Below are 72,089 nucleotides of genomic sequence, written 5' to 3' on the forward strand. Positions count from 1 at the left end.
CCTGTGTTATACATGAATTATGTATACATTATAGATCCGCTGCCTATTTTTAATTAAAACAGTTGGGTAGGTTAATTGTCCTTGATTCATTTTGCTATGCAGGCTCCATTTAGAGTTGATGGAGGAATAAAGATTAAGCGTAAAAGGGATCGGACATTCCAAATGTAGTGAAGTAGCCGCAGACATACGACCAGTTCATAAATTTATTGCGATGCCAACCATAAATAAGAATTATCAGAGAACTGAACAGCTAGTAGATACATAATTAAATGCCAGTACCAACCATAAATGACAACCTAGTGATAACTAAACAAAGAGCCACTATGATCAAACTAAACTAGTCGTCATCATAATATTAAGGTAGGTCAAGGTCCATTCGGCTTGCAAAGACTAAGCAATCAATCCAGTGGTAGGGTTTCTGCGACACTCGCACAGCATATCCATGTAAAACTGGCACTTGCTTAGGTCACTTCCATTGACGTTAAGACACTGCAAAGGGAAAAGACGCGAAGCTTATTAACAGTTTTGTAGCAATCCCAAAAATTGTAAAATCATTCGTAGACAAAATCAGTGTGCAACCAGCACCTATGTTAATTACTCAGTATTTCAAAGGATCATATGATACAATGATATAATCTCTCAAACAAACATATATAATAGTACCACTGATTTAATAATTCATATCTTCCACAAGCAAAATCCATCAGAAGCAATAGGAAAACATACCTCTTGGAAAGCTTTCACTGGGGCACCACATGCACCCGCATCAATGCTATTTGAAGTCGCAACAGCTGAGGGCGCAGGATCAGTAACCTCATATCTAATCACACGCGGGCCTAACACGGCACTGCCCTATGGCCGACTGCATTTCCACTACCAAAGGCCATTCCTGTTGTTCACCATCAGGATAAGTGTATTGAGAAAAAACTGAGTTTATATTAAAGATGATGTGGCATGACACGTGGATTAGTTAAATGGTCAAAGCGCAACAATTGACTAAGAGGCACGGATGGAGACAGCCACGGGAAGAAGAATTTAAATAGGCGCGAGACGACGTATAGATACGAGTCTCGTACCAATTTAAATTATTTACAGCCAACGGATTAGAAGGCATTGAAGACAAAGATCTGATGACAGAAAGGAGTCCAAATTCATTATTAAATACTTGATACGTTACAAAATTGGTATTTAATAGGAATGATTGTATAACGGCTTATTTAATGTCATTTATTACTCATGATTATATCATTAAAGCTGAGGCTTCATTCCTTTACCTAGAATTATCTATAAAAGGAAGAAGTATCATCATTTGTAAGGACACGGAATACTACTGAGAATTCACTGAAATACACAACTATTTGCTTTTTTACCATCATTCTCAAAAGTATTTTATTTTTGTCTCCTGATTATCAGTAACCCGAATTTCTTTTTAGCTTTGACCAAAGACTCAGATTTTTGGTTAAACAAATTGGTTCCGTTACCGGGAATCTGATAATCTTTCCTTTTAAGCTATATCTTATCTATTGTCGTCACCATGTCAAACAACAACGCCGACAACAATAGTAATAACACATTGGGAAACCATGAGAATCAAATACATCAAAATCAAGATGACGTGGTTCCCTCTCCTCTAAATTCACCACGTCAATCTCGTGAAGGCACTCCTGTTACTGAATCCCGTGCTGATCAACAAGAGCAATCTGAACATTTTGAAGGAGTTACAACTGAAGCTTTGCAAAAGCTAATTGATGCACAGGTCGGCAAAGCTCTTCAGGCACTTGTTAGTCGATTGCCTGCTGCGCCACCCACACCAACTCCTAATAATAATACATTGGAGAATCCCCGTTCTGGTCTTGATAATTCTGGAAACGGAGCAACCCCCAGTGAACCACAAGAAGGGGGACCAGGTAATTTAAATAATTCATATTTGCAAAGTTTAGTACTAACCTTGCAGAAACAGCTTAAGGAACAAAATGAGCGTATTGAACAAATCCCTGGAGTTCCGCCTGTAATAAAAGGAGTAGACATGGACAAATACTCACAACAACCATGGAAGCCTAGTGCTGCTCCCCTTCCAATTCCGAAAAAGTTCAAAATGCCTGACATCCCGAAATATGATGGTACTACAGACCCACGTGACCACGTGACTGCATTTACAACCGGCGTAAAAGGCAACGACTTGACCAAACAAGAAATTGAATCAGTATTGGTCAAGAAATTTGGAGAAACACTCACCAAGGGTGCATTAACCTGGTATTCTCTTTTATCTGAAAATTCTATTAATTCTTTTGCTGAGCTTGTAGATTCTTTTATTAAAGCACATTCGGGAGCACAAAAGGTTGAGAAAAGAATGGAAGATATTTTCAAAATCAAACAAGGGGATTCAGAGCTGCTTAGAAACTTTGTTGATAGATTCCAGCGTGAAAGAATGACTCTACCTCGTGTGCCTGACAATTGGGCTGCTATAGCCTTTGCAAGTAATTTAAATGACAAAAGTTCTGAAGCCACGTGACGACTCAAAGAAAGCCTTCGAGAATTTCCTGCAACCACATGGAATGATGTTTACAACAGGTATAGCACGAAGCTGCGAATCGAAGAAGATACCATACCTAAGCTTCATCATGAAGAAAGGGGCGGTACCCGAAGGTCAGAAACCGAAAAAAGATCAGGTAAAAACAGGTACGATCCATATATGGGACCTGCAGGAAAAGACCCACGGTCGAAACAAGATAGCCAGCAATATGATCAAAAATCGAGGAACCGGGATTCTGGCTCTTCTTCAAAGTTCAGGAATGATCGGAACAGACAAGAATCACGGGATGATGACAGGAGTTTAAAGGCACGATTCGGTGGATATAATTTTAATGTCTCTACCTCCGAGCTCGTAGCTGTTTTAAGAAGCATGGGAGATAAGGTACGGTGGCCAAAAGAGATGCGGTCAAATCCAAGTAGACGCAATCCGGATCATTGGTGCGAATTTCACAACGATCACGGGCACAAAACTTCAGAATGTAGATTCCTGCAGAGTGAAGTGGATCATTTATTGAAGCAAGGGTACCTCACTGAGTTATTTAGTGAGAAAGGAAAACAAGCTTATATGAAAAACAGACAAGAGCCACCACAACCTCCTTCACCCAAGAGGACAGTGAATGTCATAAGCGGGGGAGAGGACATTCACGGCGTAACCTACACAGCCTCCAACAAGGTTTCTAAGGTAACGATTACACACGGGAAACGGGTGCGGCAGGTCCTTGAAAATGAAAGTATTTCGTTCGATGACGCAGATACCGAAGGAGTGACAACTCCACATAATGACGCACTGGTAATATCTTTACTTGTACATGATACTAATGTAAAACGAGTTTTGATTGATCCAGGGAGTTCTGTAAATATTATATTACTAAGGGTACTACGAGAAATGCAAGCTGAAGACAAAATGATACCCAAGGCGCACACCTTGTCAGGCTTCGACAATTCAAGTGTAGTAACAAAAGGTGAGGTATTTCTAACAACTTTTGCTATGGGTGTTGTGAAGGAAACTAAATTTCAGGTAGTTGATATGGAAATGGCCTACAATATGATCATGGGGAGACCATGGATACACGATATGGACGCTGTCCCATCAACTCTACATCAGGTTATTAAATTCCCATCACCATGGGGAATTTGCCAAATTCGTGGGGATCAGCAGATGGCTAAAAGTGTCAACGCTGTAACAAGTACGAGCGCCGCAAATAAAGAAAAGTAGCAATTACAGGAAACAGTTGAAGGTAAAAAAGATCAAACTTCAACTGAACAGGAAAAGACGGATTTGGACTCAAGACCTGACACAATTCAAGAACCTGAAGAAAATGAAAGCATCAAAACGACAATTGAAGAGCTTGAGGCAGTGATGTTATTTGATCAATGGCCTGAACGGAAGGTTTATGTCGGGGCCAATTTAAGCACGAACATGCGAGGTATGATAATCGAATTTTTAAAAGCTAACTTAGACTGCTTTGCTTGGTCCCACGCTGATATGACAGAGATACCACCAAATGTGATGACTCACAAATTCAACGAGGACCCTTCTTTCACACCAATAAAACAAAATAAACGGAAACAAGGTGCTTTCAAGAACCAGGTGATTCAGGATGAAGTCCAAAAATTATTAAAAATCGGATCAATCCGTGAGGTAAAATATCCTACTTGGTTAGCTAACACGGTGGTTGTACCCAAGAAAAATGGTAAGTGGCGTGTTTGTGTAGATTATACCGATTTAAATAAAGCCTGTCCAAAAGATTCCTTTCCCTTACCGCATATAGACCAACTAATTGATGCAACCGCAGGTCATGAACTTTTAAGTTTTTTAGATGCATACTCGGGATATAATCAAATTAAAATGGATCCTGGTGATGAAGAAAAAACTTCTTTCATCACAGACAGGGGGACTTACTGTTATAAAGTAATGCCCTTTGGCCTCAAAAATGCTGGGGCAACCTATCAAAGGTTGGTCACCAAAATGTTCCAAGAACATTTAGGGAAAACAATGGAGGTATATATAGACGATATGCTCGTCAAAACCCAGCAATCTCATGATCATATTTCTCATCTATCTATTACTTTTGAAATTTTGCGAAAATTTAATATGAAACTCAACCCAGAAAAATGTGCATTTGGAGTTGCATCAGGTAAGTTTTTGGGTTTTCTTGTTTCTAATCGTGGTATTGAAGTGAATCCTTCTAAGATCAAAGCAATAGAAGAAATCCCGGATATCCTTACTAATAAAAAGGAAGTACAAAGATTAACGGGAAGAATTGCAGCTTTGGGGAGATTTATTTCCAAATCCTCAGAAAGGTGTTTTAAGTTTTTCTCTGCACTTAAAAAGCAAGATCATTTTGAATGGAATGAAGATTGTCAACAAGCCCTTAGAAATTTGAAAGCTTATTTGTCAAAACCACCGTTGTTGGCAAAACCAAAGGTGGGGGAAAAACTTCTCATTTATCTGGCCGTATCTGAAGTCGCAGTAAGTGCTGTTTTAGTCCGCGAGGACCAAGGTAAACAATCTCCTATTTATTATGTAAGTAAGTCCTTATTGGAAGCTGAGACACGATACCCACAGCTAGAAAAATTAGCATTAGCTTTGATCATGGCATCTAGAAAGTTAAGACCTTATTTTCAATGTCATCCCATTGTTGTAGTTACTGCTTTTCCGCTTCGAAATATTTTGCATAAACACGAACTTTCAGGAAGATTAGCAAAATGAGCTATAGAACTAAGTGAGTATGAAGTTATTTATCAACCCACGACCGCTATAAAGTCTCAAGTACTAGCTGATTTCGTGGCTGATTTTAGCCAGGGAATGCATTTAGAAGCAAAAAAAGAATTACTAGTTTTTAATGGTGCGAACCCGGGGACTTGGGTTTTATTCACTGACGGTTCATCTAATGTAAAAGGGGCAGGCCTAGGAATAGTCCTCGTACCACCTGCGGGTGAGACCATTAGACAGGCTATAAAATGTCATTCTATAACTAACAATGAAGCAGAGTATGACACTGTAATTGTAGGTTTAGAATTGGCACGAGAACTCGGCATAACACAGATTATAATCAAGAGTGATTCACAACTCGTGGTTAATCAGATGCTGGGGACTTATACAGCCAGAGAGTCACGAATGAAAGAATACCTCGCAAAGGTACGGGAGTTAATAAAGCAATTCCAAACTTGGAAAGTAGTGCAGATCCCAAGAGATGAGAATGTAGAGGCAGATGCTTTAGCAAATCTTGCATCCGCAGCAGACGTGGCAAACAATACAGATGCTTCAGTCATACATCTATTTCATTCCGTTCTTGAATCTGATAAAAACGAGGTAAATTTTAATCATCTAACATGGGATAGGAGAAACGAAATTGTTGCCTTTTTACAGCACGGAACCGTGCCTAATGACAAAGGAAAGGCTCACGCGCTTCGCAAAAAAGCTGCACGATATTGTTTATATCAAGGAAATCTTTATCGAAAGATGTTCGGCGGACCACTAGCAAGGTGTCTCGGACCCTCTCAAACCGAATATGTCATGAGAGAAGTACATGAAGGACATTGTGGGAATCACGCAGGAGGACGGTCACTGGTAAGAACGTTAATTCGCACAGGATATTATTGGCCTAAGATGGAAGAAGAGGCAACCAGTTTCGTGTCCAAATGTGATAAATGTCAAAGGTACGACAATAATATGCACAGACCAGCTGAGTTACTACATCCTGTTTTAGCCCCATGGCCCTTTATGAAATGGGGAATGGATATCGTAGGTCCACTTCCACAAGCAAAAGGTCAGGTAAAATTTCTACTTGTACTTACAGATTATTTCACTAAATGGGTAGAAGCAGGGGCATTTAAACAGGTACGAGAAAAAGAAGTTAAAGACTTCATATGGCGAAATATAATATGCCGCTTTGGAGTACCAAAGGAGATCGTGTGTGACAATGGACCACAATTTATTGGAGCACAAGTTACAGAATTTCTTCGAAGTTGGCAGATCAAAAGAATAACGTCTACGCCATATCATCCAGTGGGGAATGGACAAGCAGAATCAACTAACAAAGTTATTATCAATAACTTGAAAAAGAGGTTACAAGATTCAAAAGGTAATTGGCCTGAGGTGTTACCTGGAGTATTATGGGCTTATCGTACAACGACCAAAACAGGCACTGGAGAAACACCATTTTCAATGGTTTATGGTACGGAAGCCTTAATTCCAGTTGAAATAGGTGAGCCAAGCACACGATACGATCAGGCAACGGAGGAATCTAATAATGAAGAGATGCGGGTTAGCCTAGATTTACTTGAAGGAAGAAGAGAAGCTGCTTTGATAAGGATGGCAGCACAAAAGCAAGTAATAGAACGATATTACAATAGGAAAGCACGCCTCAGATTTTTCAAAATTGGGGACTTCGTGCTTAAAAAGGTGTTCCAATCTGCAAAAGCTGCTAACTCAGGAAAGCTAAGTCCAACATGGGAAGGACCGTACAAAGTCCGTGGCATTGCGGGAAAAGGAGCATACCAGTTGGAAACAATGGATGGTAAAGTTTTACCCTCACATTGGAATGCTGTCCACTTAAAAAGATATTACTTTTGAGAAAGTACCTACGGTCAGGTATCATCATGTTAAAATTTCTCTCTTGGTTTATTAATATTTTACTAACGATTTTAGATGCTAGGCAAAATATCCTAACTCGTGCCAAATGATGAGTCACAACCTGCAAGGCAAAATGGAGTATTCTTAAATTCCTAGCCCAGGGTTACAATTAATCTGATGGAAATACACACGAGTTAGGCGGTCTTCATCTATAATCGCACCTTCGGGTCCAGCATATCTTTCTGTTTCAGGAAAAAGGGCCAAAGTAAAAGAAATAAACAAGTGCTCGAGGCTTCATACTTCACCGCTCAAACACTTGGGGGACTACAATATTGTACACAGATACGTGTAGACATGCAGATACGCAGATACGAATATCGAACAATAGAAGTCAAGTGTCGAGAAAAAATTATGAAGTCTTCAGCATTCATGAGAACAACAGAGTCATCTCTCAAACTCATAAACAAAGTCACCTCTCAAACCCTTCTTAATATGTAAAGATAGGGTCATGACTATGTACTGAAACAGGTTATGAAGAAAAACCTTGTTTATTTTATGTTATTTACAAATCTGTTACAAGAAAAACAGTTACGAGAAAGTTGTAGATGTATTGTAATACATGTAACAGTCAAACACTTGTTAAAAGTTTATGAATAAAAACTTGCCAAAGTTGTTTCATACAAAACGTGTGTTTTCCTATTTCTTTCATCGTATTATAACACCATTATGAAGTTGAGACGTCTTCTTCATTAAGTGTCGATAAAATAAAAGGGCCCTCTTTTATAAGCCTCATGTTAATAAGTCATGAGAAGAATCATAAAGCATTTTCAAAGGATAAAAATGCTAAACTACTCTATAAGTCCTAAATAAGTAAGGAAAAGGCAAGAATAGAACACATTGAAGTACTAACAAAACTTCTTAATATAATTAAAAAGACTAAGTAGAAACTTAGTCAATAAAGGTTTATACAAGTGCCCCATTATGATAACTGGGGACTTTCACCAAAAAATCCCTTAAAAACTAAGGGATAAAACCATCATCCAATTGAAGGGGATAGCACATCAGAAGTTGCAATATGAATTTCACTTTCAGCCACAGGCACGGTGGCAACTTCTGAAGAAGCAGCAACATGAACGGTTTCAGCTGAAGCAGGAATTGTAATCCCAATTGCTGCAGTAGTCACTTCTTCATTTAAAAGTTCTTCTGTTCCAGGAACTTCAAGTGCAAGGAGAAGGAGTATCAGTAGACTGTTGGCTTTTCTCGATGGTATCTACGACTTTGGCCAGTTCAGACTGCAAGTCAAAACCTTCTTGAGCAGCTTCCGTCAAAGCATCACGACGAGATTTCAGGAAAGCCCAACTCACCTCTATGTTAAAATTTTCCTCCAGAAGTCCATATTCCTTTTCCCACATAGCAAGATCATTTTTTAAGATTTGGTGTTCAGCTAAATGGGAATCAAGGGAAGCTTCAAGAGAGGCATGAGAACTCTTCAAGGCATGAATCTCGTCAGAAGAAGTCTGTAAGTCAGCCTGAGCTTGAGTTAAGCTTTGCACTAACTCTCCTGCATACTCTTCCTTCCTAGCCAAAAGTGCCTTCAGCTCCCTAACTTCTTCACTAGCCTTGGATAATTGTTCTGACAAAGAGCATTTTAAAAGCTCTTTGTCTCTTTTCAATTGGCTTGAAGAAGCTTTGGCAGTTGCCAGTTCAGAAGCTAAACCACGGTTTTGCTGCTCCAGGAGATTTTTATTTTCTTGCAACTCCTCTATGGTCCCTTGAGCATTCTCAAACTGTTCCTTCCAATTGGTAGCTTCAAGCTGGGCTCCCCTAGCTATTTCTTCAGCCTCGTGGACAGTCTTTTCAGACTCACGGGCTTTTCTTTCCAGTAGGGAAATTCTTCCCATTAATTCCGTGCCAATAAGGTTAGCCTACAGAGATAACTCATAGAAATGAGAGATTGAAGATAATTAAAAAAAAACTTGTTGGTAAGAAGAAAAAATACCTTCAAAGTAGAATGAACTACGTCATTCATCAGAGTTAAGCAGCTATGGCTCTCCATCTTCTTCTTCTCGATATCTCCAATTAGAGGTTCGAGCCAAACATCGGCTCTACCGGTCTTCCTCAAGTGACTATGATTGGCAGGAACCTCCAAAGTAACACTTCTCATAGTCATACTTCCACCGCTAGAACCCGACTCTGTACGATGAACAAAGGGAAGAGGAGCAATGGAAGGAATGGAAGGAGAAGATGTAGAAACAGGAATGGAAGGAAAAGATGAAGAAACCAACGCAGGAGCGGAAGTAGGTGCGGTAGAAACTGCTAAGGGAACGGACATAGGAGTGGTAGAAACTGGCAAAAGAACGAAAGTCGTCAAAACTGGTAAAGTAATACTTACGGTTGGCAGAGGAATGGAGGAAATAGGAACAAATGAGGAAAGATGAGCTTCATCAAAAACAGGGCCGAGCTCGCCCCTCCCGAAACCACTGTCAAAAAGATGCTGAATTGACTCATTATTATCTCTTGGTTCGGTGTCCTCGTCAGAATGAATCAAAACAGGCTCGGTGGTGGAGGTTCAGTTAAGGTAAAAACCCCATGGCGTATTAAGCTAGGATGGTATAGATGAATGAGGTGAGAAAAGGTGAAATTGACATTGGCCTTGGAGGATAAATATCTCAAATAAGCCACTGTTCTCCACACTAATGGATCGATTTGGGCTAAACAAATTGTAAAGAAACGACAAAAATCGAGAATAACTGGGTCAATCGGAGGATTAAAACCTAAAGTGAAGGGGTAAGTATAAACAGAAGAATACCCACTTCTAAAAGAAGAAATTCTTTGATTTGGGGAAGGAATTCACATTCGGAGACTATCCTTCCAGTTACAATCTCTTCTTATGGTGGGGATTGTAAGCTCGATTACTATTGTGGGGTAAGTATCGGCTTTTTCTAAATTTGTAATTTGTTTTTGAAGAGACGTTTTGTCACTTTCAAAAGACAAATCGCTGGGAACTATTTCATCAACTGAGGGTTCTTGAGAAGAATCAAGAATTTCCCTACTTTTAGAAGAAGGGGCCTTTGGGATAGAACTCCTTGAAGAAGAAACAGAGGAGCCGCCTCGAGTAGATTCTAACCCTGTTCGAAGCCTACCTCCTCCGCCTCTTCTGTGTCTAACAGGGGCGTTGGGGAATTGATCTAGAATTGGAACTTTTTTACGGTTAGGGTTTGAAGAAGACATTGTTAAGAAGGAAGTGTGTGCTGAAGATTTGTGAAGAAGACAAAGGAAGAAAAAGTTATGTGTAAAATGGGAACCGTCAACCTTAGAAGTGTAATGATGGAAAGCCTATAATAAAGGCAGCTATCACTTCGTAAATAATGAAAATGAAGAAGTCTCGAATAAGGGTGTGAATAGCGGAATCAATTAGAAAATGACACATGGGCAGAACATTAAATGAAAAAGACTACTAAGGTGTTAATACTGTCATGAGCATTAATTGTGGCAAAAATTCCTTTTACATGAAGATCCACTTCCCAATTATTTAATTGATAAAAAAATGGAAAGTGGAGGGACTATCTGTATTGGGAAAAAACTCAGTTTATATTAAAGATGATGTAGCATGACACGTGGATTAGTTAAATGGTCAAAGCGCAGCAATTGACTAAGAGGCACAGATGGAGACAGCCACGGGAAGAAGAATTTAAATAGGCGCGAGACGACGTATAGATACGAGTCTCGTACCAATTTAAATTATTTACAGCCAACGGATTAGAAGGCATTGAAGACAAAGATCTGATGACAGAAAGGAGTCCAAATTCATTATTAAATACTTGATACGTTACAAAATTGGTATTTAATAGGAATGATTGTATAACGGCTTATTTAATGTCATTTATTACTCATGATTATATCATTAAAGCTGAGGCTTCATTCCTTTACCTAGAATTATCTATAAAAGGAAGAAGTATCATCATTTGTAAGGACACAAAATACTACTGAAAATTCACTGAAATACACAACTATTTGCTTTTTTACCATCATTCTCAAAAGTATTTTATTTTTGTCTCCTGATTATTAGTAACCCGAATTTCTTTTTAGCTTTGACCAAAAACTCAGATTTTTGGTTAAACAATAAGAGCATTTAGCACATATATTTTAAAGCTAAATTAAAGATAGATAATTCATATTGTCAGAATCTGCTATAGTCTATTTGGAAGATGACCACTAACCATCAGCAAACGAAGAGGCAAGACCTCCTGCTGCAGGTTGACTCTGTACAGGGGCTGGAGGAGGAGCAGGAGAAGCTGCAACATATGGAAATCAATATTCTAAGTCATCAAAATACTTATAATCGGAGTGCAGTCAAAATTGTGGAAGTTATTAATTAATGAGATGACTTGCCAGGCTTCAGTGGGCTCTTCTTTGGCTTGTCGGCAGCAGGACGAGGAGATGACCGAGATGATGACCATGGTAACCAGCTTCCTGCAAAATCAAAGCTTTGGGTGATGAGTATGGGAATATGATCAAGGATTCATCAAGGCCATGGTGTCATTTCTTAAGTACAACAAAGTCTGCAATAATACTACCAATATTTTCCAATTCAAAAAAAATACTACCAATATTTAATATATAGGACTATACAAGAAGATGTAGAACCTTGTCAACTTCTATCCATCTCTCTCAAATTTGTTACTCCCTCCGTTTAAATGAGGTACTTTCCTTTTTAGTCTGTCTCAAAATAAATGACACATTTTTAAATTTGAAAATAATTCAACTTTAAACTCTTTCATTTTACCCATTTACCCTTAATGAGAAACTTTTATAGCAACACAAGTGTCATGGCCCTACAAACTTTTTACCCCTTAAGCTTTTAAGACCACAAGTTTCAAAAGTCTTTTTTTTTTCTTAAACTCCGTACCTAGTCAAACTACCTCATATAATATGAAATGGAGGGAGTACTAAACTTGAATGAATCATCAGTAATTCACAATGTGGCTACATAGTACTACGCATACTCCCTGGTGCCATATATCTTAATTAAATAACCAGAAATTTAGTTTGTAACACCTTCAAATTGTACATGTCGCTAAACAGTTCTACATCAGGAATTTGTATAGTATAACCTAAAATGTTCTCCACTAAGAAGTTCAATAAAGGATTTTCTAACTTAGATATATGATACTCTATAAGATATTAAGGTGTATGATGAGCATATCTTTGTTTTTGAGTATTAAAAAATGTTGTAAGAAGCAAATCTATAGAGTGCAAGTTAAGTATTGATAGGGTAAATGAATATATGAACAATTTCAACAATTCATTACAAATAAATTCATCATACCAATAGCATGTTCTGTGTACCAAAATCTTTTCTGAAGTCCTACCAAAAATAGTTTTTGTTATGCCAAATAAATTTTTAGATATACCAAAAAACACCCGACATGACAATATCAACAGGTTGATATTTGATCTAGAAGTAGCGGCTTAGCATATATGCAATTTACATGGCAGCCATATTTACACTCAACTACACCCTACAAACACCGCATTAATTCACCCGAAAAAAATTAAAATGCAAATAAACAAGACAAAAGTGAACCCAAAAAAAAAAGTTAAAAGGAAAATCAGGAAGTACAGACCTCCGCCACCGGAGCTCCGACCACTGGAACTCCAACCACCGCCACCACTTCGGCGAGGCATGATTTTCAGAACGCACGGAGAAGAGCTGTTAAGGAAGAAACTAAGAAAAAAACTGGTAGTTAATTTATATATGGGAGGTGGGGCCGGGTGTGACTTGGGGAACAAGATGGCTTTCCCACGTGTAGGGTTTTCTTCTAGAATATTTATTTTTACACTTTGTCCGTGGAATACTCTATTGTATACTCGTATTTTTCTGACCCATTCATAGACAAACTAAACAAAAAGGAGTCCTAAACTATTTAGGCCTACAAAACGGATCTAATTAAAAAATTGGTTTATCTGGTCAAACATTTTTTCAATTTTTTTTAGTTCATTTATATAATATGTTAGATTGCTTTTATTTATTGTCTTTTCATACCAAGTGAATGATTATAGAGACAGTGAATATAGAGATTCATATAATAATTCTCAAATACAACATTAGAGTTTTTTCTAATTTAATTTATTGTATCATATCACCAAAACTACGGAGAGTTTCCAGCACAGGGATGTAAAAGATTTACTAAAACCATTAGGAATTTTTTTCCTCGTTCCTTTTGAGCAAAATTCAAAAAAGTGGGTCGTAGTTTTTGTTTAAGAAAGTCGTTTACTTTATTAGTTTGACTTTTGCTTAAACACATCTGTGATAGGATAGTTGTATACGATCAAAATCGTACGCCTCCGATTTGTAGGCTCGAGGGTCCGTCCTAGACCCGAGTCCGGGCGAGGTCGAGTTCGAAATTGCCTGACTAGATTTGAGCTCGAAAACAGAGTGCAGTGCCCGAAAGATAGGAGTTTGAGGAAAATTGGGGCCAAGTATGCTCGACCCCGAAATAGTACCGTTATAGATTTGTACTAGAATGAGCTAGATTCCTGCCACGTCCCCAAAGTCATGGCGCAAATCTCGGAATAGAGTTGTACGATTCCGTATTAGGCGGTTAGACAACTGTACAAAGAATATTCCTTATTGTAAATAGAAATATTCCTTATTTAGGGTTCCCCTATTATATAAAGGGGACCCCAATCATTTGTAACATTATCTAATCATTGAGAAAAGAATATACTCTCTACTTTTTTGCCTACTGTTCATCAGAATTGTCCTTAACTCTAATGTTCTTACTTTATTTTTCTTACTTAATTGTTCTTATTGTTCTAAGCCCACCTCAAAGTCACTAAGCTCGAGGTCACTGCTGTTGAGTAAAACTGGTTTGATTTACTTGCCTCATTCATTTCTACTTCATATTTTTTTATTATTAATTGGTATTGAATTAAATCACATATCTTTAAAACCATAAATCAAGTTTAATTGTTACTCGTATTTTCGAGGTAAATAGTTTGGCGCCCACTGTGGGGCTAAAGATAATAGTGATTATTTTTTTTTACTGATTCTCATTACACACGTTGTTTTTACACTTTTTCTTGTCAAGATTTTTTTATTCTCAGGCTGAAACATGTCTAGCACACAAAACGCACCTGTTTATGACAACGAAGGTCTCATAGAAAGCAACAGTATAAGGGTCGATGTACCACCAATAAACCCTGAGGAAGTGCTAAATATGGAGCTAGTTGATATCAATTCACATAACGCTCTAAACGCGGATTCAAGCACAGACCCCGTAGGGAATGAACACATGGAAGCCCGATCTGGTGGCCAAGGAGCACGAGAAATAGAAATGGGGGAATCAGCCTCCAAGTGATATTCGAGATGCTGCAAGCTCAGCAAATCGCCATCGCTCAACTTCAAAGTCAGAATAAGACTCCGAGCGTAGCTGAACATGAAAATACGACATGCTAAACAATAACTGGAGAGATCGAAAGGAAATAACTCGGGGACTGATCCCACTATTATGAGGATGCTCGAAGAGCTCGCCAAGAGGATCGAGTCTGGAGAAAAGAAGATTGAGAAAACTGACAAAAAGATGGAGACTTACAACTCCCGTGTTGATCAAATATTGGGGGCTCCTCCGGTCTTGAAAGGTTTAGATGCTAAAAAGTTCATACAAAAACCATTCCCCCTCGAGTACGATTCCGATGCCCATTCCCAAGAAGTTTTGCATGCCCTATATACCTAAATATAACGGTACAACCGACCCTAACGAAAACATTACTTCATACACTTGTGGGATCAAAGGAACTGACTTGAATGACGATGAAATCGAGTCAGTGTTATTGAAAAGATTTGGGGAAACACTATCAAAGGAGCTATGATCTGGTATAACAACTTAGCTCCTAACTCTATTAATTCATTTGCTATGTTAGCAGACGCCTTCGTGAAAGCACACGCTGGGTCCATAAAGGTGGCCACGAGAAAATCGGACGTCTTCAAGATAAAACAGAGGAACGACGAGATGCTAAGAGAGTTCGTGTTCCGGTTTCAGATGGAAAGAATGGAATTACCATCGGTCTCTGATGACTGGGCAGTACAGGCCTTTATGCAGCATTTGAATGAAAGGAGCTTGATCACATCTCGACAGTTGAAACCAAATTTGATCGAATATCTAGCCATGACATGGTCGGATGTGCACAACCGTTACCAGTCAAAAATTAGGGTCGAGAACGACCAGTTGGGAGCCCCCTCGGGTTCAATTAATCCTAACAGATTCTCAGCCAATCCGCCGAGGGACACAGATCGGGAATCAAGATTTATCAAAGAACGGTATCAGTCATACGCTGATCGAAGGAATAACAGCCCAAGCCGCAACACTCCTCGGAGCGATCGGAAAAACGATCAAGGTTAAAGTTCTTGGGGACTCATGAGTAAGAGCGGGTTCAAACATACCGACCCCGCAGAGGCTCTCCGATTATCAAAGTACAACTTCAACATAGATGCGTCGGGGATTGTCTCAGCTATTGGGAGAATCAAAGACACCAAGTGGCCCAGGCCTATACAAACCGATCCTTCTCAAAGAAACCCGAACTTGATGTGCAAGAATCATGGCACATATGGTCATCGAACATAAGATTGCAAACAATTGAGGGAAGAAATGGCTCATTTGTTCAACGAGGGCCACCTTCGAGAATTCTTAAGTGATCGGGCTAAGAATCACTTCAGGGAGAGAGATGCAAGGAAAAATAAACAAGAAGAACCACAACTTGTAATCCACATGATCATTGGCAGATTCGATGTCCCTCAACGACCTATGTTCAAGCTCACCAAAGTATCAATCACCAGAGAAAAAATGGACTCGGACTATGTGCTCGAGGACATCTTATCATTCTGTGATGAGGAAGCAGAAGGCATATCTCAGCCTCACAACTACGCCATGTTAATCTCTATCCTTTTGAATAAAATTCAAGTTAAACGTGTTTTAATGGTTCCAGGCAGCTCAACAAACATAATCAGATGAGGGTCGTGGAACAACTCGGCTTACAAGATCAGATTGTACCTGCATCCCGAGTCCTGAATGGCTTCAACATGGCAAGCGAAACGACAAAGGAAGAAATTATCTTGCCAGTGAATGTAGCCGGGACCATACAAGATATGAAGTTCCATGTCATCGAGGGTGACATAAGGTATAACTTACTCCTCGAGAGACCGTGGATACACAACATGAGGGCAATGCCTTCAACTCTTCACCAGATGATGAAGTTCCCAACAGAGGAAGGAGTAAAAATAGTCTACGCGGAGCAACATGCTTCCAAAGAGAAGTTTGCAATCGAGGAAGTGGTGCCGATACCAGAGCTTCAGGCCTTGGAGAAATCGAGCACCAAAGATAAGCAGACAACTAAATAGCAATCACAAACCCTAACCTCGATGGAGTCGGAGCAACAGGTAATCGAAGACGAAGAAGAGGATTTCCTTACTCCTCGAACCTTTGTAGTTATCAAAGAGTCTTATGCAACCAAATTAACTATCGAGGAGCTGGAGCAGATCATCTTGACCGTATACCTGGGAACGGGAAAAAGGTATACCTAGGAACGGTATTGACCCCCGAACTCAGGAAAAACTCATTCAATTTCTTATTGATAATATGGATTGCTTTGCTTGGTCCTATTTAGATATGACAGAGATTCCACCAGAAATCACCACGCATTGGCTAAGCATTGATCCCAGGTTCAAATAGGTAAAATAAAAAAGGAGGCCTCAGTCCGAGGTAAAGCATGCTTTCATAAAGGACGAGGTAACCAAACTTCTTAAAATAGGTGTGACGACCCGGCCGATCGTCTTAAGAATTAACGCCCCGATCTCCTATTAACTGCTTTCCCCATATTTATTTCTGTTATTTTGATTTGTCAGGATGTTCGGTTTTGAGTTTCAGAGAGTTTTGGGACACTTAGTCCCTAAATGAGAGCTTAAGTGTTGGAAAATTGATCGTAGTCGGAACAATATGAAGACGGTCTCGGAATGGAAATCCGATGGTTCCGTTAGCCCCGTTGGGTGATTTTGGGCTTAGGGGCATGTTCGGATTGTGTTTTGGAGGTCCATAGCTAATTTAGGCTTGAAATGCCGAAAGTTAAATTTTTGAAGTTTCCGGTTCGATAGTGAGATTTTGATACGAGGGTCGAAATGGAATTACGGAAGTTGGAGTAGCTCCATAGTGTTTAATGTGATGTGTATGCAAAATTTTAGGTCATTCAGACGAGGTTTGATAGACTTTTTGATCGAAAGCATATTTTTAGATTTTTTGGAATTCTTAGGTTTGAATCCGATGAAAAATAGGTGTTTTGATGTTGTTTTGAGCGTTTCGAAGGTTGGAGCAAGTTTGAATGAAGTTATGGGATATGTTTGTAGGTTTGGTTGAGGTCCCGGGGGCGTTAGCTAAGTTTATTCTATTTATGACTGATTATTTTTCTAAGTGGGTAGAAGCACAGGCCTTCGAGAAGGTCCGAGAAAAGGAAGTTATCGACTTTATCTGGGACCACATTATATGCCGATTCGGGATACCCGCCGAGATTGTATGCGACAATGGAAAGCAATTCATCGGCAGCAAGGTAACAAAGTTCTTCGATCATGGGTACGGTTCCCGTAGCATGGTCACGATACGTAAATCACATTCGGGTGTGCATTTTATGTGACCCGACCATAACTTCGAACATTAATTAAAATAAACATGTTGTAAATTGTGGGTGCATTTCATGTGACGCGATTCGTAATATGTACAAAAACAACAAGTGCACGATATCGTGACTCGTTCAAATAAATTCCATAAGTCCTAAAAAAATGGTTATAAAGTTAAAAATGCACAATAGGTTTAAAACATGTAATAAATCAGATAATTGGGCCAATTATTAATAGTTGAGCGACCGTGCTGAAACCACGAAACCCGAAAATGCCTAACACCTTCTCTCGGGTTAAAAAAATTTCTTACCCAATCTTTTGTGTTCGCAGACCAAAAATAGAGTCAATTTTCCTCGATTTGGGATTTTAAAATAAACCGGTGACTTGAGACACCATAAATTATTCAAAGTGATGACTCTGATTAAATAAATAGTCCCATTTCGAATAATATTACTTAAATTGGAAAAACTCTATTATATCCTCTTCGGGTGTAAAAAGGAGGTGTGACAGCTCTGGCGACTCTGCTGGGGATAAGAACCCAGAACTTCTGGTTCAGGGTTCAGAATTTAAGCTTAGAATAGCTGTTATGATTGGCTTTTATGATTGTCTGATTTTTACATGTTTGAGCCTAATGTGCTAAATATTTTGTTTTACCGCTTTGATATTGTGTGAACTGTATATAAACTACTACGAAACCCTTTTTCTCTTTGTGTCTTCTAAAATCTTCTGGGAAGCGTGCGCTACGTGTGGCGTCTTTTCTGTTAGAGTCATATCCTAAATTTATAATGAGGTTCGGATAAGTTGCAAAGCCGGTGAAGCTTCTGTATTCCCGGTACGCTGCCTCTCCCCCTCCCGGCTCGAGTTGTCCGCTCGGGTAAGCCAGGTCTAGAACAATACATCCTAGAATTTAAACCTAGAATAACATAGCCTCATGCCGGATCCCTAGTAGGAACGTTTTGTTTGTATCACATGCATTTGACTTTGGGTACTCAACACAGGGGTTGGGTCCATCTAGGACAGGTGTACCCAATTTAAAGGACCATCCTGATGCATCTTGCGTGCTACTTGCATATCTATTTGTTTCGGCTTGCAAGTTGACTGCTTCTAGGGAAAGAAAAAATAAAAAAAATCAAAGAAAGAATAAAAAAGAAAAGAGATTTAGAGGTAGGTATTTGAATTATCCTGAAACTCTGCCGAAATTTTGAAAAAAAAAAGAAGAGAAAAAGTCATTTCAAATTAAGTCATATTTTCCCATTGCATCAAAACTGGACGAACTACGCGGGTCTGATTCTCACCGGATGTGAGATACGTAGGCAAACCTCATCGGTTCCGGCCCCCAATTTTCAAAAAAAAAAATCTAAAAATATTTTGTTTTACTTCATTCTTTAGAAAATTGTTTCTTTTAGACCCCAATTTTTCAAAAATCCAAAAATATTTTCCTTTAGTTCCTTCTATTGAAAAGTCTTTCTTTGAGACCCCAATTCTTTTTAAAAAACATTCAACAATATTTTCTTTTAATTTCTTCTAAAAATCCAAAAGTATTTTCATTCTTTTTTAGAAGTTTTTCTTTCGGAAATTGAAAAGAAAATTCAAGATTGTGATGACCCAAAATGTCATCTTTAATTTAAATAATTATCTCGGTATTTTAAGACCTTGAAAAGTGCTATCAATAAATCCTCGACTTGCGTGCATGTCACACCTCCTTTTCACCTACACCCCGCAAAGGGCATGAATGAGTTTTTACAATTAAAGGACAATCGGAATGGGATTTAATTATTAATTATTTAGAGTCGCCACTTGGAATATTGATGGTGTCCCAAGTCACCGGTTGAATCCCGAACCGAGGAAATTTATGACTCTGTTAACAGTCCGCGAACCAGAAATCCGAGTAAGGAATTCTCTTAACCCGGGAGAAGGTGTTAGGCATTCCTGGGCTCCGTGGTTCTAGCACGGTCGCTCAACTGTTGTATTTGATTTTATCTGATTTTAACACATGCTAGCTTATGTGCCTTTTATTTAATTTTGAACCGCTTTTATTATAATTATGTTTTTAAAAAAAAGAATTGCAACGTCGTGAAATGTGTCTCGAACCATGTCGCAATCAATGCACCCGTGGTTGTTAATACATTTTTGACTCCGTTGAGATTTGGATTTGGGTCGCATCAATGCACACCCGAGTTTTAAGAATGTAATTTTATTAAAATCGTGCTTAAAGCAACTACGCCTTTAAATTTGCGCATGCCATGGAGAATTCAACTAATGGCACACCTCGACTTCTAAAGGATTAAAATTAATTAAGTGAGGGCCATGAGAATTTTCTAAATGGCACGCCTCGAAATCTACTCAACTAAACGAATTGAAGATATTCATATTTAAAGCTAATTCGAAATTTAATACCACAACTACGTCACGGGAGCCGTACCCGTAGCTATGATGATTTATTTAATTAACGTGCCTAAAACAAGCTACGACTAGTCTAAAACACAACTTATGTTGCCAAGTAAAAAAAACATTTTTAAGGAATTAATCTTACATAAACAAAAATAACATTGCACCAAAAAGATGATAAAAAAACATACGAAGCCCAACTTAAATAACAGTAAAAAAAAACATCCAACTATTAGCATGATAAACATACAGAAACAAACCATAAAACAATTAATCAATAGGATTAGGAAGAAACCCATAGTACCTGATAACGTAGATTCCATAGCAAAAGCATTAAAACTTTCTATTCCAGTGTCATCACAATCTCTCATTCTCAGAAGCACACAACAAAACATTTAAGCCAAATAATTTTCCATGTCTTGATCTAGTATACAACTCCAAGTGAGATTTATAGCAGAATAAAGCCGACAAAACTTGAGCAACGAACAACAAAAATGGCTTGGACGCCTTTGACCGGAAATTCGAACGGCAATCTCGACCGACCTTAGCTAAACCTTGACTGCTGGAGTTATTTTGGAGTTGCTTTTCATGGTGTTTTTCAGCAGGTATAAGAGTGATTTACAGCTGGTTTACATGGTGTTCTTTAGCTGGATCCCTGCCGTCAAAATGGAGTGGAAGGTGGTCGTTTTGAACTATTTTCACCGCAGCTGAGGGGTTGTTTTAGGATATGGTATGAGAGTTGGGCTAGGGGAGAAGAGAGAAGTGGTAAATGGCTAAGCATGGCTACCAGCCTGCCAGCTCGCCGGAGAAGATGACGGTATTGGGTGGTTCAGTAGTGGAGGAACAATGGCGCTAGGGTCTGTCTAAAGTTCCATGAAGAAGATGAAGATCGTGGGGTCTCTAGCATGTGTATTGCGGCTGATTTTCCATTGTCTTAGGTCTTTTTCGCTTTTTGTTCGCTACTTCTTCTAATTTTGTCCAGAAGATGATGAAAAGGGTCCGGCTCTTCTGAAAAGTTGCGCAGCTTTTATCTCTATCCCTCTAGTTTCTTTTCATCCGTGTTTTATATAGTATCTATTCTAGGGTTTTTGGGTAGGGTTTTTAGGTTAAGGGGTATGAGCCTAGGAATTATGGGATTGGCAATTGTGGGCTAGGTCCAAAATTAGACCTGAAAATGGGTTGCTCGAGCCCAAGCTCTATTCCTTCGCTGCGAACGAGATTAAAAATATGGGCCCATTTATTAACTAGCCCTACTATTAAAATAATTATTAAAACAAAACTAACCATTAAACAAATCTATTTTTGTATTTTCAAACATTATTTTAAAAATAAAAATACGATACTATTATATATATATATATATATATATATATATATATATATATATATATATATATATATATATTTTAGATTAAAAATGACTACAAAATATTAATGAACTTATTTTTTGTAATTTTTGTTTTCTTGTACTAAAATAAAGTAAAATAGTCAAAATTACTTAAAATATCTATATTATGCCTAAATTAAATATTTTACGCTAATATATAAAAGATCTTGGGGAGGGTAAAAAATCACATGTCTACAGCTGCCCCTCTTTGACTGGAAACGTACAGAGTTTTCAGACAAAGACTGACTAGACAAGTTTTTGACCCGACCCTTATTTGGAGAGACTAAGACTAAGAGAGAAGGGAGTGTGACCGAGCTCTGGCATTTGAGCTTCCTACATATCCTTGGCTATAAAGGAATCAGGCCACGTGTAGTTCAGAGATGAGTGAGATGACGGAGTATGCCGAGGTGGAGATCTGGTCGAGGTGCCGTTCCGTCGAGGTTTCGGTCTGGTGATCCCTGTTATTACATCAAAATCAAAAGATGAAAAAGACTAGCTAAGCCTATCGACCACGAGCTACAAGATTCTTATCTATAAATCTTCTGAAGCTTGATCTTGAGTCTTGAATGGTTCTTCATGCAGACTTTAGATTTGAACCTTGACACTTGTTAGCTGCAGGTGCTAGCTCATTCTTCTACAGCTTTTGGGTCAGGACCGGTCATGTAGTGCTTGTGACCTCGGCCATGTCTTGAGCAGCTCACATCCTTCATCAACTTATGAATTGCATTCTGAATTGAATTCCCTTTTTTTTCCAGGTGGGCGCCTGATTGCGGAACCTGAACTGTCTTCCCTTGTTACTTGACACTATTTTCCCTTACACTTTGAACCATTTTCCCTGAAACTCGAACTGTCTTCCTTCGAAACCGTCTTCCCTAGAAACTTGAGTTGTTTTCCCTTGTTCTCCAGGTGGGCGCCCTATTTTCCAGGCGGGTTCCTGATTTCCGAAACTTGAATTGTATACCTCTGTTCTTCAGGCGGGTTCCTGACTTCAAAAAGACAAAGAAATCGATTGATAACTAAAAATTTGAATTGTATCACCTCTGTTCTACAGGCGGGCTCCTGATTACTGAAACTTGAATTGTATGTCTCTATTCTCTAGGCGGACTCCTGACTTCCGAAACTTGAAATTGAATGTATCACCTCTGTTATTCAGGCGGGCTCCTGACTACTGAACTTGAACTGAGTGTATTCCTCTGTTATCCAGGCGGGCTCCTGACTCTATTATACAGGGGGGCTCCTAACTTCCGAAACTTGAATTGTATGCCTCTGTTCTTCAGGCGAGCTCCTGATTGCTGAATTTGAAATTGAATGTATTCCTCTATTATCCAGGCGGGTTCCTGACTTCACAAAAATAGACAAAACAAAGAAAACTTTCTGCCCCAGTTTAGAAACTGGGTGTTTGTTACCACATACTAATAAGAACTAAAACTTGAATTGTGATAAGACTGAAATGCAACTTTTAAAAATTTAAAGACTAAAATGTATCTTAAAATTTAAAATTTATCTTAGGCGAAAAATTCATCAGACTAAGATTTTTATCTTAGGTGAAATATTCGACACACTAAGATTTTTATCTTTATCTTAGGTGAAAGATTCGACTGACTAAGATTTATCTTTATCTTAGGTGAAAAATTCATCAGACTAAGATTTCCATCTTAGGAGAAAGATTCAACAGACTAAGATTTTTATCTTTATCTTAGGTGAAAAATTAATCAGACTAAGATTTTCATCTTAGGAGAAAGATTCAACAGACTAAGATTGTGACTCTAGGAGATAATTCATCAGACTAGGTCCATTTTTGTGTGATCTCAGGAGGAAAATTCATCAGACTGAGATTTTGACTCTAGGAGATAATTCATCAGACTAGGTCCACTTTTGTGTGATCCCGACTTTCTTAATTTTCCAAATTTCAACTTCCTTTCTTTTCAAATTCTGCCTTCTTTTCTTGTTCCCAAATTAGGTCTTCCTTTTTTTTTTCAACTTCTGTCTTCCCCTTCTTTAAATTATGCCTTCCTTTCTTTTTCCTCAAATTCTGCCTTCCATTCTTTTTTCCAACTTCTGCCTTTATCTAAATTATGCCCTCCTTTCTTTTCCAACTTCTGCCTTTATCTTTTTCCAAATTATGCCTTCCTTTTGTTTTTCCAACTTTTGCATTTATCTTAGGTGAAAGATTCATCAGACTAAGATTTTTATCTTAGGTGAAAAATTCAACAGACTAAGATTTCTTTATCTTAGGTGAAAGATTCAACAGACTAAGATTTCTTTATCTTAGGTGAAAAATTCATCAGACTAAGATTTCTTTTAACCATTTTCCTTCAAAATTTGTTTTATCTACCCACCAACTTGAATTATCTTCCTTCAGAACTGCTTCCCTAAAAACTGGTGTTGTCCTCCTTCAAAAACCACTTCCCTAAAAACTAGTGTTTCATTCCTCCAAAAATTACTTTTCTTAGAACTGGTGTTTCTTTCCTGAAAACTAATTCCCTCTCTTTTTCTCTTTTTTTTTTAAAACACTTGTATTGACCTTCATGTTCTTCAGATGGGTACCCGACTTCAAGAAAATTTTCAACACGACAGAAAATTTCTGCCCTAGTTTGATAATCCTCCTGTACCATATCTTTCTGCCATCAATAACATTTCCATGCCCCTGTTTCAAATCAAAGAAAATTCTGTCAGTTTAAAAGTGCAGTGGTTGGTTGTGGTACTCCCGCTAGGATGGTTTCCTTTTCTCCTTTCCATGCTTTGTGTTGTTCGACCATCTTTGAAACTTGGTTGATAACTTTCGCCCTTCTTGACGACTATCTCTCAATTATTACTTCTAGTCTTCTTATCTGACCCCATTGTTTTCTGTGACAACTGATTCTTCTTGAAGGTCTTGCATGTTTACTGATTAACCACTTTCCCCGTCATCTGTGTCACTGAAATACCCTTTTTCCCCATTCAATCCCAATACCCTCTATCTGTTGCATTATTCCTGAATCGACATCTACCAAACTTTGTGTTTCATAAGGATCCCAAAGTATGTGGATTATTACCAGCTCAGTGCTCTTGTTATTTTTCCTGACTTGTGACCCCATTTTGTGCAATTGGAAAGCTGGTGGCCAATTTTGAAGTCATTCCACACTTGTTACGACCAAAAGACTCAGAAAGGAGACATAAACAAAACAAAAGGAACAGAGTAAAGGACAAATAGAAAGAGATGATTCCTAACAAGAAAACTACACAGTAGAAACCTATCGGATGTGGATACCGACTCTAATGACCTTGACATGCACCTGCGACCTATTCTGTTAAGAAAATCTGATGTTCATCTCTTGTTGTTCCTTTTCACCGTGAAACTGGGCTTCATTGCTCCGCTTATCCAATTTGATTCGCATTCCTTATTCGGCTTGTAGTGCACCAAAGGGTTTTCACTATCAAACCTCTCTCATTTCGTTCTTTCTCTCAACTTACTGTCGCCTCAAGGTGCCCGTGAAGGTTTTCACCAATAAGACTCTCTCATTTTTATTTCTCTCAGCTTTCATCACCTTGCGCTACCCATGAGGATTTTCATCAATAAGATTCTCTCGTCTTCATTTTCCTTGTTTGGACCAGAGCGTTGCCCCTGACAGGAATCACCTTACCTGCTTGACTTAGCATTTCTCAAAGACTGATCAGAAGGTCTTTCTTTGGACCGTAATGTAGGCTTTTGGATGGGTTAGAAAGAAAGGGTATAAAAGGCTCAAAACAATTTCAAAATGGGTTAAAATTACAACTTTCGGAATCCAACTTCTCACAACAACCACAATTTCTGCCCCACTGTCTTGCTTGGGGACTTTTGGATTTTTGTTTTGGTATGACTGAACCTCAGAGAGGCTGCCTACGTACTCTTTCGGGATCAAGTCAAACGTAGTTCACGTCATAGGACTACGTTGTTGCGATTTTCTTTCTCTCTATTTCTTTTCTTTTTCTTTTTCCTTTCTTTTATTCATTTTTCTTTTTCTTTCTTCTCTTTCTTTCTTTTTTTTTCTTTTCTTTTCTTTCCTTTTTTTTTTCTTCTTTTCCTTTCTTTCTTTCTCCTTTTCCTTTCTTCCTTTTCCTTTTTTTTCCTTTCCTTTTCTTTTTCCTTCTTTTTCCATTTGCGTATCTCCGGCACTTACATTTCTTTAATTGTGCCGTTGATTCCGAAAGAGGGGTATGAAAGAAAACAAATAAGGCTCAAAGAGGTTGACAAAAGGGTAAAGTGTTTAGATAGCAGAACAAAACGCCTTCGTCATTTCAACTTCAAAATATGCCAAATACAAACAAGTACAATCAGAATAAAGAAACCATACACATCATCTCTTGACCGCATCGGAATTGATGGCCATTTCCACATATTTTCCTTCTATATCTGTCAGATATAATGTGCCATTCGACAACACTCTTACTCTTATTACCACGACCGACCCCCTGTCAATTTGGCCAACTTGCTTTTACGGGGATTTTTATGTTTTACTTGCCCCAGTTTCACATGGTTCGGGCGTCAAACAATCTCAAAATGTCCCAATCTGTTCTCATTTCCTCAAGTGTCCTTATCGTTTTCAAAATGGTCTCATTGCTTCGCAACTTTTGAAGATCAGACTGAGAATTATGCGTGCATGTCATGTCACTAGAACCGGCAAAAGGCAAAACAAAAAGTTAGAAAAGAACTAAACAAAGAAAATGATTGGAAGTTACAATAGATCGGAATTTGCATTAGACAAATGATGAAACAGTTCGAATAACAAAATATAAACAAAACAAACATGGATTGCAACCCTAGGATGAACTGAAACAAACCTAGACAACCCTAGACAAACCACTACGACTAAACAAGCTAGACAAAAATGAAAGGATAGGAGGGTTTGAACACAAGACAATATCCGGATTACAACCCTGCAAATAATCCGGACAACAGAAATGACAGCCAAATGGACCACCAAAGCTCCTCCCCAGCTGACTTAGGAATGGAAGCGTCTTTCCAATTACAAGCACGACATCTTAGCCACTAAGCTTCGCATCCATATTGCCATGACCACTATCTGCTTCAGTATCTTCAACTTCAGTCAACAAGTTCCCAAGAGTATTCTCATACCCCATGTCACCGGGCATCATCCCCACCAAGTGTGCCTCCTCATGTAAGGGATGCAGCGTGATATTCTGGGTGCCACTGTCTTGAATCAAATTTTCCTGGATCATCCTTTCTATTTCTCTTTTCAAATCCCGACAATTTTCCACATTGTGCCCCAGAGCATTGGAGTGGTATTCACACCTTTTAGATGAGTCAAAGCTTCTCGCACGTCGGTCCACCTGATTTGGAGGAATGGGTGCAATCATGTCATGTTGTTTTAACTTCTCAAATAAGCTTGCATAGGACTCTCCTATTGGTGTAAAACTATCTTTCAACTTTTGTTCCCTTCTATACCCCTGGCTTGGATGTGGGTTACAAGGTAATTGAAAATTTTGCAGAGGCTGGTGGAGATTTTGTAATACTCGTGCTCGCTTTCTTGGGTGATTTGGTGGCGAGTATGGGGGGTTCAGAGGCGGATAGTAATGCTTAGGGGGGTCGTGGAAAACCTGATGAGGCTGCACATACCTTCGAGATGTTCTCCTAGGACCTCTTCTCGACCCTGATATCACCATGATTTCTTCATCCCTCTCATTCGTGTTACCAGATTCAGTTTGGACAACTTGAGCTGCAGCTTTGAGAGCTGTTTGACTTATAATTCTGCCTGTCTTAAGACCGTTCTCCACCATTTCTCCCATTTTGATTGCTTCCGGGAAGGATTTACCCACTGCGGACGTCATGTATTGAAAATAATCTGGCTCTTGAGTCTGTAGAAAGACAGTGATTAACTCGTGGTCATCCATGGGTGGCTTAGCTGTAGTTGCCTGCTCTCTCCATTTGATGGCATATTCCCTGAAACTTTCAGTTGGTTTCTTTTTAGGTTAGAAAGGGAAATGCGGTCTGGGGCGATGTCGATGTTGTATTGAAACTGTTTGACAAAGGCCCGTGCCATGTCATCCCAGACGTACCAGCAAGATGTGTCCTGATCCAAAAACCATTCAGATGCTACTCCCGTGAGGCTTTCCCCAAAATAAGCTATAAGCAATTCCTCATTTCTTCCCACACCTCTCAATTGGTTGCAATACCTTTTCAGGTGGGCTATGGGGTCTCCATGTCCATTGTACTTTTCAAATTTTGGAACCTTGAAACCAGGCGGCAAGTGGACATCGAGGAACATGCATAGATCTCTGAAGGCAACGCTCTTTTGACCTGCCATTGCTTGCGTGTTTTTCAACCGTTGTTCTAATCTTTTCACTCTTTGGGTTATTTCTTCCTGTATTCTCTTTCGGGCAGGCTTCTCGATGTTTACAGGAAGCTTAAACGAGTACGAGTGGTACTCGGGAAAGTGGTACTGTTCTTGCTGTGTAGCAAATCGTGACTCGTGACAAGACTGTCCTTGGCCATTAGCCCAGGCTTGACGCATTTTGGTCATTTGTTGTTTCAGTGTTCTATTTTCCTCAACCACAATAGACCCTTATTGAATCCTCTGATCCTGAGTCTCTTGAGCATTCGTAACAGCTTCGATGTCAGTTATCATTTTCCTTGGATCTTGTGTTTCCAGCTTACCACAACCGACCACCTCAACTTTCTTCACAATTCAAAACAAAACATGTTAGAATGGATTGGGTCGGTCCTTATTATTAACAACATCTTTTCCATTTTTTATTCAATTCTTTTTTTTTGGTTTTGGTTGTGGTCGAATCCTATGTGGATTGCCTACGTATCGTGACCCCGCACGAATCAGACCAGGCGTAGTTCGTGCAAATAAAAGGTAAACGACAATAAAATATTTTTTGAAATTTTCCATTTTCATAATAACGACAAAACTGACCAACTTAACGATGCAATACAGACTCGAAAATCAAATGACCCATATACTCTAATCAAAAGAAATACAAACCCAAAAACAAAATGACAGATTCCTTCCCCTATATGCCAACTTTGACCCAAAAATCCGAACGGTATTCACTTGACCACTGACTCTTTTCTTGTTTTTTTTCAAAATTAAAATAAATGACCCGGTATTGCAAACACGACCTTCCTGCGCCTCAGGGGCAAAGATTTTAAGGATGTGAGGGTCAAAAATCAAAATACGACCAAAGGTGGCTGTTTATGCAAGGTCAGCCTTCCGGCGCCCCGTTTGGGAACATTTGGCTATTTTTGACAAAAACGGCATCACCTGGTTTATTTATGACAAAAATTAAAATTTTGATATTTTTTAGTTATTTTTGCAAAGGGGAGGTTGGACCCGACGAGGGTTGCCTACGTATCTCACGCCCTGTGAGAATCAAACCATGCGTAGTTCGGGCGAATTAACCAAACTATTTTAAAACATGACTCTTTTCCATTTTTATTTTTGGCATTTCATAAGCGAATAAAAACTATTTTTAGAAACAAGACTCTCTTTTTTTCCTTTTTCTTTTCAACAAATAAAACAACCTATTTTTCCAAGCTAAAAATAACAGACTCTTTTTCCTTTCATTTTCCATAGACAATAAAACAACCTATTTTTCCAAACTAAAAATAAAAGACTCTTTTTCCCTTCCTTTTTCAACAAATAAAGAAACAACTTATGTTTTCCAAACTAAAACAATGACTCTTTTTATCCTTTTCTTTTTCAACAACCAACTTTCCAAAATTAAAAGACTCTTTTTTTCTATTTTTCTTTGCTTTTTTTTTTAGTAAAACAAAATAAAACATTTTCCTTTTTTTTTATTTGCTCAAAATTTCGGCAGAGTTTCGCCAGTAATTGGTCATTGATTTTTATTTCTAAAATAATCAATTAACTCCCTAACTGATATTTCTTTTTTTTTCTCTTTTCTCTTTTTTTTCCCCTCAATTTTCCAACATTCCCGAGATTCAGAAACCGGTCAACATGCACGTTCGAAACAAATATATGTGCAAAGCAAGTAGGATGTATCAGGATGGTCTTTTCATTTCAGGTTGCTAGTCTTAGACGGACCCAACCCCTGTGTTGAGTCCCCTAAGTCAAATGCAACATGATGCAAATAATCGTTCCTACTAGGGATCCGACATGAAGTCACGTTATACTATGTTCAAAACCTGGGTCGGTGTTCTAGACTGTGTACCCGAGTGGACGACTCGAGTCGAGTAGGGGGCAACTTTCCGGGAACCAAAAGGCCATCCGGCTTAGTAACTTGTCCGACCTCTTTCTTATTTCAAGGTCTGACACTAACAGAATAGGGAGTCTCAACCAGTAAGCACATCCCCGGAGGTGAAGAGAGAAGGGTGTCGCCACAGTTTATATACAGTTCAGATAATATCAAAGCGGTAACATTTAGCACATTCAACACAAAACATGTAGGAAAATCAGATACAATCAAATACAACAATTTATCTAAGCTCGAATTCTGAACCCTGAACCAGAGATTCTGGGTTCTATTCCCCAGCAGAGTCGCCAGAGCTGTCACACCTCCTTTTCACCTACACCCCGCAAAGGTCATGAAGGAGTTTTTCCAATTAAAGGACAATCGGAATGGGATTTAATTATTAATTATTTAGAGTCGCCACTTGGGATATTAATGGTGTCCCAAGTCACCGGTTGAATCCCGAACCGAGGAAGTTTATGACTCTGTTAACAGTCCGCGAACCAGAAATCTGAGTAAGGAATTCTCTTAACCCAGGAGAAGGTGTTAGGCATTCCCGGGCTCCGTGGTTCTAGCACGGTCGCTCAACTGTTGTATTTGATTTTATCTGATTTTAACACATGCTAGCTTATGTGCCTTTTATTTAATTTTGAACCGCTTTTATTATAATTATTTTTTTTAAAAAAAGAATTGCAATGTCGTGAAATGTGTCTCGAACCATGTCGCAATCAATGCACCCGTGGTTGTTAATACATTTTTGACTCCGTTGAGATTTGGATTTGGGTCGCATCAATGCGCACCCGAGTTTTAAGAATGTAATTTTATTAAAATCGTACTTAAAGCAACTACGCCTTTAAATTTGCGCATGCCATGGAGAATTCAACTAATGGCACACCTCGACTTCTAAAGGATTAAAATTAATTAAGTGAGGGCCATGAGAATTTGCTAAATGGCCCGCCTCGAAATCTACTCAACTAAACGAATTGAAGATATTCATATTTAAAGCTAATTCAAAATTTAATACCACAACTACGTCACGGGAGCCGTACCCGTAGCTATGATGATTTATTTAATTAACGTGCCTAAAACAAGCTACGACTAGTCTAAAACACAACTTATGTTGCCAAGTAAAAGAAATATTTTTAAGGAATTAATCTTACATAAACAAAAATAACATTGCACCAAAAAGATGATAAAAAAACATACGAAGCCCAACTTAAATAACAGTAAAAAAAAACCATCCAATTATTAGCATGATAAACATACAGAAACAGACCATAAAACAATTAATCAATAGGATTAGGAAGAAACCCATAGTACCTGATAACGTAGATTCCATAGCAAAAGCATTAAAACTTTCTATTCCAGTGTCATCACAATCTCTCATTCTCAGAAGCACACAACAAAACATTTAAGCCAAATAATTTTCCATGTCTTGATCTAGTAGACAACTCCAAGTGAGATTTACAGCAGAATAAAGCCGACAAAACTTGAGCAGCGAACAACAAAAATGGCTTGGACGCCTTTGACCGGAAATTCGAACGGCAATCTCGATCGACCTTAGCTAAACCTTGACTGCTGGAGTTATTTTGGAGTTGCTTTTCATGGTGTTTTTCAGCAGGTATAAGAGTGATTTACAGCTGGTTTACATGGTGTTCTTTAGCTGGATCCCTGCCGTCAAAATGGAGTGGAAGGTGGTCGTTTTGAACTATTTTCACCGCTGCTGAGGGGTTGTTTTAGGATATGGTATGAGAGTTGGGCTAGGGAGAAGAGAGAAGTTGTCAATGGCTAAGCATGGCTACCAGCCTGACAGCTCGCCGGAGAAGATGACAGTATTGGGTGGTTCAGTGGTGGAGGAACAATGGCGCTAGGGTCTGTCTAAAGTTCCTTGAAGAAGATGAAGATCGTGGGGTCTCTAGCATGTGTATTGCGAGTGATTTTCCATTGTCTTAGGTCTTTTTCGCTTTTTGTTCGCTACTTCTTCTAATTTTGTCCAGAAGACGATGAAAAGGGCCCGGCTCTTCTGAAAAGTTGCGCAGCTTTTATCTCTATCCCCCTCGTTTCTTTTCATCCGTGTTTTATATAGTATCTATTCTAGGGTTTTTGGGTAGGGTTTTTAGGTTAAGGGGTATGGGCCTAGGAATTATGGGCTTGACAATTGTGGGCTAGGTCCAAAATTAGACCTGAAAATGGGTTGCTCGAGCCCAAGCTCTATTCCTTCGCTACGAACGAGAATAAAAATGCGGGCCCATTTATTAACTAGTCTTACTATTAAAATAATTATTAAAACAAAACTAACCATTAAACAAATCTATTTTTGTATTTTCAAACATTATATTAAAAATAAAAAATACGATACTATTTATATATATATATATATATATATATATATATTTTAGATTAAAAATGACTACAAAATATTAATGAACTTATTTTTTGTAATTTTTGTTTTCTTGTACTAAAATAAAGTAAAAGAGTCAAAATTACTTAAAATATCTATATTATGCCTAAATTAAATATTTTACGCTAATATATAAAAGATCTTGGGGAGGGTCAAAAATCACATGTCTACAGTGCGCAGTCCGTATAATTTTCCAGAAGGTTCTTATGTGAAAAATGGATTAAATTGTGAACTAGAGCTATAAAACTCAACTGAGTTGACTTCGGTCACCATTTTGGGGCAAACGAACTCGGATAAAAGTTTTGACAATTTCAGTAGTTCCGTATCGTGATTTGGGACTTGGTCATATGCCCGAAATCGAATTTAGAGGTCCCTAGATCAAATTATCGCCATTTAATGGAATCTAGAAATCTAAGGTTAAAGATTTCTTAAGTTTGACCGGAGATTTAACTTTTTGATATCGGGGTCAGAATCCAGTTCTGAAAATTTTCATAGCATTGTTATGTCATTTATGACTTGTGTGCAAAATTTGAAGTCAATCGGACTTGATTTGATAGGTTTTTGCATCGAATATAGAAGTTGGACGTTCTTAGTTTCATTAGGCTTGAATTGGGGTGTGATTCACGATTTTAGCATTATTTGATGCGATTTGAGGTTTCGACTAAGTCCGTATCATGTTTTAGAACTTGTTGGTGTATTTTGTTGAAGTCCCGAGGGCCTCAGGTGGATTTCGAAAGGTTAACGGATATAAAAAGGCTGCTGAATTTTCTCTTTGGACAACTGTTGATTTTTTTCCACAGCATGTGAACAGTATTCGTAAATAGTACTAGTAAACAGTACCGTGAACAGTACCCATAAACAGTACCCGTAAATAGTACGTGAACAGTACCTAAACTTTTTCTAGACAGAATGTTTTTTGAAAATGGGACTTCGTTCCATTTTCCATTTTTATCAAATTGGAGCTCGGGGAGAGGCAATTTTCGGGAGATTTTCAGAGAAAACAACGGGATAAGTGTTCTTAATTTTGGTTAGATTACCCGAATCTATTACTAGTTTTGGCATTAAATCTGTGAATTTAGTTGGAAGAGTTTGAAAACCCTCTCAGATAGATTTGAGGGTCGAAATATTATCGAAATTTAGTAATTTTGGTATGGTTAGACTCAGGGTTGGATAAGGTTTCATATTTCGCAACTTTTGTCGAATTCCAAGACGTGGGCCCCACGAGCGAATTTTTAGTGCAATTTCGAATTTTTAATGGAAAATGTAGAATTTCATATGGAATTAATTCCTATAATTTTTATTGACTGAATCGAATTATTTATGGCTAGATTTGAGAATTTCTAGCACGAATTCGCGAGGCAAAGGCTTGTTGGAATTTTGAATTGGTTGCAAAGCGAGGTAAGTGTTTGGTCTAACCTTAGCTTGAAGGATTAAGAGTTGTGTCTTATTTGCTACATGTTAATTGTGGAGTACGACGTATAGGCATGGTGACGAGTATCTATACGTTGGTGTCAAGCATGCCCGTGAGTCTTGTATTATAATTCTTATGGCCCCGTTGTAGTTTATTGCGCTTCATATGTTATTATCATCATTGTTCCTTTGCCGGGATGTTTGTTTGATATTATTGTTCCCTTGCTGGGATGTTGTTGAAATATCATTGTTCCCTTGCCGGGAAGTTGTTATATTGCTCTTGTTCTCTTGCCGGGATTCCTTGTGATTATTGTTGGCTTGTAACTGGGAGTGGGTGGTACGCCTACCACAAGATATAATGAAATGGGAGCGGGTGGTACGCCTACCACAAGTTATAATGAAATGGGAGCGGGTGGTAGGCCTACCACAAGATATAATAAAATGGGAGCGGGTGGTACGCCTACCACAAGATATAATGAAATGGGAGTGGGTGGTACGCCTACCACAGGATATAATGAAATGGGAGCGGCTACCACAAGATATAATGAAATGGAAGCGGGTGGTACGCCTACCACAAGATATAATGAAATGGGAGCGGGTGGTACGCCTACCACGAAATACATGAAATGGGAGCGGGTGGCACGCCTGCCACGAGATACAGGAAATGGGATCGGGTTGCACGCCTGCAACAAGATGTGAAAAGAAAGTGAAATCTGCCTTTTTTTTTCTTTTTTTTTGTTAGTGGTTGGATTTTGATCCTTTATAATTCTCTTGATATTCTGTTTTTACCTTTTTTTTATATGTTCAATACTCCAAATTTCAACAATTGTTACATTTTTAACTCAATTGATTTCTCAATTAAATTTTTCTTAAACCGTTTGAGGTTGTACTTTACTTAAAAAGGATTTTTTACTATGTTTTGATTTATTGATTTCTCGTATTAAAGGTAATGATTCATTCGATATTGTACTTTAATTTAAAAGGTATTTTCTTTATCAAATGATTTCTAAAAATAACTTCATCTTTTCTTATTGATTTCCTAATTGGGTTGGAAGCTGTACTCTACTTTATGTTAAGTGAATGAGGCGTCACAAGGTAACCTTTACTCGAAAGAATTATATTCGAAAGATGCTTATTAGAAAGATATTTATTTAAAAGAAATATATTCGAAATATATTCATTGAAAAACATATTATCTTAGAGATTATTACTTGAAGGATTTATAGGCGAAAGATTTATTTTTGAAGGACTTGATAAATTGATTGCACTTGTATCTATTATTTGTTGAGAAACATTTATGGTGTTCTTGTTGCCTGCTATTTATATCACTGGTTGATCATTGTTGCCATCATTGTTATATGCTTCCTATTATTTTGTACGCTATATTGCACAAGTTTATTTGGTAGTCTGGTCCTAGCCTCGTCACTACTTGTGATGACCCAAAATGTCACCTTTAAATTAAATAACTATCTCGATATTGTAAGACCTTGAAAAGTGGTATCAATAATTCCTCGACTTGTGTGCGCAGTTCATATAATATTTCGGAAGATTTTTATGTGAAAAATGGATTAAATTGTGAATTAGAGCTTTAAAACTCAATTGAGTTGACTTCGGTCAATATTTTGAGCAAACGAACCGGGATCCAAGTTTTGACAATTCCGGTAGTTCCGTATCGTGATTTGGGACTTGGTCATATGTCCGAAATCGAATTCGGAGGTCCCTAGCTCAAATTATCGCCATTTAACAGAATCTAGAAATCTAAGGCTAAAGATTTCTTAAGTTTGACCGGAGATTTGACAAACGACCCCGGAATGGAATTTTGATGATTCCAATAATTTCGTATGGTGTTTTGTACTTAAGAGCATATTCAGATTTGGATTTGGAAGTCCGTAGGACAAGTTGACGCGTTTTGGCGAAAGTTACAAATTTGAAGGTTTTTGAGAAGTTCGATCGAGAGTTGACTTTTTGATATCGGGGTCGAATTCCAATTCCGGAAGTTGGAGTAGGTCCGTAATATCGAATGTGACTTGTGTGCAAAATTTGAAGTCATTCCGGAATGATTTTCGTAAGGTTTGAGACACTTAGTCTCTTTTAAGGAAGCTTAAGTTGGAAAAGACAATCGGATGTTGACTTATGTGTTAGAGGGATCGGATGTGAGTTATGATGGTTCGGTTAGCTCCGGGAGGTGATTTATGACTTAGGAGCATGATCGGAAGGAGTTTTGGAGGTTCGTAGTAAATTTAGGCTTGAATTGGCAAAGTTGATATTTTTGGCATTTTCCGGTTGATAGGTGAGATTTTGATATAGGGGTCGGAATAGAATTCCGAGAGTTGCAATAGTTCTGTTGTGTCATTTGGGATGTGTGTGCAAAATTTCATATCATTCGGACGTGGTGTGGTTGGGTTTTTGATCAAAAGAGTAATTTAGAAGATTTTGAAATTCTTAGGCTTGTATCCAATGCGAATTTGGTGTTGTGATGTTGTTTTGAGCGTTCCGAAGGTTGGAATAAGTTTGAATAATGTTATGGGATATGTTGGCATGTTTGGTTGAGGTCCCAGTGGCCTCAGGTGAGTTTCGGGTGGATAAACGGACTATTTCATCTTTGGAAAAGTTGCAGATATTTTTTGAGGAGTCTAGTTTGGAAGCTCATATCTTGCAATCTATAAGTAATCAAAACAATTGCAAAACATAAAAATTGTAGTCCTTACGGTCTAGTTTCCAGGAAGTTAAACCATTCATGATTTGGATATTCTATCAGAAAGTTATGATGGATCGAAGATGGCTGGTGGAGCAATTTCGATAGAATCTGATGCACTTTAGAAGCTCATATCTCGGAATATATAAAGAGTTATATGGTGTACAACCTATCAAATGAAAGATCTTTGAGTCTAATTTCTAAATCTTTAAACCGTTGTCATTTGGATATTTTCACAAGGAGTTATGAGCATTTTAACAGAAGGTGTATATCAGGGGAAAATGGTAAGAGGATGTACAACCTGCACAACACAAGGTACAACTCGATGAAGCATGGGCAGATTGTTTTAAACACGAGTTTTAGCTCATTTCTTTCATTCCTTTCATTTGTCTTGGACGATTTTGGAGAGCTCAAGGAGGGAGTTTTACCAAGCAACACTAGGTAAGTGATTCTTCCTATTTTTGAGTTAAATATGTGATCTTACATGGATTTAGACATGAAAATCAGTAGAAAAAGGTGGAGTTGGAGCTTGAGATTATGAGACCTTCTATGGATGATTTGAAGGGTCAAAGGAACTCCGATTTTCGAGTTCTTTATATGTACGGACTCGTGAGATGATGAAGGACATTTTGGTATAAAGTTTTTCCAGTTCCGGAATGCGAGCCCGGGGGTCGGGTTTTGACTGATTTCGGGTTTTGTGTTTAAAATCGATATTTTTCAATTGGAATTCATTCATTTAGCATAATTTGATGATAAAAATCTGAACTTGGTAGATTTGAAGCACTTGGAAGTTGGGTCGAGAGGCAAGCATGTTGTAGAGTAGCTTTTCGGGCTAGTTCGAGGTGAGTAATGATTGTAAATGTTGTCCCGAGGGTATGAAACCCTGGATTTCACTTCGTTGTGCTACTTTGAGGTGACACACGAGCTAGATGATGAGCGTGGGGTCATGCACCGTTGGGGATTGTGACTTAGTCCGTCCCGTATGACTGTTAAACCGTGTATTTGATTGAAAACTGTTTGATATCATTGTGTTTTGGAAAGTATTATCATGTTTTGGGTTGAATGCCATATTTGGGCCTCGTGCCAGCTATTTTGGACCTTTAAGGGTTTTTTTACTACTATTCTTCACTGTTTTGACTTCATATTTATACTCAGTTATGCTGTATTCTACTGTTTTCATAACTCAGCCATATTTACTCCGTTTTGATACTTTAAATGATATTTTGGACTGAGCATCATGTTTTACTGTTGCCTGAGTGGCATGAGAGGTTTCTGACTGAGTGAGGCCGAGGGCCTGTGTTGTGAGGATACTATGGGATCGGGCTGTGCGCCGCAACAATGTTATACTGATTCATGATTTTGAGGCCAAGAGCCTGATTTGTTATGCCACGAGGTGGCTTGTTGATATGAGGCCGAGAGCCTATTTGATTATGCCACGAGATGGCTTGTTATTGTGCTTGGGCCGTAAGGGGCCCCTCCAGGAGTCTGTACACCCCCAGTGAGCGCGGGTACCCAGTGTGAGTGATATGATGTAGCCCGAAGGGCTGTTATTGTTTCATATTGTTGCCCGAGGGGCTGTTCTTGATCCATGTTTTGCCCGAGGGCGGTTCTTGATTCATGTTATGCCCGAGGGGCTGATTATGAGTGATTGTGAGGTAGCCCGAGGGGTAGGTTCTGTTGATTTTATGTCCGAGGGGCGGTTTATGGTACATGTTTTGCCCGATGGGCTTTTTACATTTCTATCATTTTTACTCACTGTTTTATTACTCGTTTGAAACTATTGAAAGATATTTTTATAAGGTTTTACTGAAACTGAGCTTGATTTAGGAAGTAAAGGATTTCTGTACTGTTTTGGAAATGTACTGCATTTGCTGTAGCGTTATGACGTGGTTTACTTGTTTTCTTACTGCTCAGCTTTCATTTATTATTATTATTCACTGAGTCGGAGTACTCACATTACTCCCTGCACCTTGTGTGCAGATTCAGGTATTATTAACTGAAAATGAAAAACAAAACAAACCAAAAAAATAAGAAGAGGGATATAGAAGATTTACGTTTAATTTAGGATAGAGTTGATATTAATTACTTTCATTAATAATATTTTTTTCTAAGTATTACTTATTAATTTTATCCTAAAATTGCCAAATGACTTCTTATTAGCTTGCTACTTTGTTTCACCACATTACAAACCATCCTCTTATTTTAAGTAATTATTAATTTTATCCTAAAATTGCCAAATGACTTCTTATTAGCCTGCTACTTGGTTTCACCACATTACAAACCATCCTCTTACTTTATGTATTAAAAATTATTGATATAGATATGAATATTGCTGTCACTACCCCAACCCCGGCCGTGATGGCGCCCAACACAATGCTAGGCAAGCCCGACCAACTAACATCTCACAACCTCTTTTTTTATAATTCAATACCGATTTTCGGGATTTAATACCAATTTAATATAAATAGAAGTATGAATTTAACAGATGAAATGTGCGGAAACCAGAATCATGAAAAAAAAATCTCTTTAAAACAGCCCACTGATCCGGTGTCACAAGTCTGAACCTCTAATACAAGGTTTCAACAATCTAATACAGAATTATGTCTAGAATGCGGAATGATAAGTGGAGATAGAAGGAGAAATCGGGTCTGCGAACACCATGCAGCTACCTCGATAACTCTGATGAAGACAAAACGGCAGGAAAACTCGCTCTATGCCTCAGGAATACCTGTACCTGCACACATGGTGCAGGGAGTAATGTGAGTACTCCGACCCAGTGAGTAATAACAATAAATAATGGCTGACAGTGTGAAATTACGTAAAGGCACTAAGCATTTCTATATCAACAGTAAAATCATTTAAGCAATAGTGAATGAGGAAATCATGTGAAATTCTTTAAACTAGGTAAAACAGATATAGTCAGTATGAATCAGCTCCTCAAGCCTTTCAGTTCATTTATTCGTTCTTATCCTCAGTTCTCAATTTCATATACTTCTCACGATAACCGAATAAAAAAAATATATATATATACCGCTGCGACGTGCAGCCTGATCCGTATATCGCTGTGGCGTACAACCCGATCCATAATAACAATAGTCGACTGCGCTCACTGGGGGTGTGCAGACTCCGGAGGGGCTCCTTCAGCCCAAGCGCTATATAATTGCTACGACGTGTAGCCCGATCCATATAAGTAGTTGCTGCGGCGTGCAACCCGATCCATAATATGTATAATATATATATATCTGCTGCGGCACGCAGCCCGATCCATATCATATAAAATATCCTCACTATTAGGTCCTCGACCCCTATCAGTCATTTAAAAATCACAGCTTCTCGTGCATAATGTATGGCCGGGATCTCAGCCCTCATATCTCTCTCTATTTATGACTAACATTTCGAAAATCCGGTTCATATCATTCTTAAACAATTGGAAACATGACTGAGGATATAAATTCTTTAACAAAGTAAGTGAGGAAAACCAGTCAAAAATCCCCTAAGGGTTCTACAGGTCGGCACAAGGCCCCAAGCATGGCAACAAGCCCAATTCACAACAGTAAAGTATATGTCTCAATCAAAAATGTAGTAAAATATCATTCGGGATGGACCAAGTCACAATCCCCATAGCATTGAACCTCACGCTCGTCACACAACGTGTATCTCAACTTAGTATAGCACTACGTTGTGCAATTCCGAGGTTTCAAACCCTCAGGACATCATTTAAAATCATTACTCACCTCAAACTGGCCAAAACCCTAGCTCGCTATGCCCTTGCCTCTCAAATTGGCCTCCACGCGTGTCGAATCCTGATGAATTTCTTGAAAAACATTCAAAAAATCGCCAAAATCCGAGCTCTATAGGTCAAAAATATCAAATAAAACCCCAAACCTCGTATTTATATAGAGTACCCTTCAGGTCAAACTCATGCGGCCGCGTCCCACTTCATGCGGCCCGCGTCCCTCTCCATGCGGCCGCATGCCATGGTCACACGGTCCGCGTCAGTGAAGTTCAGAGAAGCTGCCAAACCCATTCATACGGCTGCACCACAACTTTGTGCGGTTCGCGCCAGTCTTCATGCGGCTGCATTCCGTCTTTGTGCGGGCCGCACAACACTCACCGCGGGCGCACCTATTTTTGTGCGGGCCGCATGGGTGAGTTCTGGGGCCTGCAACCCCTGTAGGCCTGCTACAACTATGATTTTTGCACTAAAACATCTCGGAACCTACCCGGAACTTAAAACCAATTGTACCAACACATCTCATGACATCGTTCAAACTTGCTCAAAACTTCGGAATGCTCACAACAACATCAAATCACCAATTTAACATAGGATTCAGGCCTAAGAGCTCCAAAAACTCTTAAATTATGCTTTCGATCAAAAGGTCTATCAAATCTCGTCCGAATGACTTGAAATTTTGCACACACATCCCAAATGACACAATGAAGCTACTGCAACTCTCAGAATTCCATTCCAACCCCTATATCAAAATCTCGCCTATCAACCGGAATTTGCCAAAATCTCAATTTCGCCAATTCAAGCCTAAATCCTCTCTACGACTCCAAAACCCATTCCGATCGCGCTCCTAAGTTACAAATCACTTCCCGAAGCTAACCGAACCATCAGAACTCACTTTCGAGCCTTCTAACACATAAGTCAACATCCGATTGACTTTTTCAACTTAAGCCTTCTTAAAAAAGACTAAGTGTCTCATTTCTTACCAAATCCTCTCTGAACTCGAACTAATCAACTCGATCACATAAAACACGGATAATGAAGCGTAAAGAAGCTGAAATGGGGGAAATGGAGTGGTAACTCATAAGACGACTGGTCGGGTAGTCACATCCTCTCCAACTTAAACAAACGTTCGTCCTCGAACGTGTCAAGAAACATACCTGAAGCCTCGAACAGGTGAGGATATCTACTCCACATATCCCTCTCGGACTCCCAGGTAGCCTTCTCCACGGACCGACCTCTCCACTGCACTTTCACTGAAGCTATATCCTTTGACCTCAACTTCCGAACCTGACGACCCAAAATAGCTACTGGCTCCACTCAACTTTCCTTTCTTCCCAAATCTCATAACACCCATCATGGGCAAAACCTTCAGTAAGACCTTCTTACCATTCATGTAGGGTACATCTCGAACCTTCCGGTCCGCATAGCTCTTCTGACGTGACTGAGCTGTACGAAGTCTTTCCTGAATCACCTTCGCTTTCTCTAAGGCATCCTGAACCAAGTCTGTTCCCAACATCCTAGCCTCGCCAGGTCCGAACCAACCAACTGGAGATCTACACCGTCTCCCATACAAAGCCTCATATGGTGCCATCTGAATGTTGGACTGATAGCTGTTGTTGTAGGAAAACTCTACAAGCGGCAGAAACTCATCCCAAGAACCTCCGAAATCAATAACACAGGCGCGCAACATGTCCTCCAGTATCTGAATAGTGCGCTCGGATTGTCCGTCCGTCTGAGGATGAAACGCTGTGCTCAACTCTACCTGAGTACCTAACTCTCTCGGCACGGCTCTCCAAAACTGCGAAGTAAACTGAGTACCTCTGTCTGAGATGATGGAAACCGGAACATCATGCAACCGAACAATCTCTCGGATATAAATCCCTTCCAACCGCTCTGAAGAATAGGTAGTACACACAGGAATGAAGTGCGCAGACTTGGTCAGCCGATCCACAATCACCCAAATAGCATCAAACTTCTTCAAAGTCCGAGGAAGTCCAAGCACAAAGTCCATAGTGATCCTTTCCCACTTCCACTCGGGAATAACCATCTGTTGAAGCAAGCCACCCGGTCTCTGATGCTCATATTTCACCTGCTGACAATTGAGACACCGAGCTACAAATCCCACAATATCTTTATTCATTCTTCTCCACCAATAGTCTTGCCTCAAATCCTGATACATCTTCGCGGCACCCGGATGGATAGAATACCGCGAGCTATGGGCCTCTTCCAGAATCAACGCTCTAAGCCCATCCACATTGGGCATACAAATCCGGCCCTGCATCCTCAACACACCATCATCACCGATGGTCACATCTCTGGTATCACCATGCTGAACTCTATCCTTAAGGACAAGCAAATGCGGATCATCATACTGGTGCTCTTTGATGCGATCATATAAGGAAGACCTAGAAACCACACAAGCCAATACCCGATTGGGCTCCGAAATGTCCAATCTCACAAACCGATTGGCCAGGGCCTGAACATCAACTGCAAGAGGTCTCTCCCCAACTGGAATATATGCCAAACTCCCCATACTCACTGCCTTTCAGCTCAAAGCATCGGCCACTACATTGGCCTTTACCGGATGGTACAGAATAGTGATATCATAATCCTTAAGCAACTCCAACCATCTCTGCTGCCTCAAATTAAGATCCTTTTGCTTGAACAAATGCTGAAGACTGCGATGATCAGTGAACACCTCACAAGATACGCCATACAAGTAATGCCTCGAAATCTTCAATACATGAACTATGGCAGCCAACTCCAAATCATGAACGGGGTAGTTCCTCTCATAGGGCTTCAACTGACGAGAAACATAAGCAATAACTCTACCCTCTTGCATCAACACTCAACCAATCCCGACTCTCGAAGCATCACAATACACAGTATATGAACCTGAAGCTGATGGCAAAACCAACACTAGAGCTGTGGTCAAGGCTGTCTTGAGCTTCTGAAAGCTCTCCTCACACTCATCCGGCCATACAAATGGAGCACCCTTCTGGGTCAACTTGGTCAAGGGCGATGCAATGGAAGAAAATTCCTGAACAAACCGGCGATAATAGCCTGCTAACCCAATAAAGCTACGAATCTCTGTGGCTGAGGACGGTCTGGGCCAACTCTGAACCGCCTCTATCTTCTTCGGATCAACCTGTATACCTTCGCTGGGCACCACGTGCCCCAAGAAAGCCACTGAACTGAGCCAATACTCACATTTGGAGAATTTTGCATAAAGCTTCTCCTCCCTCAGTCTCTGCAACACAACTCTCAAATGTTCCGCGTGCTCCTCCTGACTACGCGAGTACACCAGAATATCATCAATGTACAATAACGAACGAATCCAGATAAGGCCGAAATACACTGTTCATCAAATGCATGAATGCTGCTGGGGCATTGGTTAGCCCGAAGGACATAACAAGAAACTCATAATGACTATATCTGGTCCTGAAAGCAGTCTTAAGAATATCTGAATCCCTGATCTTCAACTGGTGATAACCCGAACGGAGATCAATCTTGGAGAACACCCTCGCCCCGTGAAGCTGATCAAATAAATCATCAATGCGAGGCAAAGGATACTTGTTCTTGATTGTTACTTTGTTCAATCGCCTATAATCAATGCACATTCTCATCGTGCCATCCTTCTTCTTCACAAACAAAACCGGTGCACCCCAATGGGACACACTAGGCCAAATGAACCCCTTATCTAGGAGTTCCTGAAGCTGTTCTTTCAATTCCTTCAACTCTGCTGGTGCCATACGATATGCGGAATAGAAATGGGCTGAGTGCCCGGTACCAGGTCAATACCAAAATCAATATCCCTGTCCGGCGACATGCCTGGCAGGTCTGCAAGAAAAACATCGGGAAAATCCCTCACAACTGGGACAAAATCAATACTAGGAGTCTCGACTCCAACATCCCTCACAAATTCTAGATATGAAAGGCAACCCTTCCCAACTATACGCTGAGCCTTCAAGAAAGAGATCACTCTATTAGGGATATAATCAGTCACACCACGCCACTCGATCCGCGGTACACCTGGCATAACCAAAGTGAATGTCTTAGCATGACAGTCTAGAATAGCATGAAACGGAGCTAGCCAATCCATGCCCAAAATGACATCAAAATCCACCATGCTCAATAGAAATAGATCCACTCGGGTCTCCAGATCCCCAATAGTCACCACACATGACCGGTACACACGGTCTACAACAACAGTATCGCCCATTGGGGTAGATACATGAACAGGTAAATCAAGAAACTCACGAGGCATACCCAAATAACGAGCAAAGTATGATGACACATAAGAAAAGGTGGAAACGTGATCAAATAATACAGAGGCATCTCTGTGGCAGACTGAAACAATACCTGTAATGACAACATCTGAAGCAATAACATCTGGCCTGCTAGGAAGTGCATAGAAACGGGCCTGACCACCCCCTGATCGACCTCCCCCTCTAGGGAGACCCCTGGCTGCCTAACCTCCACCCCTAGCTGGCTGGGCGGGTGGTGATGTAACTGGAGCAGAAGTCGAGGGCTGACCCCTTTGCTGATACTGACCATCGTGAAGTCGAGGACACTGCCTCCTCATATGCCCAAACTCTCCGCACTCGTAACAACTACCCGGTGCTGGAGATGGGGACTGAAGGGAACCCCTGGCACCAGAATGTCCAGAAGAAGGACCTGCCACGGAAGAACCCTAGACTGATGGGGCACGAGATGAACTCTGAACTGGAAGGGCGCTGAGTGATGACTGGCCCTGCTGTGACCCATGATAACCACAACCTGAGGATGCCCCACGATACTTTGGACGGGCCGACTGAGCGGGCCTAAAAGAACGACCTCCACCCTGCTGGAATTGGCCCCTCGAAAGAGCACCACTAAAACTGCTAGAGCCTCGAGGCCTCTTGGCCTCCCTCTCCTCTCTATCCTGATAGCGAACCATCTCAATCTCCCGAGCGATATCAACCACCTCCTCGAATGTAGCACCCAATACTCTCACTCTAGTCATTAAGATACGAAGATGGTAGTTAAGGCCATCCACAAATCTCCTGATCACTCCCGGTTAATTGGAACCATCCAAACAGCATGACGAGCCAACTCAGAATACCTCGCCTCATACTGTGACACAGTCATATCTCCCTGCTTTAGCCACTCAAACTACCTAAGCCCCCCCTGCGAGATTGCGGTACATACTTTTCCAATAAGAGAGTGGAGAACTCCTTCCAAGTCAGGGGCGCTGCACCAACCGGCCTACGCCTCTCATACGCCTCCCACCAAGTGAAGGCAGCCCCGGTAAACTGAAAGGTGGTAAATTCCACACCACTAGTCTCAAGAATCCCTGCTATACGGAGCATCCGCTGACACTTATCAAGAAAACCCCGGGCATCCTCACCCTCGGCACCACTAAATGACGGAGGCTGGAGTCTACCAAACCTCTCAAGACGACGCTGCTTATCGTCCGGCATGACTGGCACAACAAACTCCTGAGCTGGTGCAACTGGCTGAGCTGGCGGTGCCCCCGGTGTCTGTAGTCCCTGTACTACCTGCTCAGGTGTGCGAGCAGCGGGGGTCTGATTGCCTCCCCCGACCTGTGAAGTAGCTGCTGCTGTGGTGGCTGAAACTGCCTGAGCCAGGCCCTTGCAAATCTGTGTCAAGGCCTCCTGTAGACCCGGGATCACGATGGGCACTACTGGTTCCTGAACCGGTGGTGCTGCTGGAGCTTGATCCGGAGTTGGGGCAGCTGGTGGGTCAATAGGTGCTGCACTCGCTACCCTGCCTCTACCACGGCCACGACCGTGCCCACGACCTCTAGTGACCTCAGTGGGTGGCACTGGTGGTCATCCGCCCCGTCCGGTAGCGCGAGTCCTCTCCATCTGCGAGAGAATAGAATAACGGAAGTTTAGTACTCGGACCAACAAGTTAGCACGACAAGAGTTTCAAGAATATGAAATTTTCTTAAAGGTTCTGCAGCCTCTCGAGGATAAATACAGACGTCTCCGTACCGATCCGCGAGACTCTACTAAACCAGCTCATGACTCGCAAGACCAAGTAACCTAAGCTCTGATACCAACTTGTCACGACCCCAACCCCGGCCGTGATGGCGCCCAACACAATGCTAGGCAAGCCCGACCAACTAACATCTCACAACCTCTTTCAATACCGATTTTCGGGATTTAATACCAATTTAATATAAATAGAAGTATGAATTTAACAGATGAAATGTGCAGAAACCATAATCATGAAAAAAAAAATCTCTGTAAAACAGCCTACTAATCCGGTGTCACAAGTCTGAGCCTCTAATACAAGGTTTCAACAATCTAATAAAGAATTATGTCTAGAATGCAGAATGATAAGTGGAGATAGAAGGAGGAATCGGGTCTGCGAACGCCATACAGCTACTTCGATAACTCTGATGAAGACAGAACAGTAGGAAAACTCGCTCTATGCCTCAGGAATACCTGTACCTGCACACATGGTGAAGGGAGTAATGTGAGTACTCCGACCAAGTGAGTAATAACAATAAATAATGGCTGACAGTGTGAAATCACGTAAAGGCACTAAGCAGTTCTATATCAAAAGTAAAATCATTTAAGCAACAGTGAATGAGGAAATCATGTGAAATTCTTTAAACCAAGTAAAACAGATATAGTCAGTATGAATCAGCTCCTCAAGCCTTTCAGTTCATTTATTCGTTCTTATCCTCAGTTCTCAATTTCATAAACTTCTCACAATAACCGAATCAAAAAATATATATACCGTTGCGGCGTGCAGCCCGATCCGTATATCACTGTGGCGTACAGCCCGATCCATAATAATAATAGTTGACTGCGCTCACTGGGGGTGTGCAGACTCCGGAGGGGCTCCTTCAGCCCAAGCGCTATATAATTGCTACGACGTGTAGCCCGATCCATATAAGTAGTTGCTGCGGCGTGCAACCCGATCCATAATATGTATAATATATATATATCTGCTGCGGCACGCAGCCCGATCCATATTGTAAGCACGTGATTTTTGACCCTCCCCGAGAATTTTCACATTTTTAGTGTGAATATGTGAAATTGGGTCTAGTATAGCTATTTTAACTATTTTTCCTTTATTTCGTTGCAAAAAGAAAAATTACAAAAAAAGGTATATATATAAATTTTAGTTTATGTATCTCTCATCAACTTGAAAAATACAAAATTGCACTTTATTTTTGTACTTTATATAAATTCAAAAATTACAAAAAAATATAATTCTATTAATGTTTTGTAGTCGTTTTAATTTTGGAAAAATACAAAAAATATTACTTTTTATTTTTTTCTTTATTAAAAACGAAAATTACAAAAAATAGTTTTATTAATATTCTATAATCATTTTAACTTTGAAAAATACAAAAAAATATTACTTCATATTTTATCTTAATATTTAAGAAAAACGAAAATTACAAAAAAAATAGTTTCATTAATATTTTGTAGCTATTTTAAATCTTTAAAAAATATTTTAAAAATATATAGTTTTGTTGAATACTAGTCTTATTTTTGGTAGTTATTTTTGCTTACATAGGACTAGTTAAGCAACGTGTTCCTATTTCTCGGGTCCGGGCAAAAGAATAATATTCGGGTTTAAACTACCCGGTTTTAGGCCTAATTTTCGGACCTAGCCCATAATAAACAGTGTCCAGGACACATGGGGAACCCCACCACGCGTGGGGGACATATGCCTTGAACCCCACCACGCGTGGGCTCATTTTTCATGGCAAACCATGCCAAATACACGGACTACACATTTGACAAGGGGAGGGATTTTGAGAATTTTGAAAAAAAAAAAAAAGAAAACATGTACTGTTTATCTTCTTCTTCTTAAGAAGAAGAAGCAGAAGAGAACGGAAAAAAGGAAAAAACGAAAAAGAAACGAAACCTAGAGAGGAAGAACGGAAAAAAAACCAGTGACCACACGGACCCTCCTCCTCCCAGCTCCACCATCGTCACCTTCCCCCAGCCCGCGAGCTCCAGCTCCATTTCCGCCTCGCCTGCGTCGACCAAACGACACCTCCAAACGACCACAAACCCAAACCAGTCCAACCCCGTCTCCTCCCAAACTCCTCCGAACGACCGCCATCGTCGACCACCACCAACACTCCATTAACGAACCAGTCCAGCATCGTCAGTCCGGCACCCCCACGCACCATCTCCATCGACCTACTGTCACAAACGCCCGCCTCCATTAACGCCGGCACCCCTACTATCGAAAACCACCAACTTCACGTCCAAAACCACCAACATCACCAAACGTCCGACTCCCTCACGTCAGCTTCCCGTCATTGCAGCCTCATCGCCTTGCCCAAGCGATCCCTTCTGCTTTAACTCCTCGTATCGATCTGCGGCGTCGAAAAGAATAGAACCAGCAGTCAGCCAACGCCTCGGGTCGTCGACAGTCTTGGTCCGAGTCTTCTGTTTCAGTCCGTTGAGGTCGTCTCTTGTTCGTCGAGGTCCGGTACGTCGAGGTTGTTCGTCGAGGTCGATGTAGAGGGTTGGCCCGTGGCTCTATCCATTTTCTGTTTTTTTTCAGGTTAGTAAACCTCAAAGGGAAACGTTACGTTGAATGTTTGAGATGCAATATAAAATTGGTATGGAAATTTTCTGCCTATGTTTCACCGTATGCATTTTAGTTCGTTTTGTGTTATGTTATTATTGTTTAATTGATGTCATTTGATTTAGTTGTATTAGTAGTCCCAAGATTAGTATTGTTATTATTTACGTTCAATGTGTTATGTTATTATTGTCTTAGTTTATTTGGACAAAATTAGTATTAGTGCATGTTGTTGCTACGCCCGAAACACTCATTCGCTTAACTTCTTTTATCAAATCTTGACAAGTTATAAGATTGTAGTTGGGAAGAAGCCGTAAGGTTTATCATTGTTTAAAGGCGTAAAAATGGCATCCCTTTAAAAATATAAAAAATAAAAATAAATAATAATAATAAAAAAAAATAATAAAGAATAAAATGAGACGAGCCTCGCCGAATAAAAGGGACAAATTGTGGGGCCCTCACAAAATATATGTATTAAATACTTAGGTTCCGGGATGGACCGTTTAACAAATTTCACGGCCCTCCCCAAAAATAATAATGCGCTAGTTGCTTTAGGCGCGCCTTTAATAATGTTATCTCCTTAAACTCGGGTGCACATTTATGTGACCCAAATCCAAATCTCAATGGAGTCGAAATATGTCTTTAGTCACGGGCGCATTGATTGTGGCGTGGCCCGAGATGCATTTCCATGACGTTGCAAATTCTTAAAAAAAATAAGAATGAGATGAGCCTCGCCGAATAAAAATACAGATTGCGGGGCCCTCAGTAAATACTTGTTTAAAATTACTTAGAATTCAGGAGGGTTGTTTAGCGAATTTCACGGCCTCCGCAAAATAATAACGCGATAGTCTCTTTAGGCGCACCTTTAATAATCTAATTTTCTTAAACTCGGGTGTGCATTTCATGCGACCCAAATCCAAATCCTAAAACATCAAATAAAATATGTTTCGGATTGTGGGTGCATTTCATGTGACACAGTCCAAAGATATATTTTAAGCGATGTTCACATTCTTGTAAAAACAATAATAATAAAGCGGTTAAAAGATAAATTTGCACATAAGTTCATAGTGTATTAAAAATCAGATAAATAAGCCAAATATAACAGTTGAGCGACCGTGCTAGAACCACGGAACTCGGGAATGCCTAACACCTTCTCCCGGGTTAACAGAATTCCTTATCTAGATTTCTGGTACGCAGACTGTAATATAGAGTCATTATTTTCCTCGATTCGGGATTAAAATTGGTGACTTGGGACACCCTAAATCTCCCAAGTGGCGACTCTGAAATAAACAAATAAATCCCGTTTCGATTGTCCTTTAATTGGAAAAAACTCCCTCTGCGCCCCCGGGCGCGGAAAAAGGAGGTGTGACAGCTCTGGCGACTCTGCTGGGGATTAATAACCCAGAACCACTGGTTCAGGGTTAGAAATTCGAGCTTAGATAAATTGTTATATTTGGCTTTTTCTGATTTTTTACATGTTTTAAGCCTAATGTGCTAAATGTTGCTTTTACCGCTTTGATATTATGTGAACTGTATATAATTTGTGCCGAAACCCATATCCTTTCTGAGTCTTCTAAATCATGAAGAAGGGTGTACTTCGTATGACTTCTTTTCTGTATAGTGTCAAATCCCAATTTAGAACGAGGTTCGGATAAGTTGCTAAGCCGGTGAAGCTTCTGTATTCCCGGTACGCTGCCCCCCCTCGGCTCGAGCTGTCCGCTCGGGTAAGCCAGGTCTAGAACAAACACCCAGGTTCTGAACCTAGTATAACAAAGCCACATGCCGGATCCCTAGTAGGAACGTTTATTTGCATCATGTGCATTTGACTTAGGGGACTCAACACACGGGTTGGGTCCGTCTAGGACAAGCAACCTGAAAATAATAGACAATCTTTCGGCATCCTATGTGCTACATGTTGTATTTAGTCAAGGGCGTATGGGTCATTGGGTCATTTCCAGCATAATGTTATTTTAATCAAAGCATGGGGAACATTTGTGGAATCCAAGAAGCCTTGGAATTCCCTATGTCCCCCACGCTTGCTTTTTGGGAAAACACATGGGGAACATTTGTGGAATCCAAGAAGTCTTGGAATTCCCATATGTCCCCCACGCTTCATATGTTGGGAAAAGCGCATGAGGAGCATTTGCGGAATCCAAGAAGTCTTGGAAATCGTTATGTCTCCCATGCCACATTTTTAAAAGAAATAATAAATAAAAAAAAATTACAAATAAAACAAAGCATGAAAATTCAAAAAGATTTTGTATGTTTTCATTATTTTCCACAGATTAAAAATAAATCGTGAAAAAGAGGAGAAAATAACAGCATAGAAGTCCGAGTAGAGTCGAAACTCTGCCGAAATTTTAAAAATGAAAAAATGTCTTGTTAGTTTGTTATATTAAAAGCAAAGGAAAAATAAAAAAAATCATCATTGTTCTGTCTGTTTTTTTTTAAATATTAAAGAAAATAGTTTGTTTTGTCATTAAATGAAAATGAAAAAGAGTTTGTTTTTTTTAAAAAAAATGTTTCATTTTATTTTATTTTGTTTGTCTATGAAAATGCCAGAAATAAAAATAAAAAGAGTCCGGCGTTGAATGTGATTTTATTATTTGTTCCAAAATAAGTATATATATAATCCAAAAAAAATTCAAAAGAAAGTTCAAAATTCAAAAAGATAAAATAGAAAAACAAATATTTTGATTCTTTTTTCGAAATTGAAAAGAAAATTCAAAATTCAAAAAAAAAAAAACATTTTGAGAAGCATTTCTTTTATTAAAAGCAAAATTCCGAAAAATATTTTCTTCTTCTTCTCTAGAATAAAGAAAAAAGACCAAATGAAAATTCAAAATATATCTTAGAAGTGTTTCTTTTAAAAAGAAAATCAATCAAAAAATAATATTTCCTTGTTGCTTTTAAAGTAGTTCTTTTAAACGAAAAATCAAAAAAAAGTTAGTTCATCTGCTTATCATTATTTGCCTACTTATTCTTATTTGCCCGAACTACGCGGGTTTGATTCTCACCGGATGTGAGATACGTAGGCAACCCTCATCGGGTCCAACCCCACCTTTTGCTAAAATAGCTAAAAATCAAAAATTTTAATCTTGTCATAAATAAGTCGGGTGATGTCCAACCCACCTTTTGCTAAAATAGCCAAAAACAAATAAATAAAAAATATATGTCAAATTTTAATTTTGTCATAAAGAAAGTCAGGTGACGCTGTTTTATCAAGACATAGCCGAATGTTCCCGAAAGGGACGCCGGAAGGCTGACTTTGCATAAACAGCCACTTTTGGGTCATTTTTGAGACTTGGTCCAGTTGACCCCCACAGCCTAAAAATCTTCGTCCCCGAGACGTTGAAAGGCCGTGTTTGCAATATTGACTTTTCTCATTTGAAAAACGATAAAAAAGAGTTATAAATAAGTCAGGTGATGCTGTTTTGTCATAAAAAGGGCCGAATGTTCCCGAAAGGGACGCCGGAAGGCTGACTTGGCATAAACAGCCACCTTTGGGTCATTTTGAGATATGGACCCACACAGCCTTATAAATCTTCGTCCCCGAGGCGCTGAAGGGCCGTGTTTACAACGCCAAGTCTTTTATTGTAATTTTTAAAAGAAAAAAAATCAAAGAGTCAGCGGTCATGTGAATACCGTCTTTTGTCATAATAAGCCGAGCCAGCTTCGGCCGCGTCTTAAACCGTTCTTGCCGAAATAGCCTTAGAGTATCTTTCAGTTGTCGAAAGGTTATTTTCGTAAAAGAATGGACAAGTTTCAAAGTGTCAAAATAATCCTCCCCGGCCTCAAAATTTATATGAAATTTGGAAGGGGCCACATTTGCAAAAAATAACCGTCCGGTTGCATTTGGCAAACGGGGAAAGGAACTATCCGTTCGTTTTTGAGTTTGTAATTGTTGATTAGAGTATGCGAATTATTTTGATTTTCGGGTCCGTTTGTTGTCTCTTGTCAAAAGTCTGTTTTTGCAATCAAGTTTGTTTTAATTTGAAAATTGGAAATTCCAAAAAAAATGTGTGCGTTTATTATTGTTTATCTTTTATTGGTCCGAACTACGCAAGGTCTGATTCATGCGGGGTCATGATACGTAGGCAATCTCCATAAGATTCGACCACAACAAAAAGAAAAAAAAAAAAAAAGGGAAAAATGAAAAAAAATCGAAAAAGAGAAAAGAAAAAAAAGATCGAAAGGAAAAGAAAATACAAAATAAATACAGGGGTTCCCAAAGTACTTCAAAGGGGCAAATAAACAAGTCGGGGTGACGCATGTTGTTTAAAGCAAAGCATGTTAGAAACGGTTAACTGCCTAGGGGCATTGCATCCTCAATGTGTTGTTGTCAAATCTGTTAAACTCTAAACGCTAACAAGTTTGTTGTTTTCCGAATCTCAAACAGTTAGTTGTTAAAGAATTCTGGCAACACACCCTTACCAAACTATATCCAAAGGACCGATAACAACAAGCATGGCTACTTCAGAGAATAGTACCGAGGAAGAAAGGCCGATGAGCCAGTTGTTAATGGAAGCGATGGGAAAGATAGAAAGGATGGGACTAGATATGAATGCAATGCAGGTAGCTCTAGCCAAAGCACAAAAGAGCCCTGAGCCATTGGGGCACATGCCGGAATACCCTCACTCCGGCCCTTCAACAAGCCTCCCAAATCCCCGTTACCATCAAGAAAGAAGCCCTCATGATTCCCAGGCTCCACCACCCCATCAACCTCTCCCCACACCCGATATTCCCACTTTTGTGGGACCCACATCAGCCCCCTTGCGCAGAACGACCAGCGAGCCATTGTTTCAGGCTCACGATACGCAATACTATCCCCCTGAGCCTACATTCCATGCCCTCGAACCACATGCTCACAATCCACACTTGGAGGTACCGGCAGAGATCGAGAAGCCGGTTAAAACCCCTGAACAGGATAAGGTGTTGAGAAAGTTCAAAAGCTTGGAGCAGTCCTTCAGGAACCTGCACGGTTTGGGCAACCAGGTCAGCGTAGCATACAAAGATCTATGCCCTTTCCCAGACGTCCAACTCCCGGCTGGGTTCAAGATGCCTAAGTTTGATTTATATGAAGGGCACGGTGATCCCATGGCACATTTGCGGGGATTCTGTAGCAAAATGAGAGGGGCAGGCGGCAAGGATGAGCTGCTAATAGCTTATTTCGGCCAGAGTCTGAGCGGATCTGCGCTAGAATGGTATACCAGGCAGGATTCCAGTAGGTGGTATACTTGGGATGATCTGGCGCAGGCTTTCGCAAGTCATTTCCAGTACAATCTCGAGATAGTCCCTGACCGTCTCACATTGCTGAGGACTGAAAAGAAGCCCGGGGAAAGTTTTCGTGAGTTTGGTTTCCGCTGGAGAGAACAAGCGGCCAGAGTTGATCCTCCCATGAAAGAGGGAGAAATGGTGGACTACTTCTTGCAAACACTTGATCCAACTTACTTTGGTCACTTGGTGACAACGGTTGGGAAATCCTTCAATGAAGTGGTAAAGATAGGGGTCATGATAGAGGAGGGCCTAAGGTCTGACAAAATCCTAAATTACTCAGCGCTCAAGGCAACGACCCAAGCTATTCAGAGCGGCGCGGGAGGTGTGCTCGAGGTCGCATCAGTCGAAGCAGGTACTGGGTCCAAATTCAGAGGTCCTTCCCCTCACTACCAGCCCAGGCCCAGTCATACAAATTATCCACACACTCCATACAACCTTCCACAACCCTACTACCCACCATTAGAGCCACTCTTTTCAGACCATCATGCCCAAGCCTGCCCCCGAGCTCCACATAATCCGCCTCAGTATTATCCTTCGAACGAGGTCCGGTCGCAGGGTCAACCATCAGGTCACCCCCGCTGGCGAGAGCCAACACCACATAATGTATTCTTGCCTTCACATCGTTTCCAAGCACCCAACGACCCTAGAAAACAGGGGCATGGGGGAAAACAAAGGCAAGGAAACAATTTCACGCCAATTGGGGAGTCCTACGCAAGTTTGTTTGAAAAGCTAAAGCTTTCAGGACTGATTGAGCCGCTCCTTGGCTATACTCCAGATCCATATGCAAAAGGGTTCAATCCTGCTGTACGATGCATGTACCACTCTAATGTCCAAGGACATAGCATTGAAGATTGTCGTTCTTTGAAAAAGGAAATCGAAAGAATGATTCAGGAAGGGGCAATTGTGATCGACGACAGTGACAGGGAGCAGGCGAATCATCTTGAGAACTTGTTGATTGATGTTGATAATACTGAAGTTGGGGATGGTCTTGGCAATGTTGATATAGAGATCAATGGCTAAAATGTCATGCTTTGCAGTTGGAAAGACACTCCATTTTGGGTCAACCGGAGAGGATCTTTGATGGTCTATTTTGTTGTCATTTCCGCTGTTCGGATTATTAGGATTGTCATTTGGATTTGTCTTGTGTCAAACCTTCCTATCTTTCCATTTTGACATATAAGTTTGTTTAAGTTTTGTCGAGGCGGGGTTAGAATTTTATTCTGGTTGTTTTGTTTGTCTGGTCATTCAAACCATTTCACCGGTAATCTAATGCAAAATCCGGTCCTTTTTATTTCAAGTTTTGTTTAGTCCTTTTATCATTTTTTATTCAATACCGATTCTAGGGACATGACATGCGCACCCAATTTGGGCCTAGTCTTTAAAGTTAATCATAAAACCCCAGAAAGGCGATCAAACCATTTAAAGAAAATAAGGACGGTTTGAGATTATTTGGAGCCCGAGTCATGTGGAACTGGGGCAAGTTAAACACAAAGAAAACCGTTAAAGAAAGATTCGCCTAAATTGGCATGAGGGTCGTTCATAATAATGAGAATGAGAGTGTCGCCCAACGGTGTTTTAGAAGTGACAAATGAACAAACAGATGTTGAATATAATTGTCAAGTCCGGCACCATCGGAAGAGCTATAAATCTATGGTTTAATTGTGTTGTTTGCACTTGGCATGTGTTGAAGACTGGAATGACGAAGGCATTTTGTTCTGCTACCCAAACACTTTATCCTTCGTTACCCCTTTTGAGCCTTATTTATTTTTCTTTCATACCCCTCGTTCGGAATTAGTAGCAACGAATAAAATACGCAAGCATGGCGGATAAGAGAAAAGAAAGAAAAGAAAACAACAAAATGGAAAAAGAAGAATAAAAGAAAAAGAGAGAAAGAAAAAAAAACGACAAAAGAAAATGAGAAAAGAAAAAGAGAAAAGAAAAATGATAACGAAAAGCAAAAAAAGGAAAGTCAAATAGAAAAGAGGAATTGGGAACTACGTTTGACCTGATTCCTCAATGAGGATACGTAGGCGCTTCACGGCTCGGTCATAGTTTTGAAAAATGAAAAAAAAAAACAATTAAAATATCCCCAAGCAAGAAACTGGGGCAAAAGTTGCGTTTGTTGTAAATAAATCTAATTCCGAAGGCTGTAACTAATAACCCAAAATTAATGCATTTTTGAGCCTTTTATACCCTTTCTTCTAGCCCTATCCAAAACCCACGTTACGGTCCAAAGAAAGACCTTCTGATCAGTTTTCAAAAAATGCCAAGTCAGACAAATGAAGAGTCTTATCGGCGAACATAACATTCTGTTCCACAGCAGAAAGGACTCTAATCTCCAACAGAAAGAGTCATACCGGCGACACTCCAAATCCCCAGCTGGAAAGTGATACAAATGAGAGAGTCTTATCGGTGAAAACCTTCACAGGCACCATAAGGCGATGAAAGCTGAGAGAAGAACCCAAAAATGAGAGAGACTTGATAGTGAAAACCCTTCGGGCACTACAAGTCGAATAAGATTGAGAGTCAGAGGGGGAATCGCCAATTGAAGATCTTAAAAGATGATTGACGGTAAAGGATAGGCCCCATATACATGTCATGGCCATTAGAGTCGGTATCTGCATTTGATATATTTTTATTTATTTATAGTTTCTTTTGTAAAAGAGTCATCGTTTCCTTTGTCTTTTATTTTGTTTCTATTATCTTTCTCCTTTCATAAAAAATTTCCCCAATAGAGTCTGTCCAGTCAGAACAAGTATGAAATGACTTCAAAATATGCCATCAGCTTTCTAAGATGAGATCTGACTAGTATATCCAAATGGTATAGTCAGCGAGGAACAAGCGCGAGGCCAGTGTCAAAAAAGATATCCCCAGCAAAGGGAAATTGACAAAAGGATTAACGAGCGTCAAAAGAGATATCCTTGTCAAACCCAAGGTTATAAACCTCAAAGGCCAAGGCCCATGAACAGAGCAAGGAGAGCAGTGGGCATGATTTGGCGAAATCCATACTAGACTAAAAGGTCGGGAAAATGCCAGTTTCCGAGCTATGCCACAAAAGAAGAGGGATATCTCCAGCAGGAAGGGATTATCCCCAGCACATAATATCATCCTCAACAAGTTGTGGAACACAGAGCAAGGAGGGAGAAAGGGAGAACCATCCCAGCAGGAGTATCACAGCCAACCACCATGTTTTAAACTAACAAATTTTGTTTGATTTGAAACAGGTAAAGGAAATGGCATTGATGCAGAAGCGCATGCCACAAGGGATATTATCAAACTGGGGCAGAAAATTTTCCTTCCATTTAGAAAATTTTCTGGAAGTCAGGTACCCTCAGCTGATAACATTTTACCACCCAACAGGTAAGTAAATCAAGGGAGGTAGTCTTTGAAGGAAGAAGCTATGCAAAAACAAAACAAAAAAAAAGAATTAAAAAAAAAAAAAGAATAATAATAAAAAATGGGGAAGGTAGAAAAGGAAAATTCATCCCAATCCCCAGCAAGTATTCGAGGTAAGACATTTTCAAGTCTTAAAGATATTTTGGGTTCATCCGCCCTCAAATAGGATATGTCGGGTTCATCCGCCCTCAAATAGGATATGTCGGGTTCATCCGCCCTCAAATAGGATATGTCGGGTTCATCCGCCCTCAAATAGGATATGTCGGGTTCATCCGCCCTCAAATAGGATCTGTCGGGTTCATCCGCCCTCAAATAGGATATGTTGGGTTCATCCGCCCTCAAATAGGATATGTCGGGTTCATCCGCCCTCAAATAGGATCTGTTGGGTTCATCCGCCCTCAAATAGGATATGTCGGGTTCATCCGCCCTCAAATAGGATCTGTCGGGTTCATCCGCCCTCAAATAGGATCTGTCGGGTTCATCCGCCCTCAAATAGGATATGTTGGGTTCATCCGCCCTCAAATAGGATATGTCGGGTTCATCCGCCCTCAAATAGGATCTGTTGGGTTCATCCGCCCTCAAATAGGATATGTCGGGTTCATCCGCCCTCAAATAGGATCTGTTGGGTTCATCCGCCCTCAAATAGGATCTGTCGGGTTCATCCGCCCTCAAATAGGATATGTCGGGTTCATCCGCCCTCAAATAGGATATGTCGGGTTCATCCGCCCTCAAATAGGATCTGTCGGGTTCATCCGCCCTCAAATAGGATATGTTGGGTTCATCCGCCCTCAAATAGGATATGTCGGGTTCATCCGCCCTCAAATAGGATCTGTTGGGTTCATCCGCCCTCAAATAGGATCTGTCGGGTTCATCCGCCCTCAAATAGGATATGTCGGGTTCATCCGCCCTCAAATAGGATATGTCGGGTTCATCCGCCCTCAAATAGGATCTGTCGGGTTCATCCGCCCTCAAATAGGATATGTTGGGTTCATCCGCCCTCAAATAGGATATGTCGGGTTCATCCGCCCTCAAATAGGATATGTCGGGTTCATCCGCCCTCAAATAGGATCTGTTGGGTTCATCCGCCCTCAAATAGGATATGTCGGGTTCCATCCGCCCTCAAATAGGATCTGTTGGGTTCATCCGCCCTCAAATAGGATCTGTTGGGTTCATCCGCCCTCAAATAGGATATGTCGGGTTCATCCGCCCTCAAATAGGATCTGTTGGGTTCATCCGCCCTCAAATAGGATATGTCGGGTTCATCCGCCCTCAAATAGGATATGTCGGGTTCATCCGCCCTCAAATAGGATCTGTCGGGTTCATCCGCCCTCAAATAGGATATGTTGGGTTCATCCGCCCTCAAATAGGATATGTCGGGTTCCATCCGCCCTCAAATAGGATCTGTTGGGTTCATCCGCCCTCAAATAGGATCTGTTGGGTTCATCCGCCCTCAAATAGGATATGTCGGGTTCATCCGCCCTCAAATAGGATATGTCGGGTTCATCCGCCCTCAAATAGGATCTGTCGGGTTCATCCGCCCTCAAATAGGATATGTTGGGTTCATCCGCCCTCAAATAGGATATGTCGGGTTCATCCGCCCTCAAATAGGATCTGTTGGGTTCATCCGCCCTCAAATAGGATCTGTTGGTTTCAGTCTTTTTATTTCAGGTTTTACCAGGCGCCCACCTGTATAATGAGAGGAATACATTCAGTCTTTACTTTTAAGTGTTGAAGCCAGGCGCCCATCTGTATAATGAGAGGCATAAATTCAGTCTTTACTTTTCAAGTTTTATCAGTAGGAGACGCACTTCCTAAGATAAGTTTCACCAGTAGGAGACGCACTTCCTAAGCAAGTTTCACCAGTAGGAGACGCACTTCCTAAGCAAGTTTTATCAGTAGGAGACGCACTTCCTAAGATAAGTTTCACCAGTAGGAGACGCACTTCCTAAGATAAGTTTCACCAGTAGGAGACGCACTTCCTAAGCAAGTTTCACCAATAGGAGACGCACTTCCTAAGCAAGTTTCACCAATAGGAGACGCACTTCCTAAACAAGTTTCACCAATAGGAGACGCACTTCCTAAGTTTATTTCACCAATAGGAGACGCACTTCCTAGTTTCAGTTTCACCAATAGGAGACGCACTTCCTAAGTTTCAGTTTCACCAGTAGGAGACGCACTTCCTAAGCAAGTTTCATCAATAGGAGACGCACTTCCTAAGTTAGTTTCACCATAGGAGACGCACTTCCTAAAGCAAGTTTCACCAATAGGAGACGCACTTCCTAAGTTCAAGTTTCACCAATAGGAGACGCACTTCCTAAGCAAGTTTCATCAATAGGAGACGCACTTCCTAAGTTATTTTCACCATAGGAGACGCACTTCCTAAAGCAAGTTTCACCAATAGGAGACGCACTTCCTATGTGCAAGTTTCACCAATAGGAGACGCACTTCCTAAACAAGTTTCACCAATAGGAGACGCACTTCCTAAGTTTATTTCACCAATAGGAGACGCACTTCCTAGTTTCAGTTTCACCAATAGGAGACGCACTTCCTAAGTTTCAGTTTCACCAGTAGGAGACGCACTTCCTAAGCAAGTTTCATCAATAGGAGACGCACTTCCTAAGTTAGTTTCACCATAGGAGACGCACTTCCTAAAGCAAGTTTCACCAATAGGAGACGCACTTCCTAAGTTCAAGTTTCACCAATAGGAGACGCACTTCCTAAGCAAGTTTCATCAATAGGAGACGCACTTCCTAAGTTATTTTCACCATAGGAGACGCACTTCCTAAAGCAAGTTTCACCAATAGGAGACGCACTTCCTATGTTCAAGTTTCACCATAGGAGACGCACTTCCTAAAGCAAGTTTCACCAATAGGAGACGCACTTCCTAAGCAAGTTTCATCAATAGGAGACGCACTTCCTAAGTTATTTTCACCATAGGAGACGCACTTCCTAAAGCAAGTTTCACCAATAGGAGACGCACTTCCTATGTTCAAGTTTCACCGTAGGAGACGCACTTCCTAAAGCAAGTTTCACCAATAGGAGACGCACTTCCTAAGTTCATTTCACCCATAGGAGACGCACTTCCTAAGTCAGTTTCACCATAGGAGACGCACTTCCTAAAGTTCAGTTTCACCATAGGAGACGCACTTCCTAAGCAAGTTTTACCAGTAGGAGACGCACTTCCTAAGATAAGTTTCACCAGTAGGAGACGCACTTCCTAAGTTCAGTTTCACCAATAGGAGACGCACTTCCTAAAAAGATTTCACCCCTAGGAGATGCACTTCCTAGTTTGATTCATTTTTAAGTTCGACCATAGGAGACACAATTCCTAGTCCAGTTTTGAAGTTTACCCGTAGGAGACGCACTTCCTAATCAAGGTCTTTCAGGTTCATAGGAGACACACTTCCTAGTTCTAGTCACTAGAGTTTTCACCCTTAGGAGATGCACTTCCTAGTTTAGCTCATTCCGATTCAACCATAGAAGACACACTTTCTAGTTTGAGTCATTGAGGTTTTATTTTAGCAGACACATTTGCTAGCAAGAGTTTTGGTTTTACTCATAGGAGATGCACATCCTAGCCTAGTCTTTAGTTCACTCTCATCATTGCATCAGTAGTGTAAGTGAGTTACAATTTTGCTAACGACTCACAAACCTTCCCAGCACAAACTGGGTTAGGAAATTTTGTTTGTTTTGTTTGTTTTGATTGTCAGGGACCCGCCTGTAGAACGGAGAAAACATTTTTCAAAATCAAGAAGTGACCCACTGGAGAGCAGAAGGATTACAACAAAAATCCCCAGCACTCAACCCAAGATAGAAGCAACAAGAATCTCGCCCCAAGAATGCGAGTCAACAGTCTGAGAGGGTCAACAAAAGCTAGTCACAAAAAACAAAAAGAAAAAAAAAAGAAGAAAAAGAAAAAGAGAAAAATGAATGAAGCCGAAGCACGGATGTGGAGAACAAATGTGATCTGCTCAAGAACTAGCGCCTGCAACTAGCAAGTACCAAGGTTCAAATCCAAAGTCTGTATGAAGCACCATTCAAGACTCAAGACCAAGTTTCAGAAGACTTAAGAGATAGGAATCCTTGTAACTAGTAGCTGATAGGCTTAGTTAGTCTTTTTCAGTTTTCATTTTTGTTGTAACGACAGGACCGCGGACCGGAACCTCAACGGAACGGCACCTCGATCGGCTCTTCACCTCGGTACACTTCACTGTCTCTCTCATTTCCGAACTACACGTGGCCTGATTCCTGTATAACCAAGGATATGTAGGCAGCTCAGATACCAGGGCTCGGTCACATTCCCTCCCTTTCCTGAAGTGTAGTCCGTCCAAGTAATGGTCGGGTCAAAAACACGGCTAGTCGTTCTTTGTCGGAAAACTCTTCGTGTTTCCAGTCAAAGAGGGGCAGCTGTAAGCACGTGATTTTTGACCCTCCCCGAGAATTTTCACATTTTTAGTGTGAATATGTGAAATTGGGTCTAGTATAGCTATTTTAACTATTTTTCCTTTATTTCGTTGCAAAAAGAAAAATTACAAAAAAAGGTATATATATAAATTTTAGTTTATGTATCTCTCATCAACTTGAAAAATACAAAATTGCACTTTATTTTTGTACTTTATATAAATTCAAAAATTACAAAAAAATATAATTCTATTAATGTTTTGTAGTCGTTTTAATTTTGGAAAAATACAAAAAATATTACTTTTTATTTTTTTCTTTATTAAAAACGAAAATTACAAAAAATAGTTTTATTAATATTCTATAATCATTTTAACTTTGAAAAATACAAAAAAATATTACTTCATATTTTATCTTAATATTTAAGAAAAACGAAAATTACAAAAAAAATAGTTTCATTAATATTTTGTAGCTATTTTAAATCTTTAAAAAATATTTTAAAAATATATAGTTTTGTTGAATACTAGTCTTATTTTTGGTAGTTATTTTTGCTTACATAGGACTAGTTAAGCAACGTGTTCCTATTTCTCGGGTCCGGGCAAAAGAATAATATTCGGGTTTAAACTACCCGGTTTTAGGCCTAATTTTCGGACCTAGCCCATAATAAACAGTGTCCAGGACACATGGGGAACCCCACCACGCGTGGGGGACATATGCCTTGAACCCCACCACGCGTGGGCTCATTTTTCATGGCAAACCATGCCAAATACACGGACTACACATTTGACAAGGGGAGGGATTTTGAGAATTTTGAAAAAAAAAAAAAAGAAAACATGTACTGTTTATCTTCTTCTTCTTAAGAAGAAGAAGCAGAAGAGAACGGAAAAAAGGAAAAAACGAAAAAGAAACGAAACCTAGAGAGGAAGAACGGAAAAAAAACCAGTGACCACACGGACCCTCCTCCTCCCAGCTCCACCATCGTCACCTTCCCCCAGCCCGCGAGCTCCAGCTCCATTTCCGCCTCGCCTGCGTCGACCAAACGACACCTCCAAACGACCACAAACCCAAACCAGTCCAACCCCGTCTCCTCCCAAACTCCTCCGAACGACCGCCATCGTCGACCACCACCAACACTCCATTAACGAACCAGTCCAGCATCGTCAGTCCGGCACCCCCACGCACCATCTCCATCGACCTACTGTCACAAACGCCCGCCTCCATTAACGCCGGCACCCCTACTATCGAAAACCACCAACTTCACGTCCAAAACCACCAACATCACCAAACGTCCGACTCCCTCACGTCAGCTTCCCGTCATTGCAGCCTCATCGCCTTGCCCAAGCGATCCCTTCTGCTTTAACTCCTCGTATCGATCTGCGGCGTCGAAAAGAATAGAACCAGCAGTCAGCCAACGCCTCGGGTCGTCGACAGTCTTGGTCCGAGTCTTCTGTTTCAGTCCGTTGAGGTCGTCTCTTGTTCGTCGAGGTCCGGTACGTCGAGGTTGTTCGTCGAGGTCGATGTAGAGGGTTGGCCCGTGGCTCTATCCATTTTCTGTTTTTTTTTCAGGTTAGTAAACCTCAAAGGGAAACGTTACGTTGAATGTTTGAGATGCAATATAAAATTGGTATGGAAATTTTCTGCCTATGTTTCACCGTATGCATTTTAGTTCGTTTTGTGTTATGTTATTATTGTTTAATTGATGTCATTTGATTTAGTTGTATTAGTAGTCCCAAGATTAGTATTGTTATTATTTACGTTCAATGTGTTATGTTATTATTGTCTTAGTTTATTTGGACAAAATTAGTATTAGTGCATGTTGTTGCTACGCCCGAAACACTCATTCGCTTAACTTCTTTTATCAAATCTTGACAAGTTATAAGATTGTAGTTGGGAAGAAGCCGTAAGGTTTATCATTGTTAAAGGCGTAAAAATGGCATCCCTTTAAAAATATAAAAAATAAAAATAAATAATAATAATAAAAAAAAATAATAAAGAATAAAATGAGACGAGCCTCGCCGAATAAAAGGGACAAATTGTGGGGCCCTCACAAAATATATGTATTAAATACTTAGGTTCCGGGATGGACCGTTTAACAAATTTCACGGCCCTCCCCAAAAATAATAATGCGCTAGTTGCTTTAGGCGCGCCTTTAATAATGTTATCTCCTTAAACTCGGGTGCACATTTATGTGACCCAAATCCAAATCTCAATGGAGTCGAAATATGTCTTTAGTCACGGGCGCATTGATTGTGGCGTGGCCCGAGATGCATTTCCATGACGTTGCAAATTCTTAAAAAAAATAAGAATGAGATGAGCCTCGCCGAATAAAAATACAGATTGCGGGGCCCTCAGTAAATACTTGTTTAAAATTACTTAGAATTCAGGAGGGTTGTTTAGCGAATTTCACGGCCTCCGCAAAATAATAACGCGATAGTCTCTTTAGGCGCACCTTTAATAATCTAATTTTCTTAAACTCGGGTGTGCATTTCATGCGACCCAAATCCAAATCCTAAAACATCAAATAAAATATGTTTCGGATTGTGGGTGCATTTCATGTGACACAGTCCAAAGATATATTTTAAGCGATGTTCACATTCTTGTAAAAACAATAATAATAAAGCGGTTAAAAGATAAATTTGCACATAAGTTCATAGTGTATTAAAAATCAGATAAATAAGCCAAATATAACAGTTGAGCGACCGTGCTAGAACCACGGAACTCGGGAATGCCTAACACCTTCTCCCGGGTTAACAGAATTCCTTATCTAGATTTCTGGTACGCAGACTGTAATATAGAGTCATTATTTTCCTCGATTCGGGATTAAAATTGGTGACTTGGGACACCCTAAATCTCCCAAGTGGCGACTCTGAAATAAACAAATAAATCCCGTTTCGATTGTCCTTTAATTGGAAAAAACTCCTTTGCGCCCCCCGGGCGCGGAAAAAGGAGGTGTGACACATATCATATAAAATATCCTCACTATTAGGTCCTCGACCCCTATCAGTCATTTAAAAATCACAGCTTCTCGGGCATAATGTACGGTCGGGATCTCAGCCCTTATATCTCTCTCTATTTATGACTAACATTTCGAAAATCCGGTTCATATCATTCTTAAACAATTGGAAACATGACTGAGGATATAAATTCTTTAACAAAGTAAGTGAGGAAAACCAGTCAAAAATCCCCTAAGGGTTCTACAGGTCGGCACAAAGACCCAAGCATGCCAACAAGCCCAATTCACAATAGTAAAGTATATGTCTCAATCAAAAATGTAGTAAAATATCATTCGGGATGGACCAAGTCACAATCCCCATAGCATTGAACCTCACGCTCGTCACACAGCATGTATCTCAACTTAGTATAGCACTACGTTGTGCAATTCTGGGGTTTCAAACCCTCAGGACATCATTTAAAATCATTACTCACCTCAAACTGGCCAAAACCCTAGCTCGCTATGCCCTTGCCTCTCAAATTGGCCTCCACGCGCGTCGAATCCTGATGAATTTCTTGAAAAACCTTCAAAAAATCGCCAAAATTCGAGTTCTCTAGGTCAAAAATATCAAATAAAACCCAAAACCTCGTATTTATATAGAGTACCCTTCAGGTCAAACTCATGCGGCCGCGTCCCACTTCATGCGGCCCGCGTCCCTCTCCATGCGGCCGCACACCATGGTCACACGGTCCGCGTCAGTGAAGTTCAGAGAAGCTGCCAAACCCATTCATGCGGCCGCACCACAACTTTGTGCGGTTCGCGCCAGTCTTCATGCGGCCGCATTCCGTCTTTGTGCGGGCCGCACAACACTCACCGCGGGCGCACCTATTTTTGTGCGGGCCGCATGGGTGAGTTATGGGGCCTGCAACCCCTGTAGGCCTGCTACAACTATGATTTTTGCACTAAAACATCTCGGAACCTACCCGGAACTTCAAACCAGTTGTACCAACACATCTCATGACATCGTTCAAACTTTCTCAAAACTTCGAAACGCTCACAACAACATCAAATCACCAATTTAACATAGGATTCAGGCCTAAGAGCTCTAAAAACTCTTAAATTATGCTTTCGATCAAAAGGTCTATCAAATCTCGTCCGAATGACTTGAAATTTTGCACACACATCCCAAATGACACAATGAAGCTACTGCAACTCTCAGAATTCCATTCCGACCCCTATATCAAAATCTCGCCTATCAACCGGAATTTGCCAAAATCTCAATTTCGCCAATTCAAGCCTAAATCTTCTCTACGATTCCAAAACCCATTCCGATCGCGCTCCTAAGTTACAAATCACCTCCCGAAGCTAACCGAACCATCAGAACTCACTTTCGAGCCTTCTAACACATAAGTCAACATCCGATTGACTTTTTCAACTTAAGCCTTCTTAAAAGAGACTAAGTGTCTAATTTGTTACCAAATCCTCTCTGAACTCGAACTAATCAACTCGATCACATAAAACACGGATAATGAAGCGTAAAGAAGCTAAAATGGGAGAAATGGAGCGATAACTCATGAGACGACTAGCCGGGTAGTCACATCCTCCCCAACTTAAACAAACGTTCGTCCTCGAACGAGTCAAGAAACATACCTGAAGCCTCGAACAGGTGAGGATATCTGCTCCGCATATCCCTCTCGGTCTCCCAGGTAGCCTTCTCCACGGACCAACCTCTCCACTGCACTTTCACTAAAGCTATATCCTTTGACCTCAACTTCCGAACCTGACGACCCAAAATAGCTACTGGCTCCACTCAACTTTCCTTTCTTTCCAAATCTCATAACACCCATCATGGGCAAAACCTTCAGTAAGACCTTCTCACCATTCATGTAGGGTACATCTCGAACCTTCCGGTCCGCATAGCTCTTCTGACGTGACTGAGCTGTACGAAGTCTTTCCTGAATCACCTTCGCTTTCTCTAAGGCATCCTGAACCAAGTCTGTTCCCAACATCCTAGCCTCGCCAGGCCCGAACCAACCAACTGGAGATCTACACCGTCTCCCATACAAAGCCTCATATGGTGCCATCTGAATGTTGGACTGATAGCTGTTGTTGTAGGAAAACTCTACAAGCGGCAGAAACTCATCCCAAGAACCTCCGAAATCAATAACACAGGCGCGCAACATGTCCTCCAGTATCTGAATAGTGCGCTCGGATTGTCCGTCCGTCTGAGGATGAAACGCTGTGCTCAACTCTACCTGAGTACCTAACTCTCTCGGCACGGCTCTCCAAAACTGCGAAGTAAACTGAGTACCTCTGTCTAAGATGATAGAAACCGGAACACCATGCAACCGAACAATCTCTCGGATATAAATCCCTTCCAACCGCTCTGAAGAATAGGTAGTACACACAGGAATGAAGTGCGCAGACTTGGTCAGCCGATCCACAATCACCCAAATAGCATCAAACTTCTTCAAAGTCCGAGGAAGTCCAAGCACAAAGTCCATAGTGATCCTTTCCCACTTCCACTCGGGAATAACCATCTGTTGAAGCAAGCCACCCGGTCTCTGATGCTCATATTTCACCTGCTGACAATTGAGACACCGAGCTACAAATCCCACAGTATCTTTATTTATTCTTCTCCACCAATAGTGCTGCCTCAAATCCTGATACATCTTTGCGGCACCCGGATGGATAGAATACCGCGAGCTATGGGCCTCTTCCAGAATCAACGCTCTAAGCCCATCCACATTGGGCATACAAATCCGGCCCTGCATCCTCAACACACCATCATCACCGATGGTCACATCTCTGGCATCACCATGCTGAACTCTATCCTTAAGGACAAGCAAATGCGGATCATCATACTGGCTCTCTTTGATGCGATGATATAAGGAAGACCGAGAAACCACACAAGCCAATACCCGACTGGGCTCCGAATGTCCAATCTCACAAACCGATTGGCCAGGGCCTGAACATCAACAGCAAGAGGTCTCTCCCCAACTAGAATATATGCCAAACTCCCCATACTCACTGCCTTTCAGCTCAAAGCATCGGCCACCACATTGGCCTTTACCGGATGGTACAGAATAGTGATATCATAATCCTTAAGCAACTCCAACCATCTCCGCTGCCTCAAATTAAGATCCTTTTGCTTGAACAAATGCTGAAGACTGCGATGATCAGTGAACACCTCACAAGATACGCCATACAAGTAATGCCTCCAAATCTTCAATGCATGAAGTATGGTAGCCAACTCCAAATCATGAACGGGGTAGTTCCTCTCATGGGGCTTCAACTGACGAGAAGCATAAGCAATAACTCTACCCTCTTGCATCAACACACAACCAATCCCGACTCTCGAAGCATCACAATACACAGTATATGAACCTGAAGATGATGGCAAAACCAACACTAGAGCTGTGGTCAAGGCTGTCTTGAGCTTCTGAAAGCTCTCCTCACACTCGTCCGGCCATACAAATGGCGAACCATCTCAATCTCCCGAGCGATATCAACCACCTCCTCGAATGTAGCACCCAATACTCTCTCTCTAGTCATTAAGATACGGAGATGGTAGTTAAGGCCATCCACAAATCTCCTGATCCTCTCCCGGTCGATTGGAACCATCCAAATAGCATGACGAGCCAACTCAGAATACCTCGCCTCATACTGTGACACAGTCATATCTCCCTGCTTTAGCCACTCAAACTACCTACACAGCTCCTCCCTGCGAGATTGCGGTACATACTTCTCCAAGAAGAGAGTGGAGAACTCCTGCCAAGTCAGGGGTGCTGCACCAACCGGCCTACGTCTCTCATACGCCTCACACCAAGTGAAGGCAGCCCCGGGAAACTGAAAGGTGGTAAATGCCACACCACTAGTCTCAAGAATCCCTGTTGTACGGAGCATCCGCTGACACTTATCAAGAAAACACTGAGCATCCTCACCCTCGGCACCATTGAATGACGGAGGCTGGAGTCTACCAAACCTCTCAAGACGACGCTGCTCATTGTCCGGCATGACTGGCACAACAAACTCCTGAGCTGGTGCAACCGGCTGAGCTGGCGGTGCCCCCGGTGTGTGTAGTCTCTGCACTACATGCTCAGGTGTGCGAGCAGCGGGGGTCTGATTACCTCCCTCGGCCTGTGAAGTAGCTGCTGCTGTGGTGGCTGAAACTGCCTGAGCCAGGCCCTTGCAAACTGTCAAGATCTATGCCAAGGCCTTCTGTAGACCCGGGATCACGATGGGCACTGCTGGTTCCTGAACCGGTGCTGCTGCTGGAGCTTGATCCGGAGTTGGGGCAGCTGGTGGGTCAATAGGTGCTGCACTCGCTACCCTGCCTCTACCACGGCCACGACCGCACCCACAGCCTCTGGTGACATCAGTGGGTGGCACTGGTGGTCGTCCGCCCCGTCCGGTAGCGCGAGTCCTCGCCATCTGCGAGAGAATAGAATAACGGAAGTTTAGTACTCGGACCAACAAGTTCGCACGACAAGAGTTTCAAGAATATGAAATTTTCCTAAATGTTCTGCAGCCTATCGAGGATAAATACAAACGTCTCCGTACCGATCCGCGAGACTCTACTAAACCGGCTCATGAATCGCAAGACCAAGTAACCTAGGCTCTGATACCAACTTGTCACGACCCCAACCCCGGCCGTGATGGCGCCCAACACAATGCTAGGCAAGCCCGACCAACTAACATCTCACAACCTCTTTCAATACTAATTTTCGGGATTTAATACCAATTTAATATAAATAGAAGTATGAATTTAACAGATGAAATGTGCAGAAACCATAATCATGAAAAAAAATCTCTGTAAAATAGCCCACTGATCCGGTGTCACAAGTCTGAGCCTCTAATACAAGGTTTCAACAATCTAATAAAGAATTATGTCTAGAATGCAGAATGATAAGTTGAGATAGAAGGAGGAATCGGGTCTGCGAACGCCATGCAACTACCTCGATAACTCTGATGAAGACAGAACAGCAGGAAAGCTCGCTCTATGCCTCAGGAATACCTGTACCTGCACACATGGTGCAGGGAGTAATGTGAGTACTCCGACCAAGTGAGTAATAACAATAAATAATGGCTGACAGTGTGAAATCACGTAACAGTTCTATATCAAAAGTAAAATCATTTAAGCAATAGTGAATGAGGAAATCATGTGAAATTCTTTAAACCAGGATGTATATATATACCGCTGCGGCGCGCAGCACGATCCGTATATCGCTGTGGCGTACAGCCCGATCCATAATAATAATAGTCGACTGCGCTCACTGGGGGTGTGCAGACTCCGAAGGGGGTCCTTCAGCCCAATCGCTATATAATTACTACGGCGTGTAGCCCGATCCATATAAGTAGTTGCTGCGGCGTGCAGCTTGATCCATAATATGTATAGTATATATATATCTGTTGTGGCGCGCAGCTCGATCCATATCATATAAAATATCCTCACTATTGGGTCCTCGACCCCTATCAGTCATTTAAAAATCACAGCTTCTCGGGCATAATGTACGGTCGGGATCTCAACCCTCATATCTCTCTCTATTTATGACTAACATTTCGAAAATCCGGTTCATATCATTCTTAAACAATTGGAAACATGACTGAGGATATAAATTTTTTAACAAAGTAAGTGAGGAAAACCAGTCAAAAATCCCCTAAGGGTTTTACAGGTCGGTACAAGGCCCCAAGCATGGCAACAAGCCCAATTCACAATAGTAAAATATATGTCTCAATCAAAAATGTAGTAAAATATCATTCGGGATGGACCAAGTCACAATCCCCATAGCATTGAACCTCACGCTCGTCACACAACGTGTATCTCAACTTAGTATAGCACTACGTTGTGCAATTCCGGAGTTTCAAACCCTCAGGACATCATTTAAAATCATTACTCACCTCAAACTGGCCAAAACCCTAGCTCGCTATGCCCTTGCCTCTCAAATTGGCCTCCACGCGCGTCGAATCCCGATGAATTTCTTGAAAAACTTTCGAAAAATCGCCAAAATTCGAGCTCTCTAGGTCAAAAATATCAAATAAAACCCAAAACCTCGTATTTATATAGAGTACCCTTCAGGTCAACTCATGCGGCCGCGTCCCACTTCATGCGGCCCGCATCCCTCTCCATGCGGCCACACGCCATGGTCACGCGGTCCGCGTCAGTGAAGTTCAGAGAAGCTGCCAAACCCATTCATACGGCCGCACCACAACTTTGTGCGGTTCGCGCCAGTCTTCATGCGGCTGCATTCCGTCTTTGTGCGGGCCGCACAACACTCACCGCGGGCGCACCTATTTTTGTACGGGCCGCATGGGTGAGTTCTGGGGCCTGCAACCCCTGTAGGCCTGCTACAACTATGATTTTTGCACTAAAACATCCCGGAACCTACCTGGAACTCCCGGAACTTCAAACCAATTGTACCAACACATCTCATGACATCGTTCAAACTTGCTCAAAACTTCGGAACGCTCACAACAACATCAAAAATCCAATTTAACTTAGGATTCAGGCCTAAGAGCTGCAAAAACTCTTAAATTATGCTTTCGATCAAAAGGTCTATCAAATCTCGTCCGAATGACCTGAAATTTTGCACACACATCCCAAATGACACAATGAAGCTACTGCAACTCTCAAAATTCCATTCCGACCCCTATATCAAAATCTCGCTTATCAACCGGAATTTGCCAAAATCTCAATTTCGCCAATTCAAGCCTAAATCTTCTCTACAACTCCAAAACCCATTCCGATCGCGCTCCAAAGTTACAAATCACCTCCCGAAGCTAACCGAACCATCAGAACTCACTTCCGAGCCTTCTAACACATAAGTCAACATCCGGTTGACTTTTCCAACTTAAGCCTTCTTAAAAGAGACTAAGTGTCTCATTTCTTACCAAATTTTCTCCGAACTCGAACTAATCAACTCGATCACATAAAACACGGATAACGAAGCGTAAAGAAGCTGAAATGGGAAAACTGGAGCGGTAACTCATAAGACGACTGGCCGGGTCGTCACAATTGCTATGTATATAGATATATAAATATAATTTATTAATTCAAAAAAAAATAATTGCAATTTTTATTAGCTTTGTCCTAATTTTGCTACGTGTCTTACTCTTAATATGTTACCCGACTTAACTACATTATAAATTACTATCCCTTATAAACATAAAGTTTTATAATATAAATATAGATAAATAATGGCGTTGCATATATCATATAAGTCAAACCAAATATTTTGGTAAGCACCTAAATTAAAGGGATAATATCACATAAACTAAACCTTGAGTTGGAAATATATCATGAAGGAAAATCAGTTAAATTCACTCCTATCACTTGGACCAAAATTAAAGGAAGAATATTCCTTAAATAGAACTTTTATTATAGAAACATTTCTTGAATAATTTAGATTAGATTTTGTCATAATCCTGTTAATCTATATTAGATTTTGTCATAAAATATATTTAAATTTTGTTTTAGAAGTGCCAAGTGGCTTTTTCTCATTAAGCCACTTGGCTTAACCCCATGCTTCACTACTCTCCTTTTAATATAATA

At 40.6% G+C, this 72,089-nt stretch overlaps 1 protein-coding gene across 2 annotated transcripts; it reads right to left on the minus strand.

Moving 5' to 3' along the window:
* Positions 1–202: 202 nt before the first annotated feature.
* Positions 203–21,306, minus strand: LOC104247609 (uncharacterized). 2 transcript variants are annotated; one of them, XR_011406627.1, is made up of 6 exons: positions 20,470–21,306; positions 12,739–12,839; positions 11,504–11,584; positions 11,332–11,406; positions 727–889; positions 203–489 (listed from the first exon to the last, which is right to left on the minus strand). XR_011406627.1 is itself a non-coding variant. In XM_070171627.1 (6 exons), exons 2-6 carry the CDS (start codon positions 12,797–12,799, stop codon positions 1,818–1,820), a joined length of 321 nt encoding a protein of 106 aa, XP_070027728.1. In that variant the 5' UTR covers positions 12,800–12,839; positions 20,470–21,306; the 3' UTR covers positions 1,673–1,817. The 2 variants fall into 2 exon arrangements, 1 of the variants encoding a protein (XP_070027728.1); XM_070171627.1 differs by lacking the exons at positions 203–489; positions 727–889 and adding exons at positions 1,673–1,862; positions 1,948–2,006.
* Positions 21,307–72,089: the final 50,783 nt, after the last annotated feature.

This window comes from Nicotiana sylvestris, chromosome 4 (assembly GCF_000393655.2).
Source record: "Nicotiana sylvestris chromosome 4, ASM39365v2, whole genome shotgun sequence".
Lineage (NCBI taxonomy): Eukaryota > Viridiplantae > Streptophyta > Magnoliopsida > Solanales > Solanaceae > Nicotiana > Nicotiana sylvestris.

What these genes read in the sequence shown, in the direction of transcription:
- LOC104247609 (XM_070171627.1), bottom strand. Translation starts at nt 12,799, where the DNA reads ATGCCTCGCCGAAGTGGTGGCGGTGGTTGGAGTTCCAGTGGTCGGAGC. An exon ending in GAAGAGCCCACTGAAGCCTG is followed by an intron (nt 11,407 to 11,503) that starts GCAAGTCATCTC and finishes CATATGTTGCAG; the next exon opens with CTTCTCCTGCTCCTCCTCCA. An exon ending in CCTTAAGCTGTTTCTGCAAG is followed by an intron (nt 1,863 to 1,947) that starts GTTAGTACTAAA and finishes CTCCGTTTCCAG; the next exon opens with AATTATCAAGACCAGAACGG.